The sequence below is a fragment of the Limanda limanda genome, chromosome 13 (genome assembly GCF_963576545.1).
Source record: "Limanda limanda chromosome 13, fLimLim1.1, whole genome shotgun sequence".
NCBI classification, from domain to species: Eukaryota; Metazoa; Chordata; class Actinopteri; order Pleuronectiformes; family Pleuronectidae; genus Limanda; species Limanda limanda.
Window position 1 is genome coordinate 5,274,217 of NC_083648.1, and position 55,404 is coordinate 5,329,620.

Genomic DNA, 55,404 nt, shown 5'->3' on the forward strand with positions numbered 1-55,404 from the left:
CTAGCCTCAGCTGCGTGTTGTGACATCACTTCCTCCTCCAGCTCTCCTCCCTCTCACCCTGGACACGAACCGGAGCCGCCGTGCAGCTCGGAACACAATGGCGGCCATATTGGATTACTGTGTTTTCACAAAACTTGTTTGCCCTCTCCCTCCCACTCGCCGTCTCACATTCCCTCCCGCACTCCCCTCGTCCCCCGGGAAACCAGGGCCTCTCCGCTGCCATGGCGATGAAAGAGGGCGTTCAGCTGGAGGGGGATTGGAGGCTGACAGTTGCCGTGGAAACCTGACCTCACGCCGCCCTCTGCCACTCTTCTTCCCCACGTTGCCGAAAAATCGCCAAAATAAAAGTGTAGGCATGACGGATGTGGGACTGTCATGCGCTGGTTAATTGATAAAGGGGGGCGTGGCTCGCCGTCTTACACTGGAGCTCTGTGGGAAGCGAAGGGGGCCGGGCGCTGCCATCGCCGTCTTTACAGCCTCCTGATTTCACTTCATGTGGCTTTTATGCTCCAGCTCCGCCATTGTCCTTAAAAATCCACTTCCCTTCAAGGCGAGTACTGGACGACAGCGAGTCAGTCTGTGGGTTTCTGTAAGTTTATCCACTTCATTTATCCACTTTGTTTCAAACGCTTTCACTCATATTTCCTTCCCGATAGAAGAGGTCCATCGTCCAGTCTCAGGGTTCATACACATTTTGACCAATGGATTTCCATGACTTTTCCATGACTTTTCAATAACTTTAAACCCAATTTCCATGACTGAACATTTTGTGAAATCTCGGTGTATACACGAAAAAGTGACAAAATGTAGTATTCAAACTAACAATGAGAATTCCAAGGCATACAGTATACCTTAAATTAGACAAACCCAAGTATGCCTGCCTATATTTTGAGCGTATTTCTTTAAAAGCATATGAATTATTTAAAACTCAGCGTAAATGAACTAGGGATGGGCATTTGATTAAATTGTCTTAATCGATCGTCTATTAATTATGCCCATCCCTAAAATGAACGACATGAAAATATGAATATAACAAATTTCCATGACTTTTCCAAAAACTTTTGGAAGATTATTTTTTTCCATGACTTTTCCAGGCCTGGAAAAACACATTTTAAAATTCCATGACTTTTCCAGGTTTTCCATGACCGTACGAACCCTGCAGTCTCTATGTTCACTAACTTTTAACAGCCCGGAGCAGATTCTGAGGCCCTGCAGCCAAGTGTGAAATCTTAAAAATGTGCGGAGTCCAAACCACAAAACTCCGATGACTAACAGCTTCTTCCTGGTGCATCATCCATCGTGAGCCTTTCTTCTTCTGTAAGGTTACGTTCTGCTCTTACATAAGAGGAACATACAGAAAACTACAGTGGAGGAGTCAGAGCACAAAAGCTTATTTGAGACGAGGCAGAATCGCAGCACTTTACTCTGAAAAAGCTCATTAAGCAAAGTCAGAGCGCCTGAAAAGCTGTGAAGCGTTTACAGAACCCGTCGTTTCACAGATTCACTCCGAGGAGCAGAGTTAAGTGGCGTTTCCCTGCAAGGAACATGTGGAGAGAGAGAGAGAGAGAGACGAGAGAGAGAGAGAGAGAAGATAGAGCGTGAGAGAGAGAGAGAGAGAGAGAGAGAGAGAGGCGAGGATTCCCACACAAACCACATATTTTCACCTAGACTAGAATCTAAACAGTGTTTTTAATCCACTGCTTGTGGGAGTTTTGCTGGAACTTGTCCTCAGAGACAGAAGTGTTGACAAAAATAACAATCTGAAGTCACCGGGCTTAATGTTCAGCACGCCATCTTTAAAAACAACAATTACAGTCACACTGTCCCTGGATTTAAACGCAGGACTCCTCACCCGTGAAGATCCTGCATGAAACTCAGACGAGAGGTTTTTCTTCACATCGTTGTGACTCTTACATCTGGCTCATCTTCTCTCTGCGTCTTTAGCAGCTTCACAACACACAGACACAAACACACACACATTGCAACCGAAGCCACTCAGAGCCCATGTGTAAAGGCCCCAGAGAGCAATTAAAGCAGGCCAGGAATAGACGCCTAAATCCCAGCTCGTGATCGCTGAAGGTGCAACACTGAGCAAATACTGCGGTGATAACTGGAACGTTTGTTGTGGCCGCGGCACAAGAAGGAGAAGTTGGGTTTATCAGCAGCAATGTGCTCAGTAACTTTCAGATTAAACCACACATTAGGTTTCCAGCTGGATCTTTGTAGCCCATTGATGGCAGGTTAGGTCAAAGGTTAGATACTTGAGCATTTCCCACAATGCCTCTTGACGTTGCACTGAGATGAGACAAACCTTTAAATGAGTGTATGGAAATATAAACTGACCTCAGGACAGAGTTACATTAGTGTCACATTAACTCACAGAAATAATAAAACACTTGTAGGGGACAGGTGATAACACAGAATTCACCAAAGACGTTACACTAATGGGGTTTATACACTTACTGTGGGGTTACCAAGGTAACGAGTGCACTGGGGGTGGTTAAAAGCGGATGTTTGTGTGGCACCCGGACATAAAACAGGGTTCTTTGAATGGTTTTGGATGTTTTCAGATTAAACCACACATTAGGTTTCCAGCTGGATCTTTGTAGCCCATTGATGGCAGGTGAGGTCAAATGTTAGATACTAGAGCAAAGGGTTCACCCGTAAACTGCATTTCCCACAATGCCTCTTGACATCGCACGGAGATGAGACAAACCTTTGAGTCTCTTTAAGTGTGTGTATGGAAATATAAACTGACCTCAGGACAGAGTTACATTATAGTGTCAAATTAACTCATAGAAATAATAAAACACTGAACATAAAACACGGTTCTTTGAATGGTTTTGGATTGTTTACATATAAAACTTTGCATTGCATTCTGGGCCTTTGAGGTCTCCGCAGTATTTGATTTCCAAAACCGGAGGCCTCACATCTGAACTCGTCCTTGTTTGTTCTAATGAGCCGACGTCAACGTTGACCTTTAAGATGATGACGTCCATGTTTGTCCTGTTATTCGCATAACGAGACGCACATGCTGACCTATGGAAAATACCTCAACAGACGGGTTGTCTTTTTAAAGTGGAGCCGACACGAAGCTTCATGATCTTCAGAAGAAACAAAAGCTTGGCTCAGTTTACAACAGCTGGAATGTTTTAAAAATCACAATAAACTCGTACATTTACCCCCATGATGATAAAAATACCTCAGTGTTATTGTCCATAACACTAAATGAATGAACAATTTGATGGAATGCACACAGTGGGACAAAAGCATATCACAAATACTATAAAAAAGGAATGTTATTAATTACTGGGATGTTGAAAAGAATACCTGGAGTAATATCAATATTACAGTAAATATAAGTATTTACTGTAAAGCCTCCGAAACTTTTTCCCGACCTCTGAAAGAGAATCTTACATATTTTAATAAGAAAATTGTTAATTTAACTTAAAGCCTAAATCTTGAAACTGTGAAAAAATCAATCATGAAACACAATCACAGCTTCCGGTCTGTTGTCTTTCCAACACGTCTCCTCCTCATCATTGTCCTGGACCCTGACACTTTATGAAACAAACCCGTCTGTTAACCCGTCTCTCTTTCTATCAGCGTGAATACAGCCGGCGAACACTCGATCTACAAACAGGTGTGGTCCAGTGGTGACACGTCTAAGGTTTCCTATTCATCCCAGTGTCCCGTGTCCCACTTAATGAGCCCCAGCGTCACTCTGCTCATCTCAGAGGCCTCGGTCACGTCTGAGAGCCGAAGCCGGTTCCACAAACAATAAAACATAACCTGTTGTTGTTCTCGGCTTTGCCACAATCTTCTTCCCAGAATGCACAGGTTCATTTTCTTTCTATTGTTCCGGGAGCGGCCATTGTTAACCAAACAGCAGAGGGATTCTTCAGGTTAATTCAGGATTTAAAGACGAAAGAAAAAACACACATATACATAATTAATTTCTCACAACCCTGCTTCAAAGTCAATCAAAAGATAAAGAGCAGGAGAGTGAGCCTTGTTCAGTCGGGTCTGGAGTGAACTGGACAACAGGCCGAGCAGTAATCTGTGTGTGTGTGTGTGTGTGTGTGTGTGTGGTCTGAGCTTCAACAGCATGGATGTGAGGCTTCAGGGCTTCAGGGCCACGGCTGGACGCTTTTTATGGCTCCAGCCAAAGGGAGAGAGAGAGAAACCGTTTCAGTGCAGCCGACAGAACAAACTCACCCGGAAGAAACTCCATTTGTAATCAGACAGTTGCTGCTGCTGCCAGAGGAGATTGTAAAATACCACTTGGAAAAAGTAGCTTTGCAAATTCTGCTGCACAAACCAGGGACATAACAACTAAACTACAAATCCTCCAATTTCAATATCATCCTGATTTGTGGCTAAACACTGTTGTTTTAAATTTTTTGTTTCTAGTTGTTCACATGCTTTTGCTCGATACACCTTTGTCTTTATATTACATGAGTCTATATATTATTCATATTTACGCTCAAGCTCATCACTGGTGTATTTGATTGCCTCTATATTTGTGCAGTGTTGTAAGTGTTTGTGTTATTGTGTTTAATATCGGATTTACCTCTATTTTATTTTATTTGACTACCTGCATTTATTCTGTATTCTGGGTTGAATTGCGGATTAATGAAGGATCGTCTTATCTCATCTATTTAACAAATCATTTGTACTTTTGTGTAATTCTGTGTTTAATACATGTGTCTGTGTGTCATTTGTATGTTTTATTGTCAACCTGCAGATGAATCAGCCTGCATGACTAAATCTGAATAAAGTTCATGTGTTAATTAATGTGCATGGTCCCTTTAAAATAAACATAAACATAAGATGCCTTCTCCTGGCAGTTTGTAGCAAGCCACCAATGAAACCCTGTACAATATTCTGACAATATAACACAATTTTGTTTTTAATCAATAACTTATCTGCACATGAGGTCTCTCTGGAGGAGGAAACTAAATCCTTTAGGTTGGATTATTTGACAAAACTAAATATAAACTAACTTCCAAGAAATACCACAGAGGACGTGTCCTCAGTGAAACAAACGAGTAGAAATTAGAGCCGTGTATCATTTTAGTCATTTCAGTATAACTATGTACGATTGTGTCTTGGTACAACATATTTTTCAGATCCTTTATCTCGTTTTCTTATTTTCTGGATCTGATATTACTTCATATTTATTTCTTTATCTGAGTGATTAAAGAAGTTTGGTCAATTTTGTGAAACAGAACGTTTTTTTAAATCCTACACTATCAAGACTCAATCATGATTTTAGCTTTGAAATGAATATTCATATATTGGAGGGATGGTTATTCCCCTTGGACAATAAAGTCATAAAATCTAACTTTAGAGGATAAAACAGCTGTTCTGCTTCCTCTGATTTTCTCATTTCCTCAGTTTACGATGCATTTAGATCCACGTCTCTACCCTGAAATCCAAAACAGCCAAGATGTTGTTTTTAAATCCAAGCCAATGAAACCAAACTCAATCAGGAATCCGGCCACAAACATGCAGCTGGAGGCGCTCGGCGTCTGAAACGAGCAGATGCAGATTTCCTCACAGCCTCAGTTTGTTCCCAAAAGGCAAAAAGAAATCAAGCTGTCACCGAACGTGTCCGTCCGCTGGCAGCGAGCTGGCAGCTGTCAGGGCGGAGCAGCGAGCTGGGCCAACGCTGAAATGACCAACTCCGCTCAGCCGCCTTTTGAGACCTGATATACCAACTGTGAAAATAAGCGTGCACACACCCGGCCTGCAGCAGGAGAGCAGCTCATCAGAGCACCAGGGCCACACACACATTCACAACACACACAACCCACTGCTGCCTGCGACCACATCGGTAAAAAACCCAGTGAGTAACAAGACAACTGTCGGCCCTCGTGCACACATGGCCAGCAAACCAGAGCAGGTGTGTGTGCATGTGTGTGTGTGTGTGTGTGTGTAAATCCAACAGGGTGTGGTTGAATCAACAAGCCTTTCTTCTGCCTGGTGCTGGGATTCAAAGAGACCCCGGCACACAAGCTGCTCTCGTATCCAAACACAGTGTGGCAGGGACAGGAAGTGGCCTAACGAGCGGAGATTAGCCTGATGTGGTTCGGGATAAAAGACTCGATGACGCCACAGACTCACAGCCGTCCTCCACCGGCTTGACCAGCACACATCAGCTTCTCATTGATTCATGTGTCGAAGCTTCTTAATCAATCATATCATCTGTACAGTATCAGGGAGCAGTGAAAGTTGACTTCTTCTCACTGCTTCTCTTCTGTTTTTGAATGTTCTTTTATAAATGAACAAGAAAACTAGTTGATATTGACACTGGAGAAGCTGTGTTTAAAACGTATCGGCACTGATTGTGCGATTATCTGAGTTGTCACAGCGTAAAATATGTACTATTTTTATATACTGTCTAACAATAACATTACCATCATATCATCAGTACTATTACCATCAACTTGCCACTGCACCATATCTACCTATTTATCTTGTGTTTCTGTTTTTATTCTTTCTACCTCAATATTTTTTATTTTATTCTATTGTATTTTATTGTATTCAAATATACCGGCTGCTATGACGACTTAATTTCCCTTCGGGGATGAATAAAGTAATCTATCTATCTATCTATCTATCTATCTATCTATCTATCTATCTATCTATCTATCTATCTATCTATCTATCTATCTATCTATCTATCTATCTATCTATCCATATATCTATCTATCTATCTATCTATCTAAAATGTTCGATTGAGCTCATGTGAGAATTCATCAGGAGAAAGTCTGAGAAATCACCGCGAACCAGTTGTTGATGTTTCTATCACGACGATTGTGAAACTGGAAGATTTTTCCAGAGTTGATGTCTGAAATCAACTCTGGGAATAGTCCCTGCTGAATAATTTAACAATGATCTATTAAATAATCAATTGATTAATTATTTAAGCTCCAACACATTCAAGGATTCATAAGTTTACATATTTTTCCTACTTACATAACCTTTAACTGTCTAGTAATGTAAACTGTTCCTGTGTCATTTCTGCTGTCGTCCTGATGTAATGTCGACAAATCTACTGTTGTTGCTTCAACACAACATCTGAAAAACTACAACAAACACACAACAAGTCTCTTAAGGAAACAGCTCCCACACACTGGGATCAGACATCGTCAGAGTTTAGTCACTTTACAATAAATGCCTTATGAGCTTTACACTGTTTGACACGTCTATTAAAAGACGTCACCTTGTGTTTTCATAACTCTGACAATCATTTCATGTTTTTGATATTTCATAGACCACGTGAGTTCAATGCCTAACGTCCAGATGTAATCATTAGCTGCAGTCCTCTCCCACTTCGCCCTTCGACAAGGCCAGACGTCTGATTTCACTTTGTTGTGTGACTGGAATAACTTAAGAAATACCCGTCTGAGGGTTGAATATACAAAACTCACTTTGTTATTCTCTCAGGAAACTAAACCTTCACAGAGAAGCAGATGAACAAACTGGTTATTTATTTATCTTCTGTGATATCAATGTAAAGAAGTAAACTGAAACTCAACCAGTCAACAATAGAATTTACGTTTCTATATCTGTTGATATCACAAAATAAGAAATGTGGATGAATTCTCTAACATCTTATAGATTATTAAATAGATAAAACTGGAGTTTCACCATTACTGGGTGTTGTAAGTTTCCTAATTAAAATAAATAACTCAAAATGGTTATTTCAGAGGTTGTGTGATACTGGAACCTTGATACCTGAACATGAATAACTTGTGTTTCTTCATTTCTTCTTCTGTGATAAATGTTACAGTTAATTGACTTTATAGCATTAATGCAACATGTTATAACTCTTATATGTATAACTAGTATTATATAGTTTCTCTGCTATAGAATGAGGAGCTAACAGACTGTGGTTGTTTCCAAAATCCTCGGTGGAGCCGAGGGAAACAACCAGGCCCAACATCTCCTCTGTTTCCCTGAGAATCTGTCTCAGACAACCGGCCCCGGCTGCGAGGAGCCGGGACCAGGAGCGACCTGCACACCGGGACCAGGAGCGACCGGGACCAGGAGCGACCTGCACACCAGGACCAGGAGCGACCGGGACCAGGAGCGACCTGCACACCGGGACCAGGAGCGACCTGCACACCGGGACCAGGAGCAACCTGCACACCGGGACCAGGAGCGACCGGGACCAGGAGCGACCTGCACACCGGGACCAGGAGCAACCTGCACACCGGGACCAGGAGCGACCGGGACCAGGAGCGACCTGCACACCGGGACCAGGAGCAACCTGCACACCGGGACCAGAAGCAAGGAGCCAGGACCAGGAGCGACCGGGACCAGGAGGCTGCTGGAGGGGGGGAGGAGCGACCTGCACACCGGGACCAGGAGCAAGGAGCCGGGACCAGGAGCGACCTGCACACCGGGACCAGGAGCGACCTGTACACCAGGACCAGGAGCAAGGAGTCGGGACCAGGAGCGACCTGCACACCGGGACCAGGAGCAACCGGGGCCAGGAGCAACCGGGGCCAGGAGCAACCAGGACCAGGAGCGACCTGCACACCGGGACCAGGAGCGACCTGCACACCGGGACCAGGAGCGACCTGCACACCAGGACCAGGAGCGACCTGCACACCGGGACCAGGAGCAACCGGGACCAGGAGCGACCTGCACACCGGGACCAGGAGCAACCGGGACCAGGAGCGACCTGCACACCGGGACCAGGAGGAGTCTTGAGGGGGAGAGGAGCGACCTAGACACCGGGACCAGGAGCAACCGGGACCAGGAGCAACCGGGACCAGGAGCAACCTGGACACCGGGACCAGGAGCAACCGGGACCAGGAGCGACCTGCACACTGGGACCAGGAGCTGCTGGAGGGGGAGAGGAGCGACCTGCACACCGGGACCAGGAGCGACCTGCACACAGGGACCAGGAGCGACCTGCACACCGGGACCAGAAGCAAGGAGCCAGGACCAGGAGCGACCGGAGCCAGGACCAGGAGCGACCGGGACCAGGAGGCTGCTGGAGGGGGGGAGGAGCGACCTGCACACCGGGACCAGGAGCAAGGAGCCGGGACCAGGAGCGACCTGCACACCGGGACCAGGAGCGACCTGTACACCAGGACCAGGAGCAAGGAGTCGGGACCAGGAGCGACCTGCACACCGGGACCAGGAGCAACCGGGGCCAGGAGCAACCAGGACCAGGAGCGACCTGCACACCGGGACCAGGAGCGACCTGCACACCGGGACCAGGAGCGACCTGCACACCGGGACCAGGAGCGACCTGCACACCGGGACCAGGAGCAAGGAGTCGGGACCAGGAGCGACCTGCACACCGGGACCAGGAGCAACCGGGGCCAGGAGCAACCAGGACCAGGAGCGACCTGCACACCGGGACCAGGAGCGACCTGCACACCGGGACCAGGAGCAAGGAGTCGGGACCAGGAGCGACCTGCACACCGGGACCAGGAGCAACCAGGACCAGGAGCGACCTGCACACCGGGACCAGGAGCGACCTGCACACCGGGACCAGGAGCGACCTGCACACCGGGACCAGGAGCAAGGAGTCGGGACCAGGAGCGACCTGCACACCGGGACCAGGAGCAACCGGGGCCAGGAGCAACCAGGACCAGGAGCGACCTGCACACCGGGACCAGGAGCGACCTGCACACCAGGACCAGGAGCGAGGAGCCGGGACCAGGAGCGACCTGCACACCGGGAGCAGGAGCTGCTGGAGGGGGAGAGGACAATGGGAGACTCCCAGGCCCCTGCGGCTCGCGTCCTGATGCCAGACCCTTGCTCCTCTTCCTCCTCCTTGCTCCTCTTCCTCACGGTAGATGAATGGAGGTTCTCCTGTTCCCACCCAGGAGACGCTTCCCCGGCGTCGGGCCTAGGAGCTCCGTTCTCCCGGTCGCATCGCTCCCGGAGCCCGACGCCGAAACCACCGGGATCCAGGACGGAATTCAAAACGCTAGTTTCCCCCTGAAAGCCCCAAACCTCCCCCCGGGTGTGGGTTCGACCCCCGGTGCTACGTGGCCCTCCGGTGAACCACCATAGACCCGAACGAGGGTCTCGAACTTCGCTGCGGTTTCAAAAAAAAACACACGGCGACCATCGCGTCCTCGACGGTTGTTTGTGGAAACCGGAGCCGACGAGAGGCCGCTGCTTCCCCGGGACCCGGGCTCCTCCCGCGGCCTCACGACCACCACACACCCGCACACATTCAAATCACATTTTAAAACACACAATAAAGAAGGAAACAACACTTACTTATTCCGGATCGGCCATTCAGGGACATTTTTCTCACTTTCCACTTTCTTTCCTCCACTCAGCCGAAGCCCCGCCTCCTGGTTTGGCCCCGCCCCTGGTGGCTCCCCCCACCCCGGGGACAGGAGGGCCTGTTGAGCCGTGTGTGCGTGTCTGTGTGTGATTGTGTCTGTGTGTGTGTGTGTGTGTGTGTGTGTGTGTCTGTGTGTGTGTGTGAGACACTGGACAGTATCATGGCACTAAGTGGTTCCCTCCTGGCTCATAAATCTGCAGATTCAAACAAAAGGAAAAAAATTCACCAGCACCATCTTCATCATCCTCATGATCTTCTTCATCATCAGATCTCTTTGAAAAACACTCTTGATTTAATGAGACTGTAAAGAAGCTTTTATGTAAAATACACATTTTAGTTTCGCCCTATTTGTTAAAAAAAGGTATATAGTCATTTTTTAGTTTTTTTACACTACATTTCTATATATTTTAACACGTATATAAATACATATACACACGTATATAGACATTGAACCTGAGTGTGATGACAATAGATATTTGAATCTATGAAAGTTGATCATCAAAAAGAGTGTGTTTTTTTGTGTCTTTTAACACTTCTGGTCTGAACACAGATGTTTCTTTACATCCACTCAGTATTTAAAATACAGTTAAATATACATATTTTTTTTAAATTAATCTTCAATAGCTTCGTATTTTGATGTGATATATGGTAGATTTAGTCTAGTGATCAAAAGGCTGGAATCCACTGATCTATGATGTATGAAGCTGAACAGCAACACAATAATCAACCTTTTTCAAAGTGTTTTAGAAAGAATGAATGAAATCAATTTCCCAAAGCTGTCTATTTCTTTTTTAATGATACTACTCAATAACAGCTAATTTAATGGTTAATTTGAATTTCAACTGACAACTTCTTAAGTGCATTAGTGGCACATGAAAAAAATCCAGTACCTTGGCTTCACTTTACCATTTTTACTTAATGACTTATGTCAGTGAGGAAATGTATTTAAGAAGAAAATGATGAGAGACGGCTCCTGTAAATAAGTATCTAAACTATATTATCGTTCATTGTGGAAACAGAACTAAGCAACTTCCCTCCTGCTTATTCTCTGTAAAACGACAGTATCAGTCCTGCAGCGATCTGACAAAGATGAGTTTACCCAAATAAAATTAGGAGCTGAGGTCATATTATCCTTTTATTTCCATGGAGTGGTGCTGGTCCAGCTCATGAGCTCTTCATTCAAGACAACAAATTTAAGGCCTTAAGTCAAACCAACAAGAAATAAAAACTGGAAAAGAAGCAATGTTTATTTCTTCATCAAGGCATCACAATTGGTCATCGATTCCAGCCATTACATGAACATCCATCAACACAATTAAAAAACCTCTTGCGTGTTGTCACAATTTTTCAGAAGTTAAAAAGAAACCTTGTGAGAAAACGAGTGCACAGCCAGAGTACCAACACGTGTTCAGTGTCAAAGCATCGAATGGATCCGACTGGACGTTGAAGCTTTCAGCAGCCGACTCTTCTCCCGACAAATATCACAATATGTGAAATCGTGTGTATTTTTATACGTGCTGGGATCGAACAATATAAATTAGTTTGACATTTTTTTCCCCAGGTTCTAGAACTTATTAAAACAAAAACAGCTCGCCGTACGTTTCCAGATTTTGCAAAACAAAAATGTTTAAATGTGTCTACTTGTTCACTGACTCACAAAGTGGTTTGTCATCGTTAGAACTGAGTGATATTTGAACTACATGACAGAGAAGACAGCTACAGTAGTGCACCATCGCAATCCTCATAAAAAGCTCACTCGCGCTCTTACAAATAATCATACACACTCACCCAGGCAGTCAATTGTGGTCACATTTACATATTCACAATCATACACACACACAAAATAATGCTTAATGTTTAGTGTCTATCACACGACACGGTAAACGAAACATTCTCTGACAGCGAAAACAAAAAAGAAACTAAAACAAAAGAAATATAAACATCTTTTCCACTGGCAGGGTCCTCTGGTGCCTGACCAGCGTCTTCTAACCCTGATGAGTCCAGATCCATCCAGGCCAATCTAGTCCGGTCCAGTCCCCACCTCGCGCCCCGGAGGAGCGAGTCTTTAACCACGGAGTCGTCATCGTCGTTGTCTAATAACCCCCCCCCCACACCCTAACCCTCCCCCAGCTGCTGTGTGTCACCTGTGTGTACCTAACAATTGTGTGTTTTGAAGGAAATGTCCTGTCAATGTCTGCTGTGAGAGTAAAAGAAGAAGTAATCGTAGAAGTAGTAGTGGTCGTGGGCCTGCGTCGCCGCCTCGGGGGCGTGGATCAGTAGGTGGCGTTGGCGGGTTCCCTCCCCGAGCTGAAGAGGATGTCGGCCTTGGCGCTGAGGAAGTACGTCAGGAGGAGGGACGTCACCAGAATGCCGACGCCGACACCCAACGTCAACATCTGGAGGAGGTGAAGGAAAGTTTTTAATGAAGAAAAGGTTAAAATGATCAGATCACTGGTTATTTTTCCACCAAAAATCCATAGATAGTGAAAAAGCTGCTGAATACTGGGAGGACACATATAGATTGTAAATAAAGATGATTGTCGCATCTCCACTTCATCCCAATATCCAGGAATTAAGCCTAAATATCTCTCACATGAAAGTTGCCATCTTTCACTCGACCAATCTCGAGTAATTCTCAGCCTGTCAATCATGAAGTTTTACAGAAAGCACTTAAACAAACATCATTCAGATAAGAACCTAAAGTGACAGAAACAATCTTAGAGAAAAGTTTAATTAACTTGTACTTTGAGTTTTTAAATTCATCCATGTCCCATCTGCAAACATGGAGGTTTATGACCTATACTGCAGCCAGCCACTAGGGGGCGATCAATACTCTTTTCCTTTACTTCACAGAGCCTCAAGTCTTCCATCTTTTTATACAGTCCATGAATGTGACTGTATCACTTCAAAGTAAGCGTATTGGTCTAAACCATAGATATATATAAAGACTAGATGTCTCGTTCGACGGAGCCGGACGTCACCACATGGCGGCCATCTTGCCAGAGGCAGCTCTCTCACCCATAACATTGTGTTGGTAGTGGTAAATAACCATAACTTGCTCAATTTTCAACCGATTTTGAAACGGTCTGGTTTGTTAGAAACGTCAGATGCAGATATGACACTGCATACTAACGAATAATGATGTTATTTTCTAATTTTTTTTTATAATTTATGCAGTGTCATAACTACATCTCTGACGTTTATAACGATGCAGACCGTTTCAAAATCGGTTGAAAATTGAGCAAGTTATGGTTATTTACCACTACCAACACAATGTTGTGGGTGAGCGAGCAACCTCTGGCAAGATGGCCGCCATGTGGTGACGTCCGGCTCCGTTGGCCGGCAACGCAGACGAGACATCTAGTCTTTATATATAAATCTATGGTCTAAACCCTCTAAGCTAATCTGAGTATCTGTGTCTTTGACCCTGAGACGGTGAAGGACGCTCTTACCTCCAGTTCGTGACTCGCCACCAGGAAGATGCGTCCCTTGATGGGCTTCCACCGGGACTCCGCCCACGTGGAGTAATCTTTGGTGGTGTACTGCTTCAGTTCGAACGCTGGGGACAAGGCTTTGGAGAGACGGGCGCTGGAGCGGACGCAGTAGCCCACCCGCTCGGTGCTGTTGGGGGGGATCGCACCCTGAATCCACCAGTAGCTGTATATCTGAGTGAGGAGACCACAAGGATTATTTATTATTTAAATTCCTACTTAGTTAATAATATCTGAGAGTTACCAAATTCAATTGATTTGAATTACAGTTTCTCAGTTCAGACTCTGGTGTCATTTTGTCCTTATTTACATCTCATGGTTCCAGCTTCTATAATCTGCAGGTTTTTATTCCAGCTAATAACATTTGTAGGGTTTAAATGATTTAATCAGAGTTAATCTGACTTCGTCCCTTTTCAAGCAAAAACATAAAATATTGGTTCTAGTGTCACTTTGCTTCAAATGACAATAAATTGATTATCTTTGGACTTTGGTCTGAAATTCTGAAGACGTCATCTTAGATTGTGGAGACAATTCTCCATTTCTCTATTTACTTATATAAATTCAGAAAATAATTAGTTAAAATTAGTTAAAAATTAAAATAATCATTAGATTTAGTCATTAATACTTATTCCATCTGTATTGTATATTTAAATAAGAGGTTAAATTAAAAAAGTCAATCAAAAACCATTCAAAGCAAACCAATAAAACGAGAGACTCCCTCAGTTTGTGTCTTACGTGTTTGCTCTCCTTGTCCGTCTCATCCTCTTTCTGGCTCTGGCAGTTTTCCTTGGTGATGTTGATGGTGCTGCCCGTCAGGTTCGCCAGCAGGAACTGCACCAGTGTGGTCGGTTGACTGGCCTGCTGGACGGCGCCGACGTACAGGTTGGGCGGCCCGTTGGCTGAGAGACAGAGAGACATAAATGTTCAGTGTCTGGAAATGTCTCTTTCTTCACATCAGTGGTGACAAAAGTGCAGCAGGCGGCTTATTTGGAGTAAATAGTGACATAAGTAGATACAAAATAAAACATATCTAAGATGAGCAGTGTCAATATATGAAAGTCTGTCATTAGAAATTATTAAAGGCTGCAGGTTCCTGTTCGACTGGTCAATTACATTCAAAAGGATGAATCCATTGTTTTCAACAGTGGTTGAGACGCACAACATGTGACAACTTGTCCGACCTAATACACAACGTTTACTCAGAGTTGGCTCCAAACTAAATGACATCATGTGAAACAACAACGGCGTTGCTGTGTTTTGTTAAAACCAAAAAAGTCCGATGCAAACATGTCACACAGAAGTTTTCATATCACAGCTCACCAACCATCATGGAATCTTTTCTAAACACACTGAGCTATGATTCGAGTCAACCACTGTTGTGCTTTGTTGACTTCAGCTCTTGATTCTAGTTAAAACAGGATCAGCTTTTATCCCAACTTACTCAGATGACTCACGAACTCTGAGGGGATCAGCTGCTGGAACCAGGTGTTATTTGTCTGAACCAGGAAACCGTACAGCATCTGGGTCACCTGAGACAAACAAGACAGAGACGTGTCATATTCTCTACACAGAAGGAGTCAAAGCAAAAGGATCAGATGAGATATTTAATATATGAACTGTGAGCTGTTAGAAGTGATTGAAACATGCGTATTAACATTACAAAATCAAATCAACCAGTCTTACCATCTGAGGGTCGGCCTGGATCTTGTCCAGCAGGGTTTGATTTCCTCCCGCCTGTTTGTACAGAGCCCGAGCGACCAGGGTGGCCACCTCCGCCAGAGCCTGGAAGATGCAAGAGAAAATCTTTAGTGGAGCTACAACATCTGGATAACGTTCCATAAATAACAGCAGCGCAGAGAGAGAGAGCGCAAATGTTGCAAAGATTTGAGATACAACTGACCATCCAACAAGTAGATCAATCAATACATTGGTGATCAGTGTTGAATAGAAATACCTTTGCCCGTTCGGTGACATGTTCCTGCTTCTCCTCTGGCGTCAGATTTGGAGGATAAGACAGGTTCATGTATTCTTCATTATCATACATGCTCTCATAGAACCTGCACACAGAACAGAAATAAATACATTTCCTGGAGGTAACGGATTCTAACGTCGTGAAGTTGTCACTCTGCGACTGAAGAAAGTCAGATTTACTTGTTGGTGAACTCAGACTTGTGATCCTCGAGCACAACACCCGGGATCGAGCGAGCTCGCAGGAAACGCTGGAAGGACGACGGCGGCAGAGGCTGAGAGACGCCGGGCTCCTCCGGTGAGACGCTCAAATTCGTAGCAGCCGCTTGCAAGTTGGCAATGAACTCCTCCACCTGAAACAAAACATTTAAAAAGAAATTAAATGGACCCTTTAGATCATTTTAAGCAGATTATATATATATTACTGTATTTAACGATATTTTTCAATTTATTAGATTCCACTAAGGATTATTATGCTGTATATTTAAATCCAGCAGTGATCGCACGTGTCTTTCTGTAAAAACTCTCTAATTAACACAGATACAAACCTCCTTGTTGACACTGTCGTTCTTCCTGGAAACAGGATCCGTGTGAAGCCAAAGTCGGGAGTCATTACGAAGTCCCACCTGTGGGGAGAAGATTCATCAGACTGACATATTCTGTATACTCGCGTAAACGTAATGTACATCTCATAGTATTATAGTAGTGCAGGTTTATACAAAAAACAGAAGTGAGTCCACAGTACACACCTGTCCAACCTCCAGTACGGAGTGAATATTGTCCAGATCCACGGGAAACTGATCGTTCTCCATCTCATAAACCATCCTCGAGCTGCCGATGTAGTCGAAGGTTTCCTGAGGTCAAACAGTAAAACAAACATGAGCAAAGCCTGAAGTGAACCTACAAAAAACTAACATGTAGCATGTTGATGAGGCACAGAAACAACGGACCCCCTGGAAGAAGGTGTAGAGGATGGTGCGGTTGGGCGGGGCCTCCTGGACGATGTCACGCAGAGCGTGAGCGGCCGCCAGCAGGGTGACGAACCCAGAGACGGCGCTCTCTGCTCCGGGAGCGATGTCGAAGAAAAACGACCTGCTGTCCAACTGGAGAGAAGAGGAAGAGGAAGAAGAGGGGAGACCCATCAGGCTGAGATCACATTTAGGTGTGTTTGTATCCGGGTCATGTGGACAGTCGGGCTCTTGAGAAGGAGAAGCTTCTTCAGAAACTCACCCTGGCTGCTGCTATGACAACACTCTCCCCCTCCTTGTGGCCCTTGGCCGTGTTGTTGACTGGCCTGGTGGAGCCCCACACATTATAGTCCCCCAGCGGGTCACACACCATCTCTAAGAGACGACACAGGATAAAAAACTCATTAAGAATTGGTTAAAAACTGACTATTGTCTTATTTAATAGAATTTTCTTCCAGACAAAGCTGCACAGCCCTTATAAAACACCATAATAAGACCTGGGTTGATGCTGAAGTCGGTATCACTTCTCCTCATGCAGGTGGCTGTGTCGGTGACGGCGAACATGTGGGAGTAGAGCTCCATGGCACACAGCGGGTACTGAGGAGTGCCGTTCACGGGAAGGTTGTGGTCCAAGTAACACTGCGAACAGAGAGAAGCGCACACGTCTTTGTGAGGGTTTGTTTCTAAAGCTTTGTGGAAAAGTGTGCTGACAAATTAACAGAAAAACAAGCAAACCAAAAAAACAAACCAATGGACAGAGTGAAAGCTCCTTGGCTGAAGTAACCATTGGGTCTGGCTCCCTGCTCATGGTTACTTTGGCCACAGAAACAAACGACTACCATGGGAGTAAATGTATCATTGTGAAACAGCAGCCGCTTCAGGGATCCAGCCTGGAATTGTTGGTTTACAAAACGGTTTCCCTCGTCCACCCTGCCATGGAGGCTGTAGCAGTATGGAGGATTTTCTAGAGGCGACTTTAAATGCACAGTCCACATTATCAGCGACGTGGAACCGAAAGCTGAGATAAAGAACTGGTCATGTTGAGCTCAGCGGCTCTGGTGAAAACAGTCAGCCCATGAAGGAAAAGAGAAACCACAGGCCAACATCTACATCCTGTGTAACATGACCTGCGGGTTCCTGTCACATACGGTGGAGGAAAAGCAGCAGATGATTTGTGGAGTTCAGATAAATGATCTCGACACAATGTGCCACAACACGCCCGACATGAAGGTGATCTTCAGAGCAGCTGAAACAGCTTCACTGGCGTCGTTCCAACTCTCCACCGCCTCTGACTCCAGATTCTGCTGCTGACCAACGTGTACAGTGGCCTTCCTATAAGTACCAATAAGTACAAGTGGAATACTTATACTCCAAAAGAAGAGAGATTCATCACAGCAATGTTTCTGTATATGTATACGAACATAGGCTATGTGTATATGGAAATGAATGTATTATGAGTCAAACTATGGACATACTGTATGTGAGTGAACGGATTAATGTATGCTTGAGGTTATGTGATGCTGATATGAATATATATTTATGATTACAGTTAGAGTAGCGGTGTGGAAGCATGTGAATGCGTTCACGTCGGCTTGCTGCATGTGCAGGATTGTCCAGTGGTCTGTTTACTCCACCAGACTTTTAACTGGATGTTCTTTTTGTACTGTATGTGTTTTTATGCATGCAACATGTTCCCTGTCTTCACGACAAATTTCTCCCTGGTGGAGACCAATAAACTAACCTAACCTAAAGACAAAATACTGTATCTGCTGTCATTGTTTACCTGTCGTATGACCTGAGTGTCGTTGTCGTCCTTGAGAGAGAAGATGGGGAAATCAAACTCCTCGTAGGACAGCCCGCTTCCCAGAGGGTTCCACACGGTCGCGTTACAATTAGCCAGCGCTGGATCGTAGGTCTCTGAATAAACACCTGAGGAGAACACAGAGGAAACCTCAGCAACAGTAACACCATTGTGTGCTGTCGTGTACACAAATAATCAACACCATGGAAATGCATATACAGCGTTTATAAAAAAGTAACTGCACTATCTGGTATTTTCTACCGTGTGCATTATACAAACAGTCTTGTCACAGTCTATAAAGTCTTTGGAAGGAACATGAAAATGAGGCCATAAATCTTTCCTGTGGGACAAACACGTTGAACTGGTTAACAATGCTGCGTTTCAGAAGTAATTCACATGACAGTAAATCTGAAACGACCACAGCGTGTGACTTCAATCACCGTGCCCTGCGGCGGGATCGTAAAACTGAAATGTATCCCTGTGACTCGAGCGATACCGAAGGACGTGTCACGGCGCGCAAGGTCTCCACCCACCTGAGTTCTCGTTGGGACAGGTGGTGTGTGGGGAGAAGGCCCCCCCCAGGTTGGTGTTCGGCGCCACAACGGCAACGCCTGCCACCCTCCGGGAGGCGCTCTTCAGCTTCATCATGATGGATCTGTCGGGGGAAGACAGACGACACAGATGAGACGGGGACACGTTAGGGATGGGGGGGAAAAATCGATTCAGTTACAAATCGCGATTCTTGTGAGTGACGATTTTAAAATCGCCATGCTGCCTCCAAAATCGATTTAAAAAAAAAAAAAAAAACATATTTAAACATCAGGGTTCATACACATTTTGACCAATGGATTTCCATGACTTTTCCATGACTTTAAACCAAATTTCCATGACAGAACATTTTGTGAAATCTCGGTGAATCCGCGAAAAAGTGACAAAATGTAGTTTTCAAACTAACAACGAGAATTCCAAGGCATACAGTATACCTTAAATGACACAAACCCAAGTATGCCGGCCTATATTTTGAGTGTATTTCTTTGAAAGCATATGAATTATTAAAAACTCAGCGTAAATGAACTAGGGATGGGCATTCGATTAAATTGTCTTAATCGATCGTCTATTAATTATGCCCATCCCTAAAATGAACGACAAGAAAAAAATGAATATATCAAATTGCCATGACTTTTCCAAAACTTTTGGGAGATTATTTTTTTCCATGACTTTTCCAGGCCTGGAAAAACACATTTTAAAATTCCATGACTTTTCCAGGTTTTCCATGACCGTACGAACCCTGAAACATACATATTTATTGGTCTATACGGGGGGGGGATATATGGGGGGGGGGGCAAGTTGACCAGCTCTTGTTTTTGCACAAGAATCTAAACATACCCAAGCACTAGCTTTGCATCGCCTACATGCGAAACAACAATGAAGCATAGCCTACTTTTTGTTTATTTCAAAGTTGAAATTACGAATGAACTTTTATTCATTCCATTTAATTTACCTTTTATTTATTGTTTAAAAGTAGCCTAAGTGGCATACATTTCTTAATCTGTCAGTTTGTGTGCAGTTGACTGGGGCTATACAATAATAGGGCAGTCATTAAGTTAATGTTAATATTTGAAATAAAACTTGTAAAGCTCTAAGTGAATTTGACTGGTGTTGTATTTGTACTATGAATCAACTTTTTTCCATGGTCCAATATTTAAAAAAAAAATTTAACCAAAAGAAATCGCAGGAAATCGTAATATCGAATCGCAATACACAAAGAATCGCAATGCATATCGTATCGCCCCACCCAAGTATCGTGATAGTATCGTATCAGGAGGTCCCTGCCGATTCCCGTCCCTAGTACACGTAGAGGTCAAGTTCACGTCCTCAAGGTCAGATGGGTCGAGTTTTCCTCATCTCCTGCACATTAGTGTAACTGACAACTTCACACCCGACTTGGTTTTACTATATTTTTAATTTCAAATAGTGACATATACAAAGTGGCACAGATTTTACACATTTTCTTTAGTCTTTAATAGATTCTGTGTGTCAGCGTGGTACAGGAGACAGACAGGAAACCCCGTCCACAGGGTAAGACATGTTCAATTTACCTGGTGAAGAGTGGGGACTCCAGGACGACAACATAAGGGGGGTTGGGACCTGAGCTCAGGACCCAGTCCAGCTTCTCCTCCGACTCCAGCACATGAAGCACGCCCACATTACCCGATAAGGAGGCTGAAACCAGACAGAGGAAGTGAGACATCGACGCTTGTGGGAGGTGGAACAAACGTGTCAGATAAAAAAAACACCTCAGAGCTTCAGAATCTGAAATATCTTATTGATCCTCAGGGGCAAGAGGGTTTCATTACAGGTGTTCCAGCCAAGAATAGAAATATATAGAGACCCAGGGAATTAGAATGAGACGGAATAGAATATCAAAGAAGTATGTTAAAAATATGTGATTTATATACAACATCAAACATGAGGTAAAGTCAGTGTCTGTGGATCTCAGTGAAATTAGTCAGAAGGTGAATATCTGTCAGTGAGTTGGCTAATTCCTTTCTGACTCTCAAAGCCACAGGATATGATTTGTTGAACTGCCTGAAGCAACCACAAAGAAAATCCTCTTTTAAAAAATTCCTTAAATTCACCGTGGAGAAACTGTTTCGCTATAAAAGGTGTGTGAAAGATGCTCAGAGGGCTGGAGGACACACACAGGACATTTCAAGAGACTATGACAAACACTGAGTCAGATTCATGTTGGAGACTCATCGGGATGAGGAACAGAAACGGTGAAGGTTACTCACACTGGCAGCCGATTTGATGCGTAGCGTTGAGCAGTCGCACACACGAGACAGTGTAATTGAGATTCACATAAATCTTCTTGTCCACAGAACTGCAGCCGACACCTGCGAAGAGGAAAAGTCACTTTAACAGCTGCACAAGAGGAATATTTCGACAAACAGGGTAAAGTCAATGAAACAAGGTTAAAACTGGAATCTCTATCTGAAATAAGCAGAATTAAGCTGAAGTAAAAGTAAAAGTTGTATCTTTTATCTCTCACTCGTAACAACATACATTTTGTAATATCTGGATCAGACGTGGTTTATGTGGGATTTCTTTCCTGATTTAAAGAGGAGAGACTGGCTTTAAACCAGTGAACCTGATTTACAGCCTCGGTGCAAAGCTGACGTGTCAGTACACATTGATATCTGACCTCCATTAACTCCAGGTTTATGGTTTTGTGCCAGACCGTGACCTTTGACATCCCGGTGAGGAAGAGAAAGAGAAATGACTCTGACCTGAATTGATTGTCAGTTTGAAAAGAAGATTGGAACTCGTATTTAATAGAGTGCTATGATGTGTAAAACATTTATCTGACATAAATAGTTTCTAAATACATTACAAATTAAGATGTTATTAACATAAATGAACAAAATCTAAATTGGGAATGAGGAAACCAGAAGAGTGAGATCTCTGGATCAAGTTCCAACACACACATCAGAGAACCACTTGCATATATCACATAAAACATTATACACTTGTCCAGAGGGCCTTTCGCAGACTTTCTGCAGGTTATGATTTTGTCTGTATTTGTCTGTTCAGCAGGATTACACAAGTACTGGACTCATTTCCAGGAAACTTGGCGTAAGGATGTGGTACAGCACCAGAAAGAATCCAGGGGGCGGAGGGAGTTTTGCAATATTTCTGTTCATTCCTCAGGGAGTTATTCATGGATCTTGATGAAAAACTTTGGACATTTTTTAGAGAACTGATATGCACGAGTGTGTGCAAATAAAAAATCTGGATCCAGTGACTTTCAATGTGCTTTTATAAAAGGGGACAGTCCAATGTATGTGCTCTCTTTGCGCCCTTTTAGATTATAAACTCTTTCAAATGAGCTACACCTCAACCAGGAGACACATTAAAATGTTGCCTACATATTAAAGTATTATTAATAATATTTCAATCATATAATACACGATATACAACTCTCTAAAAGGGCCCATTCTGCACAACTTTACACTATAACCCATTTCGCCGTTGTATTATTCAAGTCAATACTTGAATGAAGCACTTTTACTTGCAGTGTATTATTATTATTAAATTCTTAAGTTTCTTCACAACTTGGCACCACACACATTTCACTGACTGTATAAAAACTAGTAAACGTGCATGAGATAAGTTAATCTTTAATAGTCCCACGATGGGGAAATGTGCAATAATACAGCAGCAACATTAAGCAACGTACAATACTTAAGTGTAAGGAATATAGAAAATATAGATGAATGGAATAAAAACTAATATAAACAGAGTTAAAACTAGAATTATATGTGCAATGTGATATTATGTGCAGTGACTGGATTGCACATGAACCATTGTGTTAAATTAAATCAAAGTTAGTTGGCTGAATTCACCAGGACACAACTAAGACGTGGAAGGCGACTTTGCTGGAGAAATGTGAGTTTCCAAATTATCTATATTTATATTATAAACCGTGTAAATATAGTTTTCATAGGGAACAGTGTTAATCCCTGCGGCGGCGGAATCACGAGTAGTCACGCTGATGCTGAGCTGACCTCATCCGGGAGGGACACACACACACACAGACACACAACTCACCGGAAAGAACCAACAACCACAAACACACAATAGTTTCGTCAACCTGCCGCTGGATTATAAACGTGTTGAGATTCGCGATTTAGGAGAACGCAGTTTTAAAGCACAGCAATGGAGATTAAAGCCAGGAACCGGGGGAGCTAGCAGCTAGCATCCGGCTAGCACAAAGAAGTCCCTGATGCTAGCTGCCAGCTTCTAGACACACACACACACACTTAGCTCGGTAACACACACAACACACACACGAACACACGGTTAACACACAACTTACCCACGAAAACGCAACAAACTAGCAGGTGAATAATCCACTTGTTCGAGAGCGGATCCATCTTCCTGGTTTGAAAAGCAAGAGGAACACAACAGGAAGTGGCGACACGACAAACGTCCGGGTTCCGCAGTTTGGTTCCGCTGCCGTGACGTCAAGATGGCACCTTTTGGATTTTGTAGTTTTTAATGTATTTATTAAAAAAAATTAGCTGCTCTGTAGTTTTAATGATATTATTTGAAATGAAATGATTTATTAAAAAAATTAGCTGCAGCTAAGTTTAAAAATCTTGATGAATCCACCCAACTCAGTTCACCTCCATGTTTTTAATTCCACTCTCGTCTCCTCCCTGGTGACTCAACCCTGATGTGAACTTTCTATTACCCTACATCACTTTTATACCCACATGTTAAACTCACTTTCCTCCTCCATTCTACCATCCTCAGAGTAACCACACTGGCAATCCACACCACATCAAGAACAAACCTCAGAGACACTCATTTCCGTTTCACAAACAGGAATTAATTTTTTATTTCCCCTCCAGAATACACAGAACAGCGCCGCTCACTCACGCCGAGTCAATCCTCTCGTACAGGTCAGAAGAGAGAGACAGCGGTTATGTTTACAGGTTTATTAATACAGCCACAGCACGGAGACGATGCCGAGAAGAACAAAAAGCTTTTTTCTGCAGGAAAGATGGAGCATGGAATTAAGATAGTTGAAAGGGATTTTAAAAGGTTTTCACATCACCGTGAGGAAACATATATATCTCTGCTTTATTTCGTCATGTCGGTTAATTAGCATTTCTACAGAGTAAGTGTGGATGTGTGTTGCCGAGCAGATTCCTCGTCCCCGTGTCCTCTCAACGGAACTGAAGAGGACTCACGCGCAGACCGATCACATCCTTACCGATCTCCGTCACCTAGAAAACAGAGTACATGTTAGACAATATGAAACAAGCTAGAATCTAACACTAAGGTATCCTCAATAAGATACATGTATGTAATTTAATGAAGTTTAAACTCAATCCTAATGTTTTGGTGACACTGTCAGACGTGTAAATTAAATGATATGTTTATAATCAAGACCATAGCAAAGTACTGGACTACATTACATGAAGAGGTACGGTTGTATTTGATTTCATTTGACTTTACAGATGTACCTAATAAAGTGGACAGTGAGTGTAGGCTTTCATCATATAGTTTAATTAATAAGGGTTCCTTCCATTTTGACTCTGATTGTAGATGATGCTCACAAAGTAAACTGTGCATTCTCCTAATTTGAAAAGCCTTTTAGGTTGAATGTAGATGTACCTGTGTGACCCTGCAGATCTGGCCTTTGTATGGGGGACAGTAGCAGGCTCCCGACAGAGGACACTTCTCAACAGGACGTCCTCGGTACAGGGGGACAAAAGACGCAGCGCACAGGTCAAACGGATTGTGGGGGTCGTAGTTCAACTGGTGGGCATCTGTCAGGGTCTTCTCGCACGCAGCCAAAATCTTGCGGGTCTGAACAGCAGGGAGAGATTTACAAATGTATTATAGAAGATTATAAAACAGTGTTGTACTCCATGTATAAATGAAAACTCTTTGCTTCTGTGGATGTCGCACAACCGACCTGCTGCGCCACATCTGGCTTCGGCCCGAGCTCCAGCAGGCGGCGTGCAAAGCTGGCAGCTGTTTTGAAGTTACGCAGTTTGAAGAAGAGGTTCAGAGCCGTGCGCAGCACCAGCACCATGTGGACGGGCTGGAGATTACAGTGGGTGAAGTAAGCAGCCATCTGGAAGGAAGAAAACAAACTTGGTATTGGCCAGAAACAAATGCTTCACACTCTTTGACAAACCAAAATATGTTCTTGTCTGTCTCCAGCAGCTCTGACTCAGGTTCTTACCTCACACAGCCTCTTCTGCTGCTCCAAAGTGTCTTTCGGCAGCTTCTTCCTCTCGGTCTCCATAGTCAGACCCACGATGTACTCTCTGCAGATTGTGATCAGCTGTTGAGCCTGAAACACACAGAAAACCAATGCACATTTAATACAGTCGTTTTCGTGCTGACAGCCGCAGGCATCTGGACTGAACTGATTCAAAGTTGATCGGGAAACTCACCTCTGCAATCTCCTGCTTGTTATCGACCACCAGCAGAGGAACCGACAGCAGGATGACTCTGAAGCGCTCGACAGCTTCCTCAAATCGCCCCGAGGTGGTCAACTGGTAGCACTGCTGCAGGCGGGAGATGAGGTCCGAGAGGCGCAGGCCCACAGCAGGCAGACCTTGCTTCGCCCCACAGTCCTAAAAAATAAACATTTGAATATTTGCTTATTAGATTCACCAAAAAAAAGTAAGAAAGTAAGTTCTCCCCACAGTCAAACATCTAAGCAGCTGTACCTTCCAGTTCCTCTGGGGGTGACTGCGCAGGCAGGGCAGAGAGGGCAGCCCCAGGTAACAGTTGCGGCCCCTGGACAGCGTCTGCATGAACAGAGACTTGTATGGGCCAAAGTTCACAACTCCAACCTGGTCGTGGAGCAGCTGTGGTCGAGAAGAGAGAACAGTAAGTGTCAGTATGATGTTTAACTAAAAACTTATATCCCATCAGTGGCCTCACCTCAGGCACAAATGTATACTTGTATATTTAAAGAAGTAGATAGATAGATAGATAGATAGATAGATAGATAGATAGATAGATAGATAGATAGATAGATAGATAGATAGATAGATAGATAGATAGATAGATAGATAGATAGATAGATAGATAGATAGATAGATAGATAGATAGATAGATAGATAGATAGATAGATAGATAGATAGATAGATAGATAGATAGATAGATAGATAGATAGATAGATAGATAGATAGATAGATAGATAGATAGATAGATAGATAGATAGATAGATAGATAGATAGATAGATAGATAGATAGATAGATAGATAGATAGATAGATAGATAGATAGATAGATAGATAGATAGATAGATAGATAGATAGATAGATAGATAGATAGATAGATAGATAGATAGATAGATAGATAGATAGATAGATAGATAGATAGATAGATAGATAGATAGATAGATAGATAGATAGATAGATAGATAGATAGATAGATAGATAGATAGATAGATAGATAGATAGATAGATAGATAGATAGATAGATAGATAGATAGATAGATAGATAGATAGATAGATAGATAGATAGATAGATAGATAGATAGATAGATAGATAGATAGATAGATAGATAGATAGATAGATAGATAGATAGATAGATAGATAGATAGATAGATAGATAGATAGATAGATAGATAGATAGATAGATAGATAGATAGATAGATAGATAGATAGATAGATAGATAGATAGATAGATAGATAGATAGATAGATAGATAGATAGATAGATAGATAGATAGATAGATAGATAGATAGATAGATAGATAGATAGATAGATAGATAGATAGATAGATAGATAGATAAAAAAGAAAACATCTGAAATAATATATTGTGAACATACTCTCATGGCGGTTTCGTAAGAGCCAGCCAGGATGTGGTCCACTGGCAGCTGGGAGTTGTTGCACCAGACCTGGGTCGGACTCATGCCCTTAGTTGGTGGGACAAAGAAGCCGTCTTCTGCTCCTCCTCCTCCACCAGCTGGCAAGTCCTGATGTTTGGAAACGAGAGAACGACAACGCATGTAAGAAGATTCAGAAGTTCAGCGGCATGTTTTATTTCTTGGCTGATAGAATGTGAAGCTTGAAAAGAGTCAACGCTGAGAGAAACAAGTTCTGAGGAGACCTGAGGTGAAATCTATCAGTCAGCGTTTGTCTTGTTTCTAGAGTTAACCCTGTTTGAGTGATGAGGCTCCTCTCACCAACTCTGGAGGAAGGTCCAGGTCCTCCTCCACCTCCCAGCCTCCTCCCTCCTCTTTCACAACTCCATCCTCCCCTAATCCTTCCTGGGCGTCCATGAAGCCATCTGAGAGAGAGAGAGAGAAATGGAGGAAATAATTAACTGGATGATTACCAACCGACAGCTCCAGTTAAAATCTTTTTTTGTTGAATTTACCTTCATCCAGCTGAAGTTCAGCATCCTCTCCCCAGCCCTCGCCTCCTGCAGCCTCCATGTCCTGATCAGCAGCCATCTGACCTGCCTTCCCTACAACACAAAAATAAACACTGTCTCACTCTGGACAAGTCAACTGCCACAAGTTTCCACAGCTTCCATTCAAGTAGTTCCTTTTTATTTTTGACTGAGGATGGAAACCCTTCTCACTGGTGTGTATTCTGTAAGTCAGGGTTCATACACATTTTGACCAATGGATTTCCATGACTTTTCCATGACTTTTCAATAACTTTAAACCAAATTTCCATGACCGAACATTTTGTGAAATCTCGGTGTATACACAAAAAGTGACAAAATGTAGTATTCAAACTAACAATGAGAATTCCAAGGCATACAGTATACCTTAAATGACACAACCCAAGTATGCCTGCTTATATTTTGAGCGTATTTCTTTAAAAGCATATGAATTATTTAAAACTCAGCGTAAATGAACTAGGGATGGGCATTCGCTTAAATTGTCTAAATCGATCATCTATTAATTATGCCCATCCCTAAAATGAACGACATGAAACTATGAATATAACAAATTTCCATGACTTTTCCAAAACTTTTGGAAGATTATTTTTTTTCCATGACTTTTCCAGGCCTGGAAAAACACATTTTAAAATTCCATGACTTTTCCAGGTTTTCCATGACCGTACGAACCCTGGTAAGTAGTTAACTGAAACCTGTCACAACTCATCAGTTCTCTTTATAAAAAGGACGATAATTGCTGTTGATACAGGCGTGCATATAGAAATGTGTGGTGAATATATGCGGTGTATCTATATTTGCATCTGTCAAGGCTGATGATGTCTCACCTTTGGCTGAAATGGCTCCCTCAAAGAAGCCCTTTGATACAGTGAGCAGAGGCCAGTTGGTGTCCAGAGGGTTGATGGGTGGAGGAGGCTGCAGCAGCTGTGCATTGGGATCAACCTCAGGCACCTACAACACAAAATCCACCGTCATTACATAATCAAAATTATGGATTAACACAACATGAGAGACATTCAGAGGCTGTGGTGAACAACTGAAACTGTGAAAAGTAAAAAATATTGTGTTCAACCGAAAAAACCCTATTGCATTACTTCAGACAGCATGTAACTACAGAGAATGTTTTCCCAACGCACCGTCTCCTTTTCTGGGTCAAAGCTCTCCTTCAGTGATTCAGCTTCTTCATCCAGCCCATGGGTGGCTGCAGTCAGGTAAGCCAGAGACTCTACACATAAAATAAATTCACAAAATCAGTATTGGCTCTTTGTTCCATAGTTACAAATATAAAAAAATTGCAATTTGGAAGCAGTACTGAAAGGTAAGCACATTTTTGATGTGGCAAACTATTTATTTCATATGTTTTCTATCGATTGAATTCAGAATTTGAAACACAAGCATGAGAACAGAGTGCTCGTCATTGGTCTGATGGCACTCTAGGAAACCCCGGGTTGGACAGAGAGAAGCAGATAAATCAAGCTTCAATGCACAAGATTATGCGAGGAGCAAAATGGAGTGAGTTTAGTTAATGGTGAACTCACTCTGTCCACAGTTCTTCAGGATGCGGACCCTCTCACTGACGTCTCCCAGGTACAGCGCCGCCTGGTAGTGACCGCTCATGTCCTTTCTGATCTCAGCTACACACAAAGAGAACACGGATGTTAGCGAAACACTGTGACATACACAGAGACTCAAAATCCTTTTCCACCGTCTCCATCACTCACCGATCTTCATCATCTTGCGCAGCTTGGCCAGGTTGCCAGTGATGAGGTACAGGAATGTGAGCTTGTCAAAGTTCTTGGTCCTCTGGTAGCACATTTCCACGACCTGGTGGTGACCCTGCAGCAGCGCCGCCTCGCCCAGACGCTCCCAGCAGCTGCGCTCGTCCAGGGCCTTGGCGGCCTCCAACGCCACCTGCAGGTATGGAGTAAAAAAAATGGATGAAGAAAGCTAAGAGTAAAGGGAGAACACAATCTTAGAGAGTAACAATATTATTAAAGAACTAATTTTGGCTTGTGTATGCGAATGTGATTAAAAGAAAAACGTTACATGATATAATTCAGAAAAGGTTTGTCCTGAGTAAACAGTTTGTCTCGCAGCAACTCACCTCGATGTTTCCACACTCCAGTGCCAAACTGAATCGTGTCTTCTCATCTTTGACAAAGTGCAGCGCCACCTCAGGGTAGCCCTTCTTCTGCAGGTAGGCGATGATGGACTGACCCACCAGCTTGGCGTTACGCACCATGTGGAGCACCTGGACAAATCATATCAGAATCCTATCAGAACCAGTACACATTTGAACACACGTACTTTCACACAAACAACACTAAGCACAGACCCACCTCATCATATTTGCGGTTGACCAGGGCCAGTTTGAAGCGGTACTCTGTGGGGTCGATGGTGAGGACGCGTGGTCGACACTCCCTGTCCAGGCAGTAAACGCTGTTGCCTCTCACACGGGTCACGTAGATGGGCAGGTCCAGAGTCCTGATGATGCCATGATCACTGCAGGAACAGGAAAATATAAAGTCATTACAACATATAAAACATCTGCTGCTACCTATCAAGATTACAAAGTAAAGATTTGCATTCTGGCTTATTCATCTATATCTCCTATTTTCTTCTAAATGTCTTATTTACTGATGAAAGTAAAACAGTCGAGGGTTTGGATTTGTCATCATGACAATTAAATGTTTGAAAATATACTTATGTCGAGTGCAAAGTGTGATAACAGCATTTCTCCACAGCACGTACCCAGAGGTGAGGGCATATTTGATGTGGTTGGAGGTGGTGTAGATGAAGACTCCGCTCTCATCCCAGGCTCCACTCTTCACTCGGATGTTCTCGTGAATGTTGCAAAGACTTTCCCACTTACGGTTGCAGATCATGATGGCTGCAGGATGTAAAGGAGATTTAGTTTCAATGTTTTTTATTAAATTTATAAATCTTCAGAGATGATCAGCTTTTGAAACCTGTTTGCCAACTGAGATCTGGCTTTCGTTGTCTTTGTGTGTTTGTCTGAACAGGTTTCATATCTCAGTGAGCTAGAAATGTTCCAGAGGCTCTGATAAAGATGTTGTGTCTCTCTGATGAGTTTCCCTGTCTGTACGTGTTGATATGCATCTCATCCACTCACCGTGTTTGGCGAGTAGAGCCACGTGGCTGGTGTCGGCGCTCCACACCACGTACTTGACCTTGGCGATCTTGACGGTGGCCAGCGAGCGTTTCTGCTGCACATCGAACAGAGTGACGCCATCGGCATCGCGCAGCAGCAGCGAGCCCGTCCCTGCGTAGAAGATTTCCTCGCAGCTTTGAACCTGGACTTTCTTCACAATTTCATTCTTCAGGTTCTTAATCAGAAGCTGCAAAGGAGAGAGAATACATGTAAGAAAACAGGAAAAAATGGTGCGAAATTAAAGTTTTGCAGCCTGACTAAACTCAAGTTTTAATTAAAAAAAGCTGCACTCTGTAAACATGTAACTGGACTTACAGAGTGCATTCGGTCCAGGACTGCAAACCGGTTCCTGGCCACCCAGACGGCGGTCAGACCAGATGACCTCTTCCCCTCCGGTGCTAAGAAGAGACAGAACTTATGTTACTTTACTCTGAATTTCATCCACATCATGAATGACAAATAAATGACTGTTTACAAGTTGAAATTTGGAGAAAAACAGGTATAACATTTCTGATTTTATAAGTTTCATTACCATCAGGGTTCTGAGCATCACTTTCTTTGGGAATGGAGTACAGGTCATATGTGCTGTTCTCCAGATTGGTCGCCCTCTGCAGGAGGTACAGGGTATTACATCAAACACATGGACAACTATACATATTTGCACCTATATGTAAAGTAAGTGATAAGTGTGTTTTGATCGACAGGTACTTACATTGCAGAGCAGGACAGCGTTCTCAGCTGGATTGTAAGACATGCTGAACACTGGGAACTTAGACCCACTAGGACAAAATACACAAAACACAACATGTTAGAAAACACTTGAACAAAACATCTCAGAAGGAGAGTGATGGTTTCACTGGATGTGGGAAACACTAGAGAGCAGCTACCTGCGCAGCTGCATGACAGCCGTGTCTTTGCTGCTGTTGAAGTCCAGCTGGCGGAGGAAACGATCCTTGACGTAGTACAGCATGTTCCCGTGCACGGCGTAGGCTGGACGCTCGCGCTCCAGCTTGAACACAATCATTCCACTGTCATGACCTAAAGGACACGAAAACAGACCCTGTTTGAGCGACTTATCCACTTCTGCTAACCGTATGCTGTTAATGAACATTGTCTTTACAATAATATCAGTGAAACACTTATAGACCAGTGTCACCACTCACCAGCAGCGAACAGGTTGAGGTTTGGATGAGCACCCAGCACCCAGAAGCGATCGTGGTCCCGACGGAAGGTCTGCACTCCGGTTCTCTTGGACATGTCCCACACCCTGATGCTCTTGTCCTCAGAGTTGGACAGGATGAGCTCCTGACGCGGGTGGAACACGGCACAGGACACATTGTTGTAGTGGCCGCGGCATGTATCCAGCTCCCATGCCTTGGATTCTGGACCGGGAGATATAGAGACATCAGAAAATATAAAGGATGTTAAGTCAGAGATTTTTAGATGTTTGCCGTTTTAATGGACACAAGGCGGACATGTGTTAGAGGATATCTTAAAGTCTTGTGTAACAACACTCACCATTCATTCTCCAGATCTTGACCTGCCTGTCGTCAGCTCCAGACACAATGAGAGGCATGGTGGGGTGGAAGGCTGCCCAGTTGACCCCCCTGTCGTGGCCCTGAACACAAACACACAATCTCAACTCACAAACATCCATCACCAGTGCTGGCAATCAATCTAAGGACTGAACACTTAAGTGTCCTCTCTGGGAGAACATTATACCTGAATAAAAACCAACTATTACTCTCCTGTAAACAATGTCATTTTCAAATCTATTGAAAATATTAATGTTTATTAAATGTACAGTATAGATTCCATAAATTGCATAAATCTCCATCCCTTTTCCACTTCTTGTGGAAAGATGGAAGTGAGTCTGTGCTTGCTTGTGTCACACGTCCCCATTGCTTTCAACTATTAAAACCCAGACCTGGCAATGAATTTAAATTTCCTTAGGCTGGTCATTCTTTGACCTTGCAGAGTAAAAGATCAGGACTCACAAACCCACAGAAAACCGTATGTGTAATTAAGAGAGCTGCCCATTTTAAATAAAGAAATCCCACTTCATGGTACTTTCCGCGAACTGGACTGAAACTTGGAAGCCAGTGACCAATTGGAAAATGTCTTTACACTACTCACTTGTTTCTCTTTGCCTTTTCAGTGGAAAGGATTAATTTAATGTTTTTTTAATGCAGCTTCAGGCAGAAGATTTTACAATAAAATTCTTTCACAACACCATAAATTACATCATCCATGAGCATTTATTGTCACAAATAAATTCATTTTAAGAGGTTTCCACTGAGCACAAATTTCCGTCGCTCACCTGTCATGGTTAAAGATTCACTCAAATGACAAAATCTCTGGCTAAAGTAACTTAAGTACATGTGAAAGTTTCTGCTCACCTCAAGGACATGCTTGACCACGGCATCGGAGGCACCGAACAGGTCGACACCAGAGAGGCCACGCACGTCCGTCTCCACAGCACCAGGAGACAGGTTCTTCTTCCTCAGACCTGGAACCAACATTCAGAGCACCATGTGCAAGGGGGGAAGGGGGAGGGGCATATTCATTTTACACAGGGAAAAACACAAAGAGACAATACAAGTCAACAAAGCAATCAAATATGGAAAAACATCATGGAAGCATTGAAAATACAGGAGGGTGATTTTGAAAAAGGAAGGAAAACTGTTGGACTGCTGAACACACACAAGGTGGAAAGACACCAACACAACTTTTGCTTTCTCAGTCCCGCCAACTCGGGCCTGGGAACAATCATAGCTGGAGCAGTACCGCTGATTGAGTTAATGAATCACTGGCACACAGAAGAAAAATCACAGAATTACTCGTGATTGGATTGGATAGAAGATCAAGATTCACTGATTACCTCCCGGGAACAAATTGGATCCGGGTGAATAAAAGATTGAGAAAACAAAGCTTGCGTTCATGATTCCTGCCCGTTAACTCAAAGTGGTGAACAGACAGCTCAACAGCAGGGAGTGGGATGAATGACACTAGGAACCCATGTGCAGGTGTGGATGTTTCCAGGGAGAGCATGGGATAAGGAGGGCGCAAGGAGTGCACGTGGACCTGGCTGATGAGGGTGGGGTTGGGTGGGTGGTGCCTGCCCTTGTAAAGGCTCTGATGGGGCGATGGAGGTCAGAAATATGAGTTTGGAGTTTAGAGGCTCGTGCATGTTTCTGTCAGGATGTTTGAGTCACATGCAGAGTTAGACTACTGCTATAAATTAGGAAAGAAGTTCATAACAATACAGTGAATAACGCTTTGAGAAATATAAACATTGTTTTATATTTCATGTTATGTTTTCCATAGCATAGTCAGCTGTGCATTGAGTGCCAGGAGAAGTAGAGCAATTTAACATCAGTACCAAGTTTAAGTCTGTAAACGATGCACTTCCAAACCAGTTAGTACAATGGTTATTTTCTTTGGATGCAATGTAAAACGAGTAGTAAAAAACAAAAGCAGTAAGAGTTTCCGATAATGCAAGTATGAGTAAAGGGACTTTTCATTCAAAGCTAAAATGAGGCTGCTCCCAGAACACGGGTGGTTAAGCATGAAAACTGTTCATTCTGCTATAATGCCGTTTGATCTAGTTCATAAAAATGGCATGGAGGGATGCAATCATGCTCAATGGTAGAAAATGTAAAAGCAAAGAAATCCCAGTAGGTCAGGAGACAGTTACAGATCCGCATTGTATGCAAGAATTTGAGGAGTGATGCCAGCAAGTTAATGGTTTGGTGAGTGAGTAGACAAGCAGACAAAAGGGCAAGAAACAAGAAGCAAGAAACATCAAGAACAAAAACATCAGAGCATGCAGAGGCACAGAAACACTTCTCCCATTTTCTATTTGTGACTCTTTTTAAATATATCTTCCAACTACTCTCTGTTAGAATTTCTTCACTCAGAATGCTTATTTACAGTGGCTAGTATTTCTTTCATACACTATAATATGTTCTGATGTTGAAACTTTGTCTCTGTCTGGCCTGAAAGGAGAAGTGTTTCTGCAAATAGCCCACAGAGACTCGTCCTCTACAAGTTGGGAGAGGCAGAAGAGCTGGAACAGGACTTGATATTCGTCCTGTTCCAGCTTCTTCTGTGTCCTCCCGACCACTCGCCACCCCCACCCCTCTTCCAAAACCCAGCCCGCCTTCCTCTTGTCCACTGTCCCACAGCTCTCACCGGAGATATCCCACACTCGCACGGTCTGGTCCAGACTGGCTGACACCACCAGGTCCTCGGACGGGTGGAACTGGGCGCACATCACATAGTGATTATGGCCGGTCAGCACACTGTGGATAGAAAAGCAAAGACAAGGTTTTAGAACAGAGTAAACTTATTGTTTGCTTCAGTAAAATGCTTCCACTTAAAATATGTAAACTGATTAGTGAGTTTCTTTGATTCTTCACATTAAACATATCAATGCAAACATGACCAAAAGAAATATATAAATTTCATGAATAGCTCTGCTGAAGTACTCTACATTGAAGTGTCACATGTAAACTTACAAAATATCTAAAGTACTTATTATTCTATGATCTTTTTAATGACTAGTTATCGTGATTCTTACCAGACACAGGTCCTGGACTGCCAGTTCCAGATGCGGATAGTCTGGTCATCCGAGGCACTTAGAATCCAGGGGTAGTCCTACCGAAAGGTAAATAGTTTAATTAATCAAATCATTTAAGATTGATTTTTTTTTTGATGAGCAGCATGATATTGTGTCTGTCACCCTGGCCCCTCGAAATAGGTAAGAAACATGTATTTAAAGTGAAAGAATAACTTACATGGTGGAAGAAGGTGGTTCTGATGTAGTCCAGGTGTCCAAGGAGGGTGAAGAGGCAGCGCCTCAGCTTGTAGTTCCAAACCTGGTCAAAGAAGGAATATGTAGTCAGTGTATACATAACAATTCTAAAGAAAAGCCATGTGATAGATGTTTGAATCCAAGATGTAGCTGCCATTAGTTATTAGGTCAGCTCCAACCAGTCACCTAGTTGTGAGTTGCACCAGCTGACAGGTTGTGGATGTTTACTTTTCTGCCTCACTGTGTGAGTCATAGCTGCAGGTCATCACCAACTTTGATCAATTCTGTATCCTTTATTTGTCTAGTCATTATTTATGTTTATCATTTGTTTGGCTGTAACTTGAAGATGGAATTTAACAACTTAGTTTGATTGATTGATTGAATATTTATTTAAGCCTCGGAAGACACATTGAGGGATAAGACCCTCATTTACAATGGTGCCGAGGGTACAATAAAACAGTTGATACATTAAAAGTTAATACATTGAATAAATAGGAATGAAATAAATATGCATATATATATATACACAGTAATACAAGGTATAAAACAATTCGTCAATAAAATACTATGGCAAAGTCAACTAGCAGTTACAGTCACTGCAGGAGAAGTCAGCTTTACATGAGACCAGACTCGAGAACTCCGTCAATGAAACAAATGAGCGCAACTTTAAAGATTTTTGGAGTTTTTAAAGCTGTAAGTGAGCTTGTAACACTTCATCAGTTATTCCTGATATTTTGGACCATACACATTCTTCACACTGAATAATAAACAACATTTTGGTGCAGATGGACTTTGCAGAATAACACACGTTTGTTAACATTTATTCCTGGTGACAGCAGCCTCACCTTGATCTTGTAATCGTCTCCTCCAGACACAAACAGAGGCTGCTGCTTGTGGAAATCAATTCCTCTGACGGGCCCTGTGGGAGAAGACACGTCAGTGACATCACTCATCTCATCAAAACTCACAGGCTGGATGCATTTGATTAAATATTGAATCCTCAATGATGTTTTTTTTACCATCGTGCTCATCGAACTTGTCGATCAAGGTGCACATCCGATAGTCCCACAGCTGGATGACTCCGTTGTGCAAACTTGCCAGAACCCATGGCCTCTTGGGATGGAAACTCAGACCTGTAATGTAAAACATGTCATCTTTAATATCTCTTATAAACAGAACAACAGATATAACCTTACTGTACCCAATGGAAAGCAAGGGAACCATGTTAACTAGTGTTAAGTTCGGCTAAATACAACAGTTAGCTAGGCTATACAGCTAATTCCATGTCCAGGTGCTGTCAACATGTCAACACATCAACACAATACGTGTTATTGATTCACTATCTAGACACAAGAGTCTTTTAAAAGAACAACACGTCCCTATTTACAGGTTAAAGTTAATAAACAACTGAGCCCGGATACGCGACAGCTAGCTAGCGTTAGCTGCTATGCTAACTCCAGCTGGTGACGGGCTCACCTTTAACTCGGGCCGACTTGGTCTCGAACTTGGTCAACATGGTCCCGAGGCGGCTTCGGGTTCAACTCTCCGTTAGAAATATAAGAATCCACAGGAAAGAGGTTTGTCCAGGACGAGGTGAAGTCAAGCGGCCCCGACGCCTTCAACCATTGAGCCGATCCTGCTCCTTCTTCGTCTTCCTCTGCTTCCTGACACGTAGCCCGTTCTGTCTTCCGGTTTGAGGAACAATAAAGTTGTGAAGTTGAAAGACGAGTGACGCAGAAAGCTCCACGCCGGCTGAGCGTAGAAACACAACACATAGACAGGAGCCCTAGAGGGGAACACAGCTGGTTATACATCTATAAGCAACTATTTCTATATTAACATTCTATTCCTATATTTATTATTTAGAATTAATTTACATTTTTTTATAGGTATATCTAAATTTTAGATATATGTGTTGTTTGGTTTTTTTTAGAACTTTATTGAAGAGAAACACAAACATTCCTTGACAACATCACAAATTATATATGACAGACTGATTAGTGAAAAATAATAAAGAAATAAGGAAATCACCATAACAAGCATATTTGAATATTTGCACTACTGCACAAATTGAACATTCATCTGTAAAGATATATATTTAGATCTATATATTTTATTTTCTATTTAAAATTTTTGATATTCTATTTCATTGCTATTCTATTTTATTCTATTTTATTCTATTTTATACTATTTCTATTTTTATTTTATTTTTTGCGTTTGAAATTACTGAGCATTGCTTAAAGAGAGTGTGTGACCCAAGCATTTCATTGACAGTGACTACTTCATGTTATCTCTGTTCATTTGACAATAAAAAATCTTGAATCTTGAAATAAGTGGACAGTTAAGACATTCCATCGTACCACAGGATTCCCCTCAGTTAGAGAGGTATCCTGCAATAGGTAGCCACCTCCTCACAAAAACATCAGACCTTAATTGTAATTGAGCAGTTAGATATATATGTTTTATTTTAAATTAAATATTGAACATTTAATATTATTTTATTCGATATATTGCGCTTGTAATATTCTGAGCATTGCTACAAGAGAGCCTGTGACCCGAGAATTTCATTGCCAGCCACTACTTAATGTAATTGTTGTGCATATGATAATAAACTCTTGAATCTTGACAAGACTATAGAAAGTTATGTATCCACAGTTTTCTCAAGCTGTCCCAACACTTTGTCTATTTACAGGCAGTTCTGGAGCTTTCAGTCAATATTCAAGAAGATTTATTATCATTCCAAAACATGTGCATGAGGGAATGATTTGAAGACTAAGCTGGGACTGTGATCATAGGTGAACCTGCTGGTGCTTATTGGACAATGCACGGTGGAGTTAAATAATATTTCCTGTTTCATTCGGTTCTCAGGCCCTGATAATAACATTCTAAACTCAAAAACAAGGCCAAATACAAGAGATGTGTGTGTGTGTGTTATGGGAGCGCCTTGAAAAACTTCACTGAAAATGTCAATATTGAATTGTTTAATCTACTGTTAGCATATTTTACATGTTTACATAAAACCTCATCAGCAAAATGTAGGACAGGGAAAGTTAAGACTAAATTTCAAATGGAGTGAAACTGAATAATTCATTACAGCACAAGTACCTGAAAACATTTACTTCTTTATATTCTTTACACTCACATCCACTGACAATAATTCACAACAGAATTGAATTTGATATATATATCATTTTATTTTATATATTTACAAAACCAAGTCAAATAACAGGCTGAATTAGTGAACCGTTGCTTTGGGGATTGTTTGTGTCAGCCCTGAGAGTTGAATAGGTCACCCTACCCCCCCACACACACACCTCTTCATGATGAAAACAACAGCAGCCCCACCCCCCCCCCGTTTGATGTACAGTATATCACTCATCAGTGCACGGCTGGCTGAATCCTTTCACAGTAGTTCCCCCTTTTATTATTCAGTTATTGACAAGCTGATGGTCCTGTGTGTTCTCGACTTCTCTGTAGTGACACCGGTAAACTTTTGTCCTCTGGTGAAAAGCGAACTCTGGACTGAACAAACCCACCAGCCACAGCTGCAACGTGCCAACAGGCTGTCGATGCCCTTAACAGTGCATCTGCATAAATTATAGACATGAGCATTCGATCTTTATAACCAAGCCAGTCAGTTTTTCAGCAAAAATCATTCTTCAACTGTATGTGGAGGGAACAGAGGACATGCACAGTGGTGGTAAACACTCCTGAACACCACCCTTCGTGTTTCTCTTTCCTATCAGGGACCCCGTACCAAAGAAAACCCCACTCTGCACATTAAAAACACTGGGAAACACGAGGGAAGCACTTTGCACGGTAACTCTACACTATAATCATCACTGTAACCACAGCAAAGGCATCCGGGAATCAACATGTCAATCATTTCAAACCAATACCTGGAAATGGGGACTAATATTCAGAGGGTTGTTAAATTAGTCGGCTGAAAGTGCTGCAAACTTCTCATGGGGGGTTCGATCCTCTCTGGCCATTTTAGTTCTTTAAATAATTAACAAATATACATTATTTTTTACGCACTTCATCACATGTTAATAAATCGTTAACTCGTTAATTCAAATCCTGCAGAGCCTGAAGAGAGATTAAAGTGTGTTACCCAGTTAAATTAAATATCAATAAATGCTGACTTACTTTGTGTAAACCTATGACGGTAAATTCCCACTACTTAAAAACTATCATCTGAAGTGCACCTCTGAATGGATTCACTTTTTCTATGCCACTAAATTAATAAGTTAAAGTCATTCTGCAAAGGCACAGCTTATACTCGCGAGGTGGTTTGATCGTTTTTACCAGAGTTTAAACTGTTTGTAAGAACTATATAGAAAGACAGGCAGTGGTATTTAGTTTTTAAAGGAACGCAGTTAAAATGCACTATGAAGGAAATGATGCAACCGATGAAGAGCTAATGCGGAGATGTTCAAATGTTCTCAGTTGTGTGGTCCTTGAGAAGAAAGTGTGTTTGTGAGCAGCGTTGGTTCTCGTGTCTCCTCCGGATGTTGCTGCGATCCACACACCTTCTACTGGAGGGAGCAGAGTCGACAGTCGGGTCACACTCCTGCCTGACCTTTGTGTTACACTCGGTCATCCCTTCTTCGTTGCTGACACACACACACAGACTGACCCTTTGGCACCAGTGCTTCTGATGGACGGCACCACCACCTCTTCACATGATGGAGCACTGCTCGGCCGCCCCGGCCCCGGCTACTCCGGGGAGGACGAGTGACTCCATGTCAAAGTTAAATCCGGGAGGCTGGAGGGGAAAAGGAAGAGGAAGAACACATTCATGTCTTAATATACATTGTTATCATACAATACAATGAAGTCATACAAACAAAACACATGCACTGTTAGTGTTGACCTAGAGAAGAGGAAACTCACCGCATCACCTGCCAGTTCCTTGGGTGGTTGGCCCAGGTCTTGCAGCTTTAAATAAACAAATGTATATTATCTATGATGCATTTTAAAGTCCATTCAAAATAGGTTAAGATTAGTAAAACAGATTGTTAGCCATGCCAACCCCTTTTAATAAAGGCATCTTCATCATGCAAGTCATTTATCTGTTACTATAATGGTCAAATGCAGATTCACAATGTAAATATTCAAGAAGAATATGGCTAAAGACCTAGACACAGATTTAAATTCTCTTCTCTACCTTTTGCATCATGTCCATGATGCTCTCAAACGATCCATCTTTATCCTCCACCCCCTCCTCCTCCTTCTCAAACCGCTTGCAGATCTCTCCCATAATCTTGGCCTGCTGATCATAGCGCTGGTAGTCCTCTGCACTGAGGCTCGGCTTGTTGGCTTCCAGCCACTCTGGGTACTGTGAGGTTGAGAGGAAGTTAAAACAAACACTGACAGGGACACAAAGGAACTGGTAACTGCTGTTGACATGAAGGATCACCTTGGTGGTGATCTCTTTGAGAGATGGATAAAGCACATCCTTAGAGAGGAGATTCTGCATGATGGACTGCATGATGGGCAGAATGTTCCCGTCTTCACTGCCTCCTTCGTTACTCTCTTCCAATCCAAGGCCTTCCAGAGCTTTGACAAGATCGTCTCCGGCCAGTCCTGATGACTACAAGTAAACAAATACAACATGGTTGGAAAATGTATAAAATTATGACGCTGAAAAGTTTTGAAACAATTCTGATTCGACCCACCTGCAGGTTGTCTGCATTTTTGGCCAGGCCACGGAGGGTGTCTTTAAGACAAGAGGTGAATTCTTGTTGGGAGGCCGTGTCAACACCTACACAAAATACACAGGCAACATTGAGGCAATGTACTGTAAGTAGGAGACATATAAAAAACCTCAAAATCAATTCAAACAGAAGACCTTACCAACTTTGCCTGCAGCCTCGGACAGTTTGTGGAAGTGCTGCAGCAGCTCGGGCTCCTCCTGGGCCAGCTCACTCATGGCCTTCTCCCACTCATCCTTAGCTTGAGACGCCATTTCTCCCTCAAAGAGGGTCTCGAAGAGCTTGCAGTCCTCGAGGAGGGGGGGCTGCACAGGGAAACAGTCCACATCAAATCACAAGCAGTAACTAAATGACAAGTGCAATCCAGTGAAGGGAGAAGATCGAGTCAGAGAAAAGCAAGTGTGTGATGTTTCAGTTTTACACTGACCTTCTCTGCAGCATCTTTAGCTGAGGAGGCCGCAGCTGCAGGTTCAGGGGCCGGGGGGGGCGGGGTCTTATCAAAGTCATCCAATGCACCTGGAAGACAGACACACAACATGTGATCTATGACCATCACTACACTTACAACCAAGTTATTCAGCAAATTTTTGAGAATGAATTTATGAACCATCCAGTTATTTCTATCTGGAATTCTTATCTAGTTATTGCACATGTGTGTAGAGTAGTTATTGCACATGTGTGTGTATAGTTATTGCGCATGGGTGTAGTTATTGCACATGTGTGTGTATAGTTATTGAACATGTTTGTGTATCAGTTATTGCACATGTGTGTGTATATTTATTGCACATTTGTATGTATAGTTAAATGTGTGTGTATCAGTTATTTCACATGTGTATGTGCAGTTATTGCACATGTTTGTAAGGTTGTTATTGCACATGTGTGTGTACAGTTATTGCACATGTTTGTGTATAGTGTATTTCATATGTTTGTGTATAGGGTATTTCACATTTTTCCAAACAAAGTGCAAACAGGCAGTTAAACCGTTGTGAGGGGGTCGTTGGTCACGAGTTGACTGAATGTTGACACACACACACAAACACACACACACACATACAAACAAACAAAGCTCGTCAGCACAAACAAGAGCCCAGAAACTCTCGTTGTGTTTTATTGTTCCTGACAAACTGTGTCTCTCATCCTCTTCGTTAAACTCAAGGGCAACGACACCGTGTTGTAACATCTGTCTCCGGATCTGGATCGAGTCTAAGTTCACTAACATCATCAACACAAAGCATTTAACACAACAACACAAAGCAGTTTAACACAACAACACCTGCAACCTGCACCAGTCTGGGATTATCTGAGATATACTGGTGAACATCTGGGAGAGAAACCAGAGGTCCCAGTGAGCAGACGAGCTAACCTCACTGGGAGAGAGGGAGACCCGGGGGAACCAGAGCCACAGGGACCGGCACTAACCCGGGACGACCCGGACTAGTGTCGGCTACACGTAGGGAGTGAGGGTCGTGTCTTACTGTCCAGCAGCTCGTCCAGCTCGGGGTCGTGTCCAGCGGGGGACTCTCCTGCTCCGGACGCCATGATGTTCTCCAAACACCTACTGTTGCCGTAAAGTGAAGAGAAATGTCGCGGACACCTGTCCTGGAGGAAAGTGGACTAACCCACCGGCGAGCTCCTATTGGAAGATGGACCCAGATCCCCGCCCATTTACCCAGTATTGGCCAATCAGAACAGTGTGTGTGAAATGAGGCGGGGTCAAGGCTATGATTGACAGAGGATGTGACCAATGGAAGCGACGCCGAAATGTTTTCGTCAGACTTTCTAATTCTTTGAGTAAAGAACCAAAATGGCGCCGGTGATATTTTTCCATATGGAAAATGAACAGTGTCATTCCTGAATAATAAACAGTCTGCGAGGAAAACACATGAAACAATACTTGTTTATTCATAAACAAATAAACAACAGACACAAGTTCTGCTCCTCCGGATGTAGATCTGCTCTGTGACCTTTGAAAACTTTTGAAATCAAACTATTATCATGAAAATACAACAATTTAATCTGCACAAAACAATTATAATAATAATACAATTAATAATAATAACAAGAAGATGTACGGGGGAGAATAATTCAATTGAAACCAAACAACAATACAAACACAATGTGAAAACATAGGCCTCACACAACAACCCCATTAAAAAGTGAAAATAATAATATTAATAAAACAAATTCTTCTGGCAATGTTGTCCATAAAGTTGCAGAGGAGATGAGAAATTCATAAAGCTTTTTTGTTGTTGATAAATTATCTGCATATAGAGACAGAGAATTCCTGATGTTCAATATAAAAGAAGTTACCATGAAGAAACTCACTGGCCACATCAATTTTATCAACTTTAACTGAGTGAGTCACAAAATAAAACCTCATCTTCCATGATGAGGACCAGGACTTTATATGTGTCCAGAACTAAATAAAGTAACTTTGATGAGTACAAGTGTAGAATCTGTGAGAAAATAACTCATGCAGGAAAAGCATACGGTATAAAACTGTGAATAAATATATTGCATCAGTGTAAAATTTTATTATGAATTACTTTAACTTTATTGGGAACACAAATCTATTAAATTCAAAACACAAAACCTTCTCTTTAAAACTGGCTCCATCTAGTGGCGGTGGTTAAACTCCAAAAAGAGAACTATATTTTATTCTGCTGCCGATGTCTTATTTTTGATCATATTTCTGATATCTTGATAAAACTTTAACAATTGACTTCAGCTGTTGCTGATGTTTACTATTTTTCTTTCTACTCTTCTTTCTTTAATGTTTTACCTTAGTTTCGCCTCTCTTTTGTCCTCTCTCCTATATATTATCTAAGCATATGCATAATAGGATAAAGTGTGTACCATAAATAAATCTGAAATTATAAAATTGAAATACTCAATATGATGACACCAGAACCAATATATGCAAGTACATTAGTCGTCTATATTTAGTCTGGTATTGCTGCTTTCATATTCTTTTATCATCCTTCACAAAAATCAATCTGGTTTATTAAATGTTTTTGTAAAGAATGAAAACCAGTGAGATGATGAAATATCATTGCTTTGAATAGAAGTTTTTAGAATAAAATCTACATCGTTTTTTTCTTCACAAACACACACAGCCCCTCTAACATTGAAAATCCCTCCTATAGATTATTATACTGAAATGAATCAGTTTGAACAAATTCAAATATTCTTGTGAAGTTTCTCTCTCGGGACACTTTTTTTTTTTTTAGATGTTCAGGAAACGCGTCAACCTACATCTCTCAGTAAATACATGGGGTTGTCAGGGGTAACAGCTGCCGTTGCTAGGTGACGCACACAAATAACTTCAGCGTGAGGGGACATACTTGACAAATATTTATCTTATATCCGGTCTGTATCGATAGTAACGGGGAGAGATTGAAATAAAATAAAAAAAAAAAATAATTACGACATTTTCTAAAAGTAGAAACTATAACACATGATGGAGGAATTTTCTTATCTTTTCTTTAACGGGCGGATGATGCTCTCTCTCTTTCTTCTCTTTCTTTACTCAGGAACATGTACACGTTTATTGGTTTATTCAGTCACAATCAGTGGTGTACAAAGTACTTGAAAGCCATACTTGAGTAAAAGTACAAGTACATATCTTACCTGAAAGTGACTCCGGTAAAATGACTTGAGTAAAAGTCTTATAGCTCATATTAAATGTACTTAAGTATCAAAAGTATCTGGTGTTGAAATGTACTTAAGTATCAAAAGTAAAAGCACAACCACCAAAATTAAAAATGCAGAGTGCTTTTTATAGTAGGCCTATGACCTAATTTAAAGTTGAAATGATCGAACGTGATCTAGTATTTGTACTTCGTTACTTCCCACCACTGGTCACAATTGACTCACGAATTTGCAAAAACTCTTATTGATTTATGTTCTAGATCCATGTGAACTCCTCCATTAAAGATAAATCTCCAATAACATCATTAAATATGAATTCAGGGAGTTGACACACACACACACACAAACACACACACACACACACACACACACACACACACACACACACACACACACACACACACACACACACACACACACACACACACACACATATTCATCATGTTTCCCTTACTCCCAGTTTTTAAGACGTGAATAAAAGAGTCCAGAGATGAAATTACGAAGGAGGAGTTAACATCTGCAGCTCCTCGGTGTGTGAAGAGGAGGAGGAGGAGGAGGAAGAGGAAGAGGAAGAGGAGGAGGAGGAGGAGGAGAAGTCTGAGGAGAATTTTAACGGTGCAGACATTTGATGCCTAATTTGGTTTGCTGGGCGGGGATCTGCTCCTCTGAGCTGCTTGTAAACTCCGTCAGGGAGACGAGGAGACACAATCTGCGACTTTCTACCGCCTGGACATCAGGAGAGCAGCAGCAGCAACTCAAGGTAACACACTTCCACTGGAGAGACTCATGACGTGAGGCGGTTTGAGGGGACATGAGGTGAAAGTGTTGCTTTTTTGTGTCTTAACGAGGAAGTTGCAATAACATTCTTCAGCTACAACCTGTTGCATCTTGCTTTTACCTGCACGGTTCATGTGGAAAGTGTGAGCAGCTGGGGGGGCGCTTGTTTTTTCACAGGGTTTATTTTGAAATTTCCTAGGAAAGAAAAATAACTCTTTAGTGAGTTTATAGCAACTTTATTACACTTTCAAATATTTCTCGTATTTCTGTGTCACACATTCAGCAACTGCGTGTTGTTTTTTCCCAAGTTGATTTTCTCCTCTGTGTCTTTGTTAGAAAAGCCTTGTTTGTAGATGCGCATGTGTGTTTTTGTGTGTGTTTGTGTTTTGAAGGCTGCAGTGTGGTGTGTGTGGTGTGTGTGGTGGGAGCAGGGTGCGGCAGGCGGCACACCCACCCTCACTGTCAATGAATGAAGCTACTACTACACACAAGGAGTCTTACTATAGCTCATTTGCCTTGTGTAAACGATGATACACTCATTAAAAGACAAAACCCCATTGTTCTGGAGGAGCTGTATCAAGTTTCACTCTTGGAGATGAGGAATCAGTCAGAGATGAGCCTTAAAATAAAATCTCTATGAGTCTTTACACAGATTTTGTGTCTCCTGTTTGTGTTAGTGGAGTTTCACCTTCTTCTCCTGGATGCAACAGATGGTTCTGTGGGAAAAAGGCTGAATATTTGGAATATTTCTCAGTCTGAAAGGGCCAGAATGAAATGGATGCTAAGGTTGTATTTTGCCACAGCCTGCAAAAACACATAATGATGGTATCTAAACTGAGTTACTCCTGCTACACACACACACACACACACACACACACACACATGGATGGCCAACAGAGCCAGTCTTGTGCTTCGACCCCTGTAAGTGGATTATGGGTGAAATTGAGTTAGAGATGTTGTTGTCATCATGACAACCAAACAAGCTGCGTTTGTTTCCCTTGTTTCCTGCACATATCAGGCCTCATGAAGAGTGTGTGTGTGTTTGTGTGTGTGTGTGTATGTGGGGGGGGGGTAACTGTTTGTTTGAGTAACCGTGCACATGAGCACGCTGCAGTCACATCCTGTTTGCTGTCCTGTTGCAGCCCTGATGTGTGAACCTATTTTCATCACCTCTTCCATTTGGGGAAGTGCCTCCTATTACTGTGATGCTGTTGTGTTTTCCATGCTGTGCTGTTAAAAGACTCGTCCCCCCCACCACCACCACCACCACCACTCCACACCGAGCTCTTGTTTCTTTTCTGTCTCCCTTTTTACTTTCCTCTGCCATTTTCCTCAACCCATTTCTTTCCTGACTTGATTCCACGAGCAGCAGATGTAATGGCGGCAGGAGTGGCGAGATTGATTTTTCCATTACGACCCTCCGCTTACGTTTATTTTGAGTGGTTTACATGAGGCGTAATTGGTACCCTGACTTTCGAGCTGGAGTGGGAGTATCGAGCTGGGAGGGAGGAGGAGGAGGAGGAGGAGGAGGAGGAGGAGGAGGAGGAGGAGGAGGAGGAGGAGGAGGAGGAGGAGGAGGAGGAGGAGGAGGAGGAGGAGGAGGACAACTGCTAGGTGACTCACACAAATAAGTTTGGCGCGAGGGGACATACTTGACAAACATTTATCTTATATCCGGTCTGTATCGATAGTAACGGGGAGAGATTGAAATAATATAAAAATAACAATAACTACGACATTTTCTAAAAGTAGAAACTACAGCACATGATGGGAGGATGGAGGAATTTTCTTATCTTTTCTTTAAAGGGCGGATGATGCTCGCATTCTCATTCTGATTCAGATTTCTTTTCTGAGGAACATTTACATGTTTATTGGTTTATTGAGTCACATTTGTCTCATGGAATTTGCAAAAACTTTTATTGACTTATGTTCTAAATCCATGTGAACTCCTCCATTAAGAATAATCTCCAATAACATCATTAAAGATTAATTCAGGGAGTTGACACACACACACACACACATGGGAGGATGAGGAGGAGGAGGAGGAGGAGGAGCAGGAGGAGGAGAACAACTGATGGAAAAGAGAGGGAGTAGTCACCAGAAGAGCCGACTGGGAGGGAAGGAAGCGAGGGAAAAGACAGGAGAGGACTTGGCAAACGTGACAAAGTTAGCAGTTGTTCAGCAGCAGCCAGACTGCAGCACATCTGGAACACATCAGCACGTTGGAAAATGTTACAAGGGATAAGGGAGGAGAAGGGGGGGTGCAGAGAAAGGAGTGGTGAGAGAAAGGGGCCCAGTGGTGACTCACACTCCTGCAATTCCACTCCATCACTTTGTTTAAACTGTGTGTCCTTCTGCGGCCGAGGCACAGGGCTTCCCCCGTGTCCCTCCCTCTCTCTCCTCACCCCTCTCCCCCCCCCGCTCGCCCTCCCTCCCTCCTGCCTCCCTGTGAGTCACCCTGCAGGATTCCAAGGTTTTTCCTTTCTCCACTTGAACCTCTTTTTTCATCTTCTTCCTTACATACGTACCTCTCCGCTGTTCAGCTTTACCTCCCCAGCCTCGGCCGTGTTTAATGGGACTAATGTAAACAGGACTTTCCTCCTTGTTTATAACTCTCAGTGTAAACTGGGAGCGCAGGGGGCTGGTGGAGCCGAGTGGGCGCTGGGAGTCAGGGACGGGAGTCAGAGTGTTTCTGAACTGGAAAACAGGTCAACTCGTCCTGATGCTGACTTTTCTTTTGTGGTTTAAAATCTTTGTTCTTGTTATTTGTCTGAAATAACTGAACAGATCACCACAACTCTTAAAGGAAGGATGTGATGGGTCAGGAAGGAACCCGTTCAGTTTAGGTGTTGGCCCGGTGAATCGGGCAAATCCGGTTTGTTAGATGGAATGTTTTTCAAATGCATGTGGCCCATCCCGGGCTAATTTACCTGTTTCATACTTTGCACATCATAATATCTCACTAAATAGACCATCAGGCTTTCAACAATTAAGGGAAGTCTGGACAGAAAATTCATATTCTCCATGACACATTTCTGAATGAGTGTATCATTGAGTTTCCACAGTAAAATGCCTGATTTCAGCAGTTCTCTTTTCATCGTATCATCGTCAAGTCAATGTAACCATTGTTGAGTTCTTGTCACACCCGCTAATATTTATTTGATTTAATTTGATATCTTGAATGATAAATCAGTCTCAGTCCCTCGAACTCAAAGATCAATACCCTCTTTGTACACAGATGCACCAACGTTCACTACAAATCCATCTTTAATGGCCGTGGCATCGTTCGATCACAGTCGCAGTGCAGCTGCAGAACAGGTCGTGGTTTGAGTAATGTCTCTGAAGTGGAAATACCCTTCGCTGCCCTGCATGGGTCGAGCAGGATGCATGTTTAGTCTGAACAAAATCACGGAAGCATGAACGTGTTATCAAGACGTAGACCAGAAGGATCAGATTGCAACATCAATTTCCTCCATTATCTCTGGCTAACTTTAGACAGAAGCGATGTTATAATCAATCACTGGAATTTGAAAAATTTACCGGCATTAATTTACCCGTTCAATAGACTCACAGGTCTGTTCCCATTAAATTAAGATGTGTCATTAGGATTCCAGATTGTTTTGCGGTGTGGATGAGTCTCCTGGAGCGGAACGAGAGAGGAGGGTCATTTTTAGAGCGTGATGACAGATGCATTGTGGGTCGGTGGAGGCTGCGGCGCCACACCCCGTCACCGAGGGCCTGAGCAAGGAGGAATGTCCGAGCGAATCCGTCTGCACTGCGCAGGAATGCTGTTGAGGAAAGCAGTCTGGCCTTTGATGGGAGGCAGAAAGTGCCCGAGAGAGAAAGAGCCGGAGTGTTTCCCCCCCCGATGGTTTGACCAAATGTAAATGTGCTGCGACGAGTGTGGTCACAGTGGAGTCATTATTTGCGGTTTGAAATAGTGTTTTCGTGGTTTCTGTTGTTTCAGCCATTCATAGCAACACAATCAAAGCACTGTTTGTCCTAAAATGGTATGTGGGAGTACACGGCATGTCTGAGGAGGATTGCAAACTGTTGCCCTCACGTGGTTGTTTTGTTATTCCTCAGATAAAGTTCAGGAAAAATTGCATACTCCCGAAAATACTGTTTGCTAATTCTTCTTATTTCCTTTCCGTCTTACAGTTCTCTGTCTGAGCGGCTGATCGTGCAATCTAAGGAAGTGACTCCCAGAAGGACATAAAGACACAAGTCAGGAACATCACCCACTCCATCTCCCATCATGGCGATAGTCCTCCACTCCAGCCCTCTGCTGTGGACCCGGTTGGCCGCGCTGATCTTCGCCTGCGTGGCGTTCTCTGTGGCCGTGCACGGCGGCCGACTCTACCACGGCACCGGGGACTGGTGCATCTTCTGCTGGGCCTTCAGCTTCGCCGGGACTCTGCTCGTCCTCCTGGTGGAGCTGTTCGGCCTCCAGGCCAGGGCGCCCGTCTCCTGGAAGAACTTCCCCATCACCTTCGCCTGCTACTCCGCCCTGCTCTGCCTGTCCGCCTCCATCATCTTCCCCCTCTACTTCCTCAAGGGGTCCCAAGGCGGAGACCAGGTCCGCGACTACCGCATCGTGTCGACCGTCTTCTCCTGCCTGGCCACCATCGCCTACATTAGCGAGGTGAGCATCAGCAAGGCGCGCCCGGGCGAGGTGGCCGGCTACATGGCCACGGCCCCCGGCCTGCTGAAAGTCTGCGAGACCTTCGTGGCCTGCATCATCTTCGTCTTCGTCAGCGACCCCGTGTTGTACGACCGCCACGGTGCAGTCAAGTACTGCATGGCCGTCTACTGCATCTGCTTCATCCTGTCGGCCATCATCATCCTGCTCTGCATAGGCGAGTGCACCGGGCGCCTCCCCTTCCCCTTTGCCCGCTTCCTGTCCGGCTACGCCCTGCTGGCCGTGGTTCTCTACCTGTCGGCGACCATCATCTGGCCCATCTTTAGCTTCGACCCCAAGAACGGCGGAAACAACCAGAGGCCGCACCAATGCTCCAAAGCCGCGGGTCTGTGTGTGTGGGATAAGCTCATGGCGGTGTCCGTGCTCAGCGGCGTCAACTTCATCCTCTACCTGATCGACCTGATCTACTCCTCCCGCCTGGTGTTCATCACTGCTTGAGGGAAGAGAAGGGATGTTAGGCCAGCAGCACGCTCCAGATCAAATTGAATTTGGCTTTTTTTTAAATTATTTTTCTATAAAAAGGTTGTCAACCAGTTGTCAAATACACTTTTGTGAGCAAATGTATGTTTGTTAAATGGTTAACGCACCAATTAGTGGAGTCATGATGGGAACCAACAGTAGAGTTGCGCCACAGCCGGTTGAGTTAGACTCTGTTTGACATTTGCTCCAAAAAATAAGAGGAAGTGAGATTTTTATTACCTTGGTAGAACAAAATAGTTTGAGAAGAAGAAGTGTGACTCAGGGTGAATCAGATCTCAAATCACATTTTGCAAAATCCGCCAAATTTGATTCTGTGTGAAGTGCGCTGCCAGCCTTAAAGAGAGAGAGAGCAGGTGAAGAGAGGAAGAGGTTGAAGTCATGGCTATGTTTACACGTACAAAACAATAATCTCTTTATTTTTCATATATGTGGGAAATTTTATAGGTCAATCATTGATTCCAGTGACCTGAATAGACTGAATGTGATTTCTGGAACACGCTGACATCCCCAAAGATATTAAAACAGCTTATTATCCATTATAATGGCCGATTGGTGCTTGTTATAAAACTCAAGTCATGTTCACAGGGTTGTTTGTGATGAAAGCTGTTCACAGAATCTCCAGAACAAAGATACAAGCTAACAACCAAAATACTATGTGCATGTAAACATAGTCTGTGACGACAAAATGATGGAAAAACAAATTAAATGGTGGTTTATTATAGTGTTATTATTATTATTATTATTATTTTTTGCATAATGTTTATGTCAACGCGCTGGCTTGAGACTGTTTTAAATTGGATTTAAGTTATGAAATAACTGCCGAGCTTTTTCTTCTGTTTTAAAATTGCTAATTGACGTGAAGTTAGAAAAACAAAATGAGCAGCTGTACGGAGCCTGGAGCTAAAATATTTAAATACCATACAATTTGAAATCCAAGATGTAAAATACATTTTTAAAAATGTTGTCTTATTGTTTTGTTTATTACATTTATTGATCCCCTTTACTTTTTACACAGCTCCGATGCTTTATGACTTGAAGTATTGCAAACAAACAGGTTACATGATGTTAAGATGAATGCTAAGCTAGCTTTTTACTATGAGATGTGTGTATCTGTATATGCAAGCTACAATCTTATGGCCAGAATATTTAGCCTATGTGGGAACAACATGTGCAAGACTGTGGATTTAAATAAGACCATATATGCTTAATTAAAAGTGCACTTATATCCATATCTATTTTAAAGTCCTGGTCCCTCCACATATCATAGCGTCCGTAAAGCACCATTAAATTAAAATGGTCGATTGGTCCTTTGAGTTTAGAACTGCTGTAAAAGAAAATACTGAAGAAATGAAAACACATGTCCTCCCTCTCTCTCTCTCTCTAGATGTTGTGTCATAACTTTTTTATGTATTTCACTGTTCATGTTTCAAGTGTGCTTGCCACATCAGTGTTGTAGAAAAGGATAACCCAGGGTTTCAATAAAGCCACATGGTAAACAGATGTGTGCGGTTGTGTTTTCATTACACGCTTTGGTTTGATTAAAGGTGTCACATGAGCCACTTTACTGAAATGAATTTTCTTGGTTTCTAACCACGGTAGGGGGCGTGGCTCCAAGTGTGTTATTAACTGTTGGTGTGTTTGTTTACAACTTTGGCACAAACTGAAAATACCTCAAACACGTCTCAACCTCCTGCTGCGTGTGAATCTTCTGGAGTTCATGTCTCATAAATGGCTTCTGACAGTGACATCGATTACCTGCTACACATTAGCATGATTGTATTGTGTTTAACAAAATGTTTAGGAGCTTGTGCACCTAAAATTAATTAACCAATTTAAGAGAAAACACATCTTTAGCTGCAGCTGCTACACCCACTTAGTGACACACACACACATACACATTTCAAATCAAAACTCCGCCCCTGACACTGCTTATTAGTTCATTACTCTCATCTGATTGGCCGCTGACCCTGCACTGTATTTTAAATATTTACACTGAAATAAATAATTGCTGGTTGTGTAAAAACCTTGTTAGTGTTGCAGATGCCACTGAGGATCAACACCAATAGAAACAAAAGTTTTACATCTCCAGGCAAACAAAACCAAGACAGAGCAAAACCGAAACTTGGGCGTCCGGCACCGACACTAACACGCACTAATGAACAAATGAACATGACACTTAGGAAACTGAAAACAGTGATTTCGAAAAACTGTCTTTGCTTCGTCATATATGTAAAAATATTAACATTTGAATGACTCCCCATTAAAACAAGAGCAAACTGAATGTTTGAGGTGAAAGTAAACTGACTATAAATCAGCATCTGCTCAATGAACTCTATTTATCCTCCACAGTTTACTTTATCTTTCACTGCATTTCTCTCTTTCCACACATTCCTCACAAGCGGCTCTGTCAGCACCAGGAAAACCTGCGGGGGCTCGTCGGTGCATCTCAGGGCTTTGGGTCCAGTTCAGATCAGAGTCCTGGTTGGGGGGGAACTCATGCTGGATGGGCGGAGTGGAACAGTCAACTTTTCTGTCACCAATCGTCTATGAGCAGGGAAAGAGAAAAGCAACAACGCCCATGTCTGACACAATGACCTATACTGTTGCTATACTATACTTTCCACCATATTGTACTGTACTGTACTATACACTCTCTACTAAGTACCATACTAGTTTCCATCATGGATTAACCTTCAAATGACTTTTTCCCATAACTTTTTGCTGTCTGTCCTTTTAACATTAAATTCCATCCTCCTCTGGCCTGGGGTTAGTCCTCAGTCTTTTTCTCCCACAGGCTTTGCTCCTGGGTGTGGTCTTCCTCCTCTCCTTCAATATCTAATCTTGGCTTTCCCACTACGACTCGTAGAAAGAACAAAGAGTTTATCAGCAGAACAACAGCTTGACACGACTTCACATGAAAGCAGCCAGATAAACGACCTCTGTCTCACACACCTGGCATCTTGTTTCCATTCGTAAAAGCGGATGTGTTGTTCTCAACGCAGCCAAGAGGACATGTGGAACAACACGCGTTTCAATGACAATACAAAAACACACACAGCTAGTTACACTAGACGTACAGATGTGCTGAGCGCTTGGAAGGAGCAGGCGTTCCTCCGGCGCTGAGGCAGCAGCAGCTTGTAGCTCTCTGCTCGGCCTCAGTCTGAGTTCTAACCTCGTCTGGTTCCAAGCCGCGAGTCCCGATGGCAAACAGCTGTGGAAGCTGTTTGTGAGCAGCATGGGAAGAGTCGCTGAGATTCTCATTTCCTCTCAACACATCAACACGTGTCCTCCTGACCCTTTCGCTGACCCTTGGCTGTGGCTGTGGCTGTTAAAACCGCCCCTGTTAAAACTGTACTCAATGAAGGAAAGAAGTTGAATAAAGAGAAAACAGGCAGACAGATGTTCTGGTTGGCGGACAGATGCAGAACAGGTAGTCCCGACTCTGAAGACCTGGGAGAACACGAGGAAACCGAGCAGAAGCAGAAACGTTTGTTTTTACAATGTTCACCTGAAGAGTTCTCATGAACAACCCGTCTCTTGGGGGGTTTCGACCTTGGACCTGACTTTTTGGAGCATTCACGAGTTGTGACACATTTACAGAAATGGTGGAGGAAGTTGACCTTTTGTTGGCCGGGCTGTTAATATGTTGAAATATTAATCAAATAGAGATTTCTTCATAATATGGGGAACAAATTCACAAACGGTAATTTCCCTCTGTTCACTATGATGCATCACATCACTGTGGCCGGTCGACTGTAACGTTAATATTAGCGTCTGTGTTGCTGTTGCCTAGCAGCAGTGTTGTCATGACTTAACAACGTGAACAACAAAGCGCCCCACACACATGACTTCCCTGGTTGGTTGAGTTCCATTTGAAGGCAGCGTAATCAACACACAACAGGTGGCGCTAGTGAGACATGCTGCAGTAATGTAACATGTTAGGGACAGAGAAGGCAATCAATCACAAAGGCGGGAAACTCACTAAAGACAAATCCATCCTTTCGTCGGAGCTAAGCGATGAGTGCAAAATGTACCTTTTTCATTTGTACTCAAAGTATCAGGTTTTTCATCAGTACAGATGTTTAAATAAACACAAGGGGTTTTAAAACCCGACCAATTCTACACAGAGGTCAGTTCATTCATAATGGGGAAGTAACATGTTGTGGTTTCACCGGGGGTCAAGCACTGGACGACTTCTTGACCGGGGCAGTGACGTCCAGAAATATTGTGAAAACTCCTGTTCTCTCATGTGACCAGTGATAAAATGAGAAGCAGTTTCTGTCTTTACACTTTCTAGAGATTACAACAAACAACATCAAAGGAGCCAGGCTAGTTCTCCATGTTCCTGAGGTGCCATCACTTAGCATCATCTGTATGTTCTCTGACACGCTAACAGGGAACAGCCTGGATCCAGTGTCCGGCTTCCACATGCCTCAGTCATCCTATAGTTAGCAAGTCTTTAGGGACTCTGGTTTTCCAGTGACTGAGTTTAGATGTTTAACTTTATCTAATGCAGCCAGCTGTTGTGTGTCTGTCAGAGGGACCCACTCCGATGTTTGAGTTTATACCGCCCCCTGGTGA

General features: G+C 43.0%; 4 protein-coding genes across 4 annotated transcripts; 1 reads left to right on the forward strand and 3 right to left on the reverse strand.

Moving 5' to 3' along the window:
• Positions 1 to 11,552: 11,552 nt before the first annotated feature.
• On the reverse strand, positions 11,553 to 23,527 carry ncstn (nicastrin). Its single transcript, XM_061084235.1, has 17 exons — positions 23,438 to 23,527; positions 21,354 to 21,455; positions 20,658 to 20,781; positions 19,092 to 19,213; positions 18,541 to 18,686; positions 17,255 to 17,396; positions 17,020 to 17,132; positions 16,740 to 16,892; positions 16,539 to 16,643; positions 16,338 to 16,415; positions 15,973 to 16,142; positions 15,776 to 15,878; positions 15,505 to 15,603; positions 15,263 to 15,350; positions 14,557 to 14,720; positions 13,783 to 13,995; positions 11,553 to 12,726 (listed from the first exon to the last, which is right to left on the reverse strand). The coding sequence occupies exons 1-17, from the start codon at positions 23,493 to 23,495 to the stop codon at positions 12,604 to 12,606; spliced, it is 2,103 nt and encodes a 700-aa protein (XP_060940218.1). The 5' UTR covers positions 23,496 to 23,527; the 3' UTR covers positions 11,553 to 12,603.
• A 404-nt stretch (positions 23,528 to 23,931) lies between these two features.
• Positions 23,932 to 37,145, reverse strand: copa (COPI coat complex subunit alpha). Its single transcript, XM_061084190.1, has 30 exons — positions 36,973 to 37,145; positions 36,516 to 36,629; positions 36,342 to 36,415; positions 35,480 to 35,560; positions 35,263 to 35,339; positions 34,875 to 34,984; positions 33,080 to 33,189; positions 32,199 to 32,298; positions 31,844 to 32,062; positions 31,568 to 31,718; positions 31,393 to 31,459; positions 31,213 to 31,288; positions 30,996 to 31,078; positions 30,642 to 30,867; positions 30,260 to 30,398; positions 29,848 to 30,010; positions 29,613 to 29,759; positions 29,230 to 29,419; positions 29,047 to 29,142; positions 28,645 to 28,733; positions 28,336 to 28,459; positions 27,479 to 27,568; positions 27,285 to 27,388; positions 26,928 to 27,074; positions 25,815 to 25,955; positions 25,536 to 25,718; positions 25,322 to 25,432; positions 25,049 to 25,210; positions 24,745 to 24,939; positions 23,932 to 24,353 (listed from the first exon to the last, which is right to left on the reverse strand). Exons 1-30 carry the CDS (start codon positions 37,010 to 37,012, stop codon positions 24,294 to 24,296), a joined length of 3,669 nt encoding a protein of 1,222 aa, XP_060940173.1. The 5' UTR covers positions 37,013 to 37,145; the 3' UTR covers positions 23,932 to 24,293.
• A 1,520-nt stretch (positions 37,146 to 38,665) lies between these two features.
• Positions 38,666 to 42,771, reverse strand: pex19 (peroxisomal biogenesis factor 19). Its single transcript, XM_061084272.1, has 8 exons — positions 42,689 to 42,771; positions 41,641 to 41,729; positions 41,356 to 41,518; positions 41,178 to 41,263; positions 40,919 to 41,092; positions 40,667 to 40,837; positions 40,393 to 40,437; positions 38,666 to 40,264 (listed from the first exon to the last, which is right to left on the reverse strand). Exons 1-8 carry the CDS (start codon positions 42,750 to 42,752, stop codon positions 40,178 to 40,180), a joined length of 879 nt encoding a protein of 292 aa, XP_060940255.1. The 5' UTR covers positions 42,753 to 42,771; the 3' UTR covers positions 38,666 to 40,177.
• Positions 42,772 to 45,528: 2,757 nt separating this feature from the next.
• Positions 45,529 to 52,323, forward strand: myadmb (myeloid associated differentiation marker b). Its single transcript, XM_061084270.1, has 2 exons — positions 45,529 to 45,624; positions 49,803 to 52,323. Exon 2 carries the CDS (start codon positions 49,900 to 49,902, stop codon positions 50,779 to 50,781), a length of 882 nt encoding a protein of 293 aa, XP_060940253.1. The 5' UTR covers positions 45,529 to 45,624; positions 49,803 to 49,899; the 3' UTR covers positions 50,782 to 52,323.
• The last annotated feature ends 3,081 nt before the right edge of the window (positions 52,324 to 55,404 follow it).

Excerpts from the sequence above, each read along its gene's own strand:
- ncstn (XM_061084235.1), bottom strand. The coding sequence starts at position 23,495 with ATGGATCCGCTCTCGAACAAGTGGATTATTCACCTGCTAGTTTGTTGC. Across the intron at positions 17,397-18,540 it reads ACACTCAGGTCATACGACAG|TGTTACTTGGACCACAACCT; the intron begins GTAAACAATGAC and ends CTCTGTTCGCAG. Across the intron at positions 16,143-16,337 it reads ACGACAGTGTCAACAAGGAG|GTGGAGGAGTTCATTGCCAA; the intron begins GTTTGTATCTGT and ends GTTTTGTTTCAG.
- copa (XM_061084190.1), bottom strand. The coding sequence starts at position 37,012 with ATGTTGACCAAGTTCGAGACCAAGTCGGCCCGAGTTAAAG. Across the intron at positions 33,190-34,874 it reads GCGAGTGTGGGATATCTCCG|GTCTGAGGAAGAAGAACCTG; the intron begins GTGAGAGCTGTG and ends TGTTGGTTCCAG. Across the intron at positions 28,734-29,046 it reads CCTGAAGAACTGTGGACAGA|AGTCTCTGGCTTACCTGACT; the intron begins GTGAGTTCACCA and ends TTTTATGTGTAG.
- pex19 (XM_061084272.1), bottom strand. The coding sequence starts at position 42,752 with ATGGCGTCCGGAGCAGGAGAGTCCCCCGCTGGACACGACCCCGAGCTG. Across the intron at positions 41,093-41,177 it reads AAAATGCAGACAACCTGCAG|TCATCAGGACTGGCCGGAGA; the intron begins GTGGGTCGAATC and ends GTTTACTTGTAG. Across the intron at positions 40,838-40,918 it reads TCAAAGAGATCACCACCAAG|TACCCAGAGTGGCTGGAAGC; the intron begins GTGATCCTTCAT and ends TCAACCTCACAG.
- myadmb (XM_061084270.1), top strand. The coding sequence starts at position 49,900 with ATGGCGATAGTCCTCCACTCCAGCCCTCTGCTGTGGACCCGGTTGGCC.